Raw genomic sequence first — 72,089 nt, forward strand, 5'->3', positions numbered from 1 at the left:
CTCCGCAACGGGAGAGGCAGCGGCAGTGAGAAGCCCGCGTACCACAAAAAAAAAAAAAAAAAAAAAACCCACAAAAAACCTATTTGTAAAATAGCATTTAAGTCAAGCTAAAATATATCATTTCAAATAACAGCTGTAATTCATTTATGGTTTTTAAAAAATTTACATACCCTTAATTCCAAACTGTGGAAATATGTATATCTCACAGTACCTGACTATAATATATATATTATATATTAAAATATATATTATATATAAACACACTGTAATATATACAATAATATATATATACAACATATATCAATAAAATTGATACTGAACCATTATATAATTAAAGTACTTGCACAAATTACACAAACATCTTACTGATTCGTTTGGTAGTTTCCTTGTGATAATCCTTACATGTTAATTTTTAAAAAATATGTCTTAGGGATTATCTTCTTATTTATGTTTAAATTATTCAGATCTCTCTACTGCCAATTTATTATTGACAATAAAAACAAAATGGTAATTTAACATGAATAGCATCATTTTTGTATTGAAATAATTTACAGTTAAAATTCTGTTTACTTCTTGAAAATGCATTTTGCAATGATTAGAAACTATTCACTTCTTTAGATAACTGGTAAAAAGCAAATAATCAAAAATTTGCTGACAAAAAAATTACTAAGATCAAAGACATTATGACTTATCAGCCTCATATTAATTTGGCTCCAAGATTTAACATAAAAATATACAGTCATAAATTATGTTATAACTCTGAAATTTTATTGTCAACCATTGCAATTAATAATACATTGATTACTTTCATTTCAAATACATATAAAATTTGTAATGTCTTGAAAATGTAATGCCACAAAAATTCTGACATTATCTTACTTATGTGTATGATCATGGTAGATACTACAGGAGCCCATTTTACCTATATCTTTTAGCTAAAGTTCTAAGTAGGTTACTCTGCCAGAGTGTAGTGAAATTACCATGTTCTTCTTAGAACAATGATGAATTTTGAAAGTCAAGTAATAAAATACAGTCTCAGGAAGGTTCCAAAGAGAAAATCTTGCACAAATAATCAGCAACATTTAGGTTCAATAAAGAACAATGTGAGAGTCTAAAAAAAGAAATGTCAAAATGATGGGTAAGCTCCCTAGACACCTACACGATTCCTATTTTTAGCCGTTCTAAAAGAGATAAAAGCTTGCTAAGATTAGATTTCTTTCTCAGGCAGCTTTCTTTCCCTAAATAAACTGGATATTCCAGACCCTCTAAAATATATTTTAGGATTTTGTTCTTAGTGCAGTTTTCTTTGTAAAGCAAATAGGGATGGGCTCATTATGGAAGTTTTCATTAATTAATAAGAGACCGGAAAGATTTTTTCTGGGAGATATTTGGTTATTGTGTTTGTATATCCCATTTGATTTATATTTGGTCTTTATTGTAGACATTGGTCTCTTAGGCCTTGTGGTATATTTTCATTTCCATTGCTATGAACATAATTGAAAAAGAAATTAAACAGAAACCAATAATAAACCACACTCTTTGGTAAATAACTTAGATTCCCATTTCAATATTCTTTGTTCCTCTTATCTAATACCATTCACTTAGCAAATGAAAATTTTGCCAATATTAGAATTTTTCATCTAACATTACAAAACCTTGCAGCCACTTTTATGGAAGTAAAGGAGATAAAGCCATTAGCTTTAAAAAATGACTAACGTAGCAGTTGGATTCAAGTGCTAATCCCAGAAATGTAGGGAACATAAACCTGGATGTGAAGATACATAGGAACATTTAGCCCTTGCAGACGGGAGCTTTATTACATTTTTCTACAGTGTTCATTGAAGAAATCCCTTCATCTTTACTAATGCTACTAAACCACAATTCCCCACACTCTTGTTTATGGGAAGGGTCTTTTTTCATTGACCCTCTACTCCTCCTTGCCTGCTTTTCTTATCCCACTGCTCTGCTTTCCTGCCTCTATCTTTGTGCTGCCATTTTCCTTCCATGTGCTTTCTGCTTACTGTTGAAAGAAGGCCGTGTAACTAGCCTGAGAGAAAAATAATAATAATTAAAAAATCAGCAAAGGCACAGTTTAACTTGAAGAAGTATTACTTTTATTGCATAAGTAAATGCATTAAAATAACAGATATTATTTTATCTGTTGTATTATATGATCCTACTTGTTGGCCTGAGGAATTATTCCATGTATTAATCTCCACATAATTTCTTTAGTCACTATAGGCGGTCCACACACAAAGAGCCTAATGTGGTCGTGAGACCAGTATATATGATGGTAATTTTTTTATTGACATGATTATGATTAGTATGATTATGATTAGCATTACCTATTATGATATTTATATAATATTGAGACCAATAATATGAAGGCCAGGAAAATTAAATTTCCTGTGGCACTCTGGAGCAAGGAAACAAAACAAAAAATGAGAGGTCAAAAAAGACAGGGTATGAATCAAAGTGGGATATTACTCAAACCCAAGCTGGTAGTCAAGTAGCCAGCTATTTAAACAATTAAAAAAGACAGAATAATTTTTATTTTGTGTTGTTTTATTCTAATATATATAATTGGTTTTAGCCAAAAGATGGGTTAGAAATCTAAATGATACATAATTGGTTTGAGGCAAAAGACGGGTTAGAAATCTAAATGAGCAAGGCATTTAAAAACCATAAATAATTTTGCAAATCATTTCTAAATATGAAAGTTACTAAATGGAAGAAAACTCATCAAACTTTGCAGTATGATCTTGGAATACAGTTTAAAGTGCTTCATAGGCTCTACATACTCATTAATACAAATGGTAATTATGAATGGAGAAAATGTAATAAGAAAACATGATTTTTCTGACATAAAAACAGAATAAACTCAATAGATTTTAAGGAAAATGCAAGAGGAGACATTAGGAAATAAACAGTCTTGATGTTAAATATTTCTTAATAGTAGTTTTAAACTACCATATCATCAAAAAGGCAAAGTTACTAAATTCTAAAATGTAACAGTATAACAGAAGAAAATAATGTTTCATCTGGAATATGTAACTATATTGAAATTCCCAAAAATAGTATATGGGGCTTTTATAAACAGTTTAACTTTAAACACGTTCTCTCTGACGAAATAAGGATATAAAAATTTTGGGGGCTTCCTTGGTGGCGCAGTGGTTGAGAGTCCGCCTGCCGATGCAGGGGACACAGGTTCGTGCCCCGGTCCGGGAAGATCCCACATGCCGCGGAGTGGCTGGGCCCGTGAGACATGGCCGCTGAGCCTGCGCGTCTGGAGCCTGTGCTCCGCAACAGGAGAGGCCACAACAGCGAGAGGCCCGCGTACCACAAAAAAAAAAAAAAAAAAAAAAAAATTTTTGTGAGCTTTTTAAAATCAATAATAAAAACTTTAGTACTAAAAACATATTAAAATATAAGATAAAATAATCAAAAGGGTATTACAGTGAAAAGAATTTAAAAGTCTAAATATTTACTGTTTTAAAAAAGAATAAGTCAGTATGATTGGTTGCATATGGTCACAACATTGTGAACACATTTATATGGTTTTGCATTCAATTATCCAATACAAAAGAACAAAACTTCACATCTGAAACAAATTTAATGATCTCTTGTGAATATTATAAATACTAAAAATGTTAAATGCCAATAATTATTTATACTGATAACAAGTATGCCAAAAAACAAGATTGGCATAGAAAATAATAATTGTATTAATTTTACAAAAATAACTGCCAATTATATTATTTTTCTAACAGTTATAAAATTGTACTCATATGTATATATTGCATGGTATTTTATCATCTAAATACTGTCATTTTCCACCAAAGTGGACAATAGTTAATAATATTTATTAATATTAAAACATTGTCTGAATTTCTCACTTTATCTTTTTTAGCTGATAAATTACTAAACATATAGATATATAACTAAACATATACAGAAAAATGGAAGCAAAGTAATATATCTGACTATTCTGTGACTATTCTGATTATAAAAGTAACTTAAAATTTCCATTTAATCAAATTCTATATAGAGTAGAAAAGTGAATAGAGTATGTCCAGCAGTATACAGAAAATATGATGCTTATTTGAATATTTAAAATAAAATGCTGTCCTCAAACTCATCAGAAACTAGCTGGAAAAGACATATAAGGAAATAACTTGGATAGTGGCCTATTTAGCATCTGATGTGAGCAACACTTTCATAAACGAGAGTCTAAGGGAAGTGCCTTTAGTGGGAAAACTCCCTTTTGGTTACTGCCATCTAGAGGGCTCTCACATTTGTTCGTGGCTTCCTAGACATTCCAAATTCTAACTCCCTTTGTAATTCTCTCCTACTGTCCCAGCATTGTGACTTTGGTGTGATAACTAGGTCAGTCACATTGGATTTCACATACCCATCTACAGAGCATGGGATTAGATTAATCTGTGGTTATCTGATTCCAAATCAAAAATCCAAGAAATTATTAATTTGAAAAAAGCCTATACATTCAATCTAAAGATATTATATTATAAAATTATAAAAATATAAAAATGTATTATGTTATAAAAATTATAAAACTAAACCTTACTCAGTAGGATTGTATTTCACAGTAACATTAGTCTACCATTACTAAAAAAGCTTTCACCATATTGTAGGATGATGTTAGGGGATAATTTTCTCAATGTAGGAGAAAGAGTGACATGGATATGGAATATGGGAAGGCTAGAAAGAAGCAGAGGTGCTTTATTGGAGATGGGAATTTCAATATAAATTCATGATTTCAGTACACACAGATAAACATCTATGTATGTTCTTATAGATGCATGCATATGCACATGTGCATGTATATTACATAACTCTGCTGAAAGAACCTAGAAACAATGACTTCCAGTAGTATCAATAGCAATGGGCATACCTTGACACGCTTTTGATTTCTAAATTCTATTCCTTAATAGAAATTCCAAAGTACCTTGGAGAGATGGCTGAGTTTAGATCTCAGGCAGAGATCTAAGTACAAGCACAAATGCCCCATCCTGTTTGCCAAAAAGAAAGAGAGTTTTCAAAAAATTATGGGGCACTGTAAAAATGACACATGAGCTAGATTTAAGGGGCTCCACTTACTCAAATCTAGGACAAACTGAAGTTCAACACAGATAGCAGCAGTTTAGGATTATAACCCGCTGATTAAAACATAAACCCATGAGTCCATCCAGATAATAAATAAATGAGAACAAATAAATAATAAATAGAAGATAGATAAACAGATACGTACATACATAAGAGAGAAAGAACAGCTCTCCATTACAGTAGAATACCTATTATTAAAGGACTAAGAAAGAATTACGCTAAGAACAACTTTTTTTGAAGGAATAATAATGTATTTACACATTAATTATCTATGGATATTAAAACTACAAGTTAAAGATTAATGGGGAGAAGAATATTTACATAGTTCCAAAGTGTATGCCTTTATATATATATATAGAGAGAGAGAGAGAGAGAGAGAGAAAATGATTAAGAAAACAAAATTTAACAGTTGGATAATCTGGTGAGGAGTATTAAAAATAGAAAACAAAACTACATTTCTATCGAAAACAAATGAGTTTGATACAATTCAAATTAAAATACTAAATCAGATCTTGCTATTTGAAATACGAAAGAATATGAGATGAATCTTTCATTTTACTCTTGGTTGATGTGATAGGACAGTTTTCTGTTAGGTGTAAGCTGTATTGATGACTCATTCCCTGAGAACAGCAGTGATCTTCGCACATCTGAATGATTCATATTTGCATTAAAACTACAGGTTCAGTAACACACTCAGTTAATTTTGTGCTCCACAGGATTTTAGATTTACTTTACATCATAGTTTCTTTGATTTATTTTCTATTACTAGCACTTTGTATCATCAAACTTAATAAAATAGGTTAAGCTAGATATGCTCCTCCTCCAGAACATGTGCTTTAGGAGGGATTTATTAAAAGCCATATCTGTCTTCAAATATATATTCAAAGTTCAGAGTGTCATATAAGGAGTAATTTTACTCAAATCCTGCAGTTCTTCAGAGGCTTATTTGATTGTGTTTGTTTGTTTTTTTTTTAACATTATCTCATGCTCAGAAAAGTCGCTTTTTCATTTAACTTTACTAATTCACCACTTTCATATACAAACTGGATTCTATGGTACTTTCCCTTACAATTTTCAAAATCATTAAACTCCCCTCATCATACTTATCATAATTAATTACCTAAAATATTTGTATTGGATTTAAGTACAATAGTATCAACACATTTATATATAGTAGATACTAGGTATTTGAGAATTTAACATTTTTCCCTTTCCTTTTTGACCCTTTTGAGTAGTCTCAAGATAGGTGAGATATCCTTGTATACAATTTATAATAATGTTTGGAATTGAATTATGTAGACCATGAAGTTGGTAGGTGTATGCTAGATAATAAACTAAAATTATTTTGTATATTGATCTATTATTTTGCAGTCTGTTGCTAACTGCTACTCACATGCGTTGTTATTTAGTCCGCCAGAATAACCTATGGATTATTATTGATTTTATATAATAATGTGGGAACTGATTAAAATGTGCCATTTGTTTAAGACAAATGGCAGAGATGAGCTTGGATTCAAGTTTTACAGGTGATAGAGTGTAGTTCATTAAGATCAGGACCCTGGAGCCAAATTTCTTCATGGACTTAATACTACATCATTGTCAAATAGACAAAGTTCTGCTAGTATCTATTCTCTCCCATATTTCCTCCCCACATTGCTCTGGGCTTTCTTTCCTCTAACAAAATGTTTATCATTTTACTCCTTGAATCTGCCTACTATATACAATTCTCATTACACAGGGTTAAAGTATTTTATGCACTGTCACTGAATAGCCCCTTTATATCTTATTTTAGAACCTGAGTCTTTATAGAGAAAGACATGTCCAGACAATTCCTCTCATGACTTTGAGACACTTATTTGCCTCTAAAACCCTGCAACCTGTTACATGTTATCAGTCAAGACCATATCACTTATTTCATCAAATATTGGATCTCCTACTCATAAGCTTCCTTAATATCCTAATTTGGAAACCACCCTGGAAGATTTGAAGATGAAGTAGGCGATCCATCTGTTTTTGACTTGAAGGTCATCTTTAAAGTAGTGCTTTAAAATAGGTTAATTTCCTGATTCTTGGCTGGGTATCATGCAGCCATGAAATGGACATCTTGAATATAGTTAAGTTCTACAATGGATATTCAGAGCAAACATAAACTGTTCAAGAAAAGTCCTATTGTTTAACACTTCTCAAACTTCACAGATTCATCCTTGGTCCATCTTCCCCTCAGCACTATAACAACTTTCCATTTTGGAAGATACATATTATCTGGAAGAATGATAAATTCTAAGGATATCTTAAAATATCCTCCACTATAAACATCATCTAATTGTTAGCTATTACTGTTTAACAGACCATTCTCAAGCCTATAAATTGAAAACAATAGGAATCTAAAAATAAAATGGATGAATATATCAAAACAGAAGTAGAGCCACAGATATAGAAAACAAACTAGTTGTTATCAGTGGGGTGATGGAAGAGAGGAGGGGCAAACTAGGGGTAGGGGATTAAGAGATACAAACTACTATGTATAAAATAAATAAGCTGCAAGGATATCTTGTACAGCACATGGAATATAGCCAATATTTTATAACAACTTTAAATGAAGTATAATCTATAAAAACATTGAATCACTGTGTCGTACACCTGAAACTAACATAAAAATTTTAAATAATTTTTTATTATTTATTCTAAATCTATCATTAGCCAAGTAGAGCTGCTGATCTCGTCCGGGCTCATTTGTGAATATGCAGTCAGCCATTGGGTAGACTGGGGAACCTGGAGTAGCACGACTTTGGATGTAACAACTAGGCTTTATTCCACATGATCTCTCATATACGAGAAGACTTGCCCAGGCTTTTCCTCATGGCATTGGCAGGATTCCAAGGAAGGATGTAAAAATGTAAAACCAGTCATCAAGCTTCTGCTTACAGCAAATTTGCTACTCTCTACCAGCCAAAGAATACCATAAGGCTAAACCCGTAATCAGTATGGTAGGACACCAGAATAAATGTATGAATGCAGGGAATAAATGAAAAAATGAGGCCATTTTTGAAATTAAAATCCATCACTAGACACCTTTCTTAAATTCTTACTGCTAATGAACTGAGATCTGGTCACTGGACTTTGATGATGAGGTCCCTTAACTTGGCTAGATTTCAATTGACTTAATTGTATCTGTGAAACTAGAATTCTGCTACTCAAGATCATATGTGGTCATGTAAATATTGTACCTTCAAACATGTAAGAAGTTGTTCCAACATTTTCAACTGGACCACATAGAGGTAAATAAACCCATTTTAGGTTAGGGGTTAGACAGCTGGAGGATTCTGTAATTGACTCTTGTCTATGTAGCATTGATTGGCATCCCAAGCTAACAGTAGGAACAATTGAGAGCCAAGATTACCAGAATTTAAAAAATAAATTAGGAATCCAAGGAAAAATTAACTTTCCTCTATAATACTTTGAAATAAAAACAGGATAAATTCCCTGGCTTAAATAATGAATTTACCCACATAAAAAGAAAGATGACATGACATCTCAGCTTTCAGAAAAGCAAATGCAGCCTCTCTTGTTTGTATATGTATCAAAACGCTAAATATTGGAAATGGGCCTTAAGAACAACTGAAGATGGATGTTATTGGCTGTGACTGCTATCACCTTTCTTAATGTAGACCTCTTCCTTTTTATTTCTTTTTTGGACTCCTACACGTATTGTGGCAGTCAACTACATATTTTGTTACTTGGGGCTGTCCTGAGATTTCACCCAGAATACAGAGATACTATATGACAGCTAAGATAAAGACAGAGTATTATCAGATGAAATGAGTAAAGGTTTACATAAGATACCTCTAATAATATTAAGGCTATGGAGGATAAAATTATTTAGAGTTGTTTAATTCTGGAATATTTTTATCAGCAATTGAATGGGGATCCAAAAATAAATGAGCAATTCTGATTTTACCCACGTTCAGTATCATGCAAGATCTTAGCTCTTAGTTCCTTAAGCTTCTCATCTTCAGTTTCTTAAACTTCCAGAGTGTATCAGTAATCCCAACCTGTGATGGTAGCCTAGACCTTATCATGAGAAGCAACTGAGCTTTTTTGGAAATACTAAAACTCTCTGGTTATTAAACAGTTTTTCCAAATTATAAATTGAGTTACTTATACTGAATCTATTATTTGACCTTATCAAGCTATTAAATGCTGTTTACAGCCTTGTCTGTTGTATCCATGTGTCCCTATCTCACCTGTCTTTACTTCCCTCCTTCACTTTTTTGGTATAGTATAGTATATCACTTACTCAACTCTTTTGACAGGGTTTTCAACAACTCCCTGTACTACTGTGTCTGTTTCCATGCCTGACGAAACCCCAATGCTGGCTTAATCCAACCATTTTCTTTCCAAACCTAAACCCAGGCTGCTTTCCACAACTGTAGAAAATCATAAAGCTATGAAGTTGATTTCCTTTAAAAACTATGGTTTCCAAACAGTTGAACACACAGTACAACTTAGCTACCCTTATTCTGCTAGATTATCTATGAGATATACCACTTATTTCAAAATGTTTCATTTTCTTTTCATATCTGTAAGTTGTTTCCTGAATCTTATATTCTTTTTTTGTGAAACAGAGTTGATAACACTGACTTTAGAGTTAATCATAAAAAGGTATTTGCAAGATTTTATACACAGCAACATTTTTAAGGGGGGTACTGAATTTACAATCCAGGGTAAAGTCTTAATAAGTGCACTGGAGATGAAGATGAGAGTCTCTGGGGTTAGGATGGATGCACTTAGTTATACAAACATAGAGATACTTCTGATTAAGAAGACAATGGGAGTTTGAATGGTGAGGGTAAAAGAGAGATGACTTTAGAAGCAGGGAGGAGCTAAGCATTCCAAGGATGTTTGGAAATTACCTTTTTGATTAGATTAAGAAAATATTAACAATAATAACATCTAATTTTGAATTTTAAACATTTGTGTGTCTACCTGATGTCAGATTATTAAATTATTAAGCAAGGTAAGAAGCAAAAAATAAGAATTTAACATCAGAAAGCCCTACATTCCTAGACTTGCAACCTAACATCATCATGACCTTGGAACCACATTACTTAAACTCTGAGAATCAAAGGAAAAGGAAGTGAATATGTGTTAGGTACTCTTAAAGGTCATACGACCTTTAGTTAATTTGACCTAATGTCTGAACATCAACTGAAGTAGAGCTAGGAAGAGTAAAAAATATATTAAAGCTTAATTTTTAGGTCTGTTAATAAATACACACATACTACTAGTTTACATAAAACTTATGTCTTTATTATGTATGTCATAGGGAGAAAATAATGAATAATTGCCCATTATCTTTAAAGCCAAGAAAACTAAAATAAAGGAATAACCTGTAGCAAGTCAAGAATATCCTATTTGTTTATTAAGGCTTTCAAGAGGTAAAAAATATTTTGAAAAAGAAAGTAAAATCTATAATAAGCATGTAAACAGGTAAATAAGTAACACATTCATTGTCCTTCCTTTCATGCAGTTTATTAGCTTACATTTTTGCTGTTTGACAAACAAATGCAAACTAATTGTGCTGTGAAATCAAAGTAACAGTTTCAATTATCTTACTTGGTTTCTTGACTCTTTTTTGCTTTAGGAGAAACTGATGCAATGCAGCTTAAAAATCATTAAAAAATCTTAATTTGCTTAAGTGATAATCACTTTTATAATTTTTAACAGAATGCCATAAAAACAATCCTAATAATCTTAATCTTAATGAAGAATTTGAAAAATTGTTTAAAAGACTAATTCAGAGTTACAGACTTTTGAGAAGAGAAATGGTTATATAGTGGACAACTGGCATATACAGGTTATGATCCCAAGTGACTTGTTTTCAAAGGTCACAACATTAACTACGACCTTAATTGCAAGTAATTTCCTTGCATCAGTCCTTCAGAAACTTTTATCAGGCCCTGGTGTCCTGCCAAAAAACAACTGCCTGTATGCTTGAAACAAATAGTATTTTTTTTCAATTTGTTCTCCTTTCTTTCTCTTTCTCCTTTCTTCACCCCACTTTCTCTCCAGTTACACCAATAATTTATTTAGGCAGTTTCTTATACACTGGCCAATCAAAAATCTGTTACCTTGGTGGAGGTAAAGAGGTAAAATAGCTGAGTAGGCCCACATTGTCTCTAGCATACTTTAGTATAATATACTTATTTAAAATATGTTAAATGACTCATCTTTACTTGTGCTAGTAGACATTTTGTGTACTTATTATATACTGAAAATTATCAGTTATTCTGAAGTGAGTCCTTGTGACATTGTTTTGAAAAGTGCATGTATCATTTTTTTTATTCTTTGGTTATGAACTCATGGCTACTTTTACATCTACTTTATTATCATGAAAGAAATCCCTTCAAAAGACCTTTCACCTCTTGGACTGCTCTTCTTTATTTCAACACTGGGCTTGTTTATTATTGCTGAGATGCCGCTCCGCGGCATGTGGGATCTTCCCGGACCGGGGCACGAACCCGTGTCCCCTGCATCGGCAGGCGGACTCTCAACCACTGCGCCACCAGGGAAGCCCCTGTTGCTGAGATTTTTTTTTTTTTTTGAAGCCTCTTCACTATTAGAGGTTAGAACAATTGGTAATTAAAAATTTTTTTCTATGATATTTGATTTCCCAAGTTCTAGTCAGGCTTCATGTACACTTGCTTAATTCTTCAAAACTGCTGGATGGGGTAACTACTTTGGATCAATTTTTCTGACAGTTCCATTTCATCGGCCTCAAAACTTCTCAAAAGCGACAATCATCTTAAAATTAAAGCATTACAGTTTTCTGCTTATAATAACTATAAGGCATTTAAAAATTATAACTCAACTTAACACTGCAAAATAATACATGGATTTGCTTTGACCATAAGAAAATATGATCATCTACTTCCATGGAGCTGAGCTTTTAAATATATCCTGAAAATTTTACTTCTTACATTCATTTTACATTGAAATAACTCTTCTATTTTATGTCATCATTGCTGAACAATGCCAGTAGGTTGTTCTATGTTTGTTTTTTGTTTGTTTGTTTGCTTCAGTAAATAACAACCAGAACAATGTACCAACTTCATCAAGTCTTTGCATTATATTTATGTATCAAGGACATGCAAATAATTCACATTTGAGCAATAGAAATTTTAAATGTTCAACTAAATGAGAAAATAAACAATTCCTGTTCCTGGAATAATCTAGTGGGCAATGAAATAAACAGAAACTATTAGCCACTGCTTGATACTTTCAGCTTCTATACAATTTAAAGAAATTAAATTTTTGTGCATTAATATTGCCATATATCCCAGTAGGATATATCATTCAGCAGCTCAGTATTTTAAAATAAATGTACCACTTTCCAGTTGCTGAGAGGTTTCTAGAGGAGTGTTTTCTGGATGAGATATATATAACATTTAGCTCATTTTCAATATCTGATTAGGATAATTAAACCCAAGGGCTTAGGACTCTATATTGTAGGTAACCAAAATAGGTCACATTATCTTTGTATTTCCATGTGCGTACACTCAGTGAAGGCAGGCTTACTGTAAAAATATCAAACTGGAAGGCTCCCTCCACCACCAAAAAATATTTTTTATCAATTTATACCATATATAAAAGCATAAAGGATTGTTTATATCCTCACATCATTTGCTGTACTGGATAATGTGAATATTTTAAATTTAATAATATTAGTGAAAATTAATAAGTTTAATCTTAGTGTGTAATTACCTGAATATCAGGGAGTTAACCATCTTCTTGTATATAGTAATCATGGCTATGGCTTCCATAAATTGTCATTTTATGCATTTTGGTCATTTTTCTATTCATTTTTCCTTCTAACTCATCTGTGACAGCTCTGAAAAATAAAAATATTATTATAACTTATTTGGCAGTCAAAATATGACAAGTCGTGAACTGTCCTAAGGCTATTTGCTGTCTTTTAAAAACCCTACTTTTTGTAAGTATTCATGGATTCAGTGTAAAAATATAAATGTGTTTCTTTAATACATGGTACTGTGCACCTTGCTGGGGACTGTATATATGATTTCTCTAAAGCCTATCTCTCAAAATAATTTTTGAATTCCAAAACACATTTGTCAAACATGAGTTCAGATAAGAGAATTAATTAAGTCCATTAAAAATTCAGAAGCAAATGTTAACTTTATAAAATATTTTCCTGGCATTGACAGAAATTTTAATTTTTGTTTCTTTTTTGACTTAATATGGATGTTAGTAAATCTTAGTAAAATATTTTCTAATACAAACTATTTTATTCATTACTAAAGCAAGTCAAACTTGGTTAGGATTTTTAAAATCTTTGAATTGAAGTATTTATACACAAATACATGTATAGGTGTTTATATTTTAAACTCTTGATTGAAGTTTAGATGTAAGAGGATAGCTCATTAATTTTGACAAGCTAAAAATACATAACTTGCACCCAGATTATGAAACAGAATATCACCATAGTACTAGTGCCCCAGAAGTCCACCTTTGCCCACTTCTAGACAATAGCCACCCTGCTAACCCTGTCTTCTAATAGCATAAAAGTTTTGGTAATGCTTATGTTATTAAATATGATACTGTAACTTCTACTCTCTCTTGTATGTACGTTTATTGCATTTCATGCTTTTGCGATTCATCTGTTCTCACATGTATAATTAGAATATGTTCATTTCCCTCACTATGTAGTAGTTTACTGTGGAGCCCACTGTGTGAAAATACAATGAATTTTATTGGAAAATATTTTGGGAGAATCTGTGAAAGCTGAAGATATGCATATTCTATAACTGTGAAATTCTACTACTAATTATATACCAAACAGAAATGTACTCGTGTTCAACGAAATGTATATTTTGAAATTGGATATTGTAAAATAGCTGTATTTTTGAGTACCACATAAAAATTCATCAAGATCTGTTTGTAGTATCTCCTTTTGTTTAGATTTAATTACTAAAATTATGTTGATTTTGTTAAATAAATTAAGGAAATATGTATATTTTTTAAATTTACCCTCTTTCTCTCTCTCTCTCTTTCTCTTGAACTGGACCAAATACCATTCTGATTTTGTGTTGCTTGAAAGTTTGATAGAGTTCATGTGTGACAATATCTGGGACTGGTGCTTATGGAACCTTCTCAATTACTTGCATAGAACTTTTCCTGTTTTTGTTTTTGCTTCTTCTGATATTAATTTTTGGTATTTTTTCCTAGAAAATCACCAAATTCATCCATGTTTCCATGTTTTTAAACAAGGAAGTATTTTCTTTTTTTTTTTTCTGGTTATAAATTTATTTCCTTTTAGCTGCATTGGGTCTTCGTTGCTGCGTGTAGGCTTTCTCTAGTTGAGGTGAACAGGGGCTACTCCTTTTTGTGGTGCGCAGGCTTCTCATTGTTGTGGCTTCTCTTGTTGTGGAGCACAGGCTCTAGGTGCGCAAGCTTCAGCAGCTGTGGCACGCGGACTCAGTAGTTGTGGCTCACAGGCTCTAGAGCACAGGCTCAGTAGTTGTGGTGCACAGGCTTTGTTGCTTCGCGGCAAGTGGGATCTTCCCAGACCGGGGATCGAACCTGTCCAATCCTTGGCAGGCAGATTCTTAACCACTGCACCACCAGGAAAGTCCAACAGGGAAGTATTTTCTAATATTGTTTTTTGTTCCTGGATATTTCAGATATTTTTTCCCATTCTCACTTAGAAATTTGTCAATTTTGGCCTTCATTATTTTCTGATTTAATAAGTAAATGGGTTATCTATTTTAGTCATAGTGTGTTTTTTTAACCTAGTTCTTTGATTTTTTTATAATTCTATATTGTTTTGCTTTCATAGTAATTCTTTCCTTGGATCCGATATATACTTAACTCTAACATTTTCCAGGTTTGAGGGTTTCATTATTTCTCTGATTATTCCTTTATTTTATCTCCCTCTTCTGTGCCATGATGAACCATGTGTCACTATGGAAATTTCATGAAGTTGTTACAGCCAGAATTTTAAGCTAGCATATGAAGGACATGGCACTAGAGAGTGAGCTAGACTCAAAGTCAATATTCCATAAATAGGGGGGAAATTGTGTGTGTGTGCATGTGTAGATGTATATATGGTCACTGAACTACAATATAACCTATCATGACTCGTGTGTAGGCATATGATATAGACATTAATATCACTATGTCCATTTTACAATTAGGAAATTGATGGTAGAGATGTTAGCTAATGTTATTAAGTGTTAGAACCAGGATTTACACCTACCTGGCAATGTGATTTCATTTCCTTTACCAGAATTCATAGTTTAATTCAGAGTTCATTAAAGAGAATCAAACATACTTAAGAAATTATTCTTTTGCTCATAAAGCATGATGTATGGGTACAGAAAAAAGAGTTATTTTCCGTACTTAAAGGTCTTAAAATCTATTTGCACTACAAAAGATAAATGTGTACACCTGAAAATATAAATGTAAATTAATATTTGAATACTAATTTGCAATAGTGATATAAGATAAATATAGGAACAGAGTATGGTCAAACTAGATTTAGACTGCAAAGTGGATTTAAATCCTGACTCTTCTTTTCACCTTTTTTTTCACTTGACAACTGTGTTTTAGTGCCAGTTATTTGCCAGGCACTTTTCTTGGCACTAGAAGTCAGAAGTGGCTAACAAAGAAAATCTCCTGGTTTTTTACTTTCTAGTGGGAGGAGAGATGAACAATGAACAAATAAATATATAACATACCAAATGACAGTTGGTGCCATGAAGAAAGGTAATGCAGGGTATGTATACAGAGATGGCAAGGTTCTATTTTATATAAAGTTAGGAAAGAGGCCACTCTGATAGGATGACATTTGAGTAAAAACCTGAAAAAGGTTGAGAAACTAGCTGTATCTGGCAGAAAAGTGTTTTAGGCAGTGGCACTATAATACTTAAGCATTGATACTCTTGACCAGACAGATTGTGTTCAAATTTTGGTTCTTTCATTTGCTATATTATCTTGGCAAGGTTCATAATTTTGTCTGCATCTGTTTCTCCCAATGGGCAGTACATCTAATGGGTTGCTTAGAGTATTAATTTATTAAGAACTTAAAGCTCAGTGCCTAGCACCTACTAAGTACTCAGAGATTTAATTGGTTACTATTATTGGTAGAGGAAAACAGCAAGAGCCAATAGCCCTAAAGCAGGAATGTACTATTCCAGTATCAGTAGTGGCAGAAAATGGGGATGGGAAAGGGAATGGGATGGAGGAGAGGCTAGGAATGAAATCAGAGCTTGCAGAGAAGCAGATCAACCAGAGTCTTGCAAACCAAGGTAAGGATTTGGATTTAACTTTGAGTATTAAGGAAGGCCACTGGGAAATTTGAAGCAGAAATATGACATGATCTCTTCTGCTTTATGCATATGTGAATGACTTTCACGGTGTCCTGCAAATGCAATGTAGGTTCAACATGTCTAATATCTGTTACCAAAAAATCCATAAACTTCAGTTTGTTTATCCCTGATAGGGACATCATATTAGTGGATCTCTGATAGGGCTGTTTAAATGACAGAATGATAATAGCCGTGTAAATGAGCCAAAAGTCAATGTTACCAGGCTTCCTTTGCTGTGGCAATGTTCATGGATCACTGCTTTGGTTAGTGGTCGCTGAGTCCACCACAAAAGTTAGTGTTCATTAGAACAATATCTGAACTCAAATGGGCAGTTCTGTTGTTTTTGCTTAGGGTGTTTCATTCAGTTGTAATCAGATGGTGACTAGGATATCCAAGATGATTCTACTTATTTGTTTGGCTCTGAGGCAGGAAGGTCTAGAAACTTAGGAACACCTGGGATGCTGAGATGACTGGTTCTCTTTCCATGTAGTTTCAGGGTCTCTGCATCTCCATTTGGCTTCTCCACATACTCTATCCACATGTATCTACAACTGAGAAGCTGAACTTCTTATTGGGCAGCTCAAGGCTCCCAAAAGTGGGAAAGTAGAAGCTGGCCATGCCTTCTTGAGATTTAGTCTCAAAGTTGGTACAGTTACTTCTGCACTCTCTGTGGGCTAGAGTGAGTCTCAGGGCCATATCAATTTCACTGTGGTGAAAGACCACAAAAGATGGTGAATACCAGGAACTGTAGTTCATTAGGGGACATTTTGGTTCAAGAGCTACCACAGTCACCATGCACCCCAGGTTCTCTTTTTTTCAAACAGGCAAATCTATAACCTCAGTGTTTCACTAACCCTATGATTATAAAACACTGGGGAGGAGAGTAAATGCCTATGAGTATTTTATCTTATTTTAATTTATTTTATGTTTGCATAAAAGAATGTGGAAGGCACATTCTTTGTTTTATGATTAGATAAATTCAGAAAAACAGAAGATATGTCAAAAAAGCTGTTTGATAAATATATGCAAAATTATTACAAGTGGTTCAGAGAAATGACAATAAAATCAAAATAATTAAAAATAAAAATACCTTTATTTGTTTCTCCCCTTCCACTTTATCAAAATGCATGTACATTATGCACCTGTCAGCATCAGTCTGCATGTTAAAGACCATCTGCTTAAAATTATCTTTTACTAGAACTAAAATATAGTCAGAATTCAGAACAACATGGTTATTCTCTTTTATGCTGTATATTAGTTGCAGAAAAATTTAAAGTCAATATATCTTTTTTTAATTTGTCAAAATTATTCACTAATGCACAGAGATATCTAATTTTAATTTTTCAAGATGCTAACTTTTATTTTCAAGCATAAAATAGTGTCCTGGTTTCCTGAAAGAAGTTTTCACCTTTATAGAGAGACATCAAAATGGTCTTGTAAGAAAGTGAATGAGCTCAGCTTGCCAAATTATTATATCAAATAATAATAGTGAGTCTTTTTATGATCACCCACAGTGAGCTGCCTGTGCCTAAGAACAGCTACACACATGTATTCTCTTCCTGGTGGGCTCAAATAAAAGAAAACCGGTATCTGTAATTCTTCATCAGGAGACCCTGCTGACTAATCTGATGAAGGAAGGAAATCTGTAAAGGAATGCTGATTCAAAAGGGAAAGTACTCAGTAGGATGTACTATTTTCTTTAAATGTCAGGAGAGGGACATTTATTTTTCTTGTGGACCAATATGAGAGAATGGGAGCAAATGGTGACTAATCTAGATATTCTGTTTTTACCACAAAAATTAGATTTGTTTGCTGACCTATTTCAGTAAAGTCATTTTGTTCTGAATGCTTAAATCTTGAAAAAAGAAGTCCTACAGTTATTATAATTTAATAGTAATATTAGTAAGAACTTTCCATTTCTTTACGGCATAATTTACAATGGAAAAATAAGTTTTAACCCATATAACACTCTTAACCCATCTCCTGACTTCTGGGAACTCCAACTGTAATAGCTAATCATTGTAAACCTTAGACAGTTTCTTCATTTCTACTTTATAACCATCCCACAGTGTCATGCTTCTGAGCTTCATACCACTTTTGGGTTTGAAATCTCCATATTTGTGAGTTTGTTTTTCACTCGATAAAATATTCATATCAAATAAAGTTCTCTGAATTTTCTTTTAAGTGCATATGGGAAAATGGTATATTCCCTATTATTATATAATAAAATGGAAATAAGGAAACATTGATGTGGCTTAATACAGCAATACATGCAAAAAGCATAGTTGAAATAGGTGAGTAGATGTAGAGGCCAGGCTTACAGGTCAAGCAGAGCATCAGAGGTATAGTTGAAAGTCTTTGACACCTTTATTGAACCTGATGTGCAGATCCATGAAGAGCCTCAGCCCTTACTGGTATTACACTACTGTTTTCACTGTGTTCTGAGCCACATTTACTGAGATATCCAGCTGTCTTATCTGAGGTGCCCAGATGTATTAAGGGCTCCTGATGCAGTATATATCCCCATCTGTTTTAAGATGTTTTCTTCAAAGAATCTGCAAAGAGATTCCACTGCTTATCTCTCTCTCTTTCTGTGTGTGTGTGTGTGTGTGTGTGTGTGTGTGTGTGTCTGTGTGTTTTGTTTTGTTTTTGCTTTTAATTCAGCTGGAAGGATTTTTTTAAGTGGTAGCTAGAGCCAAGGACAACTTCTGAACTCTAAAAGGGACACTCTTGCTCAAACTTTCTCTTGACCTAAATGATGTGTACCCCTCACTCCAGCTCTGACCCTAATTGTTAAGCCAGAGAGAATTTCCCCAAGGTGGAGGAGGGAGAGCTGTATGAATCCGTAGATTCAAAGATGTAATTAAATTTAGCTAGGCTCACAGAGTCTGTGATACAATTGTTATATTCAGGGGTTTCTTGCATACATACCCACACAGATACATGCCCTTCATAAGGTACATAAGCCCACCTGTGTCCCAGGTGGGTGAAGTTATCTCAAAGAACTTCTCCATTTCATATACAGATTAATTTTTTTCTTGTAACTTCTCCCACTTTAAGTAAGGTCCATGAGGAAATGATTTTTGTCACCTTTTTTTTTCATTCCTGTCACTCCAGATCTTAAAACAATGCTTGATGCATGATAGTTTCTCCATAGTTATTAATTGAATGGATTGATAAATAAACGTCTCAAAATTGAGCTTAATATAATGCAATATTGGGGTGTAGAAGGAACGTAGAGAGAGCAAATTCTGTGAACTGAGTATCAGAAAATGTTTTCAAAAGCAGTTATTAGAGCTTGTTTTGTCCCTTAACATATATTTAAACTCACGTTTACTGTTTTCCGATTACTTATATGTGTTTATTCCACTAATTGTTGAAAAATGTCTTGTGTTTGAATTTCTCAAGCATCTGATATCTCATAAATATTGACTATTCAAGTCTATCCTGCACTAGAGAATGCCTTCAATATTAGCCTTTATTCAAAATGCAAATTGCTTGAAAATTGTATTTCACTCCTTCACCTCTCCAGTTCTACTCCATATAAACTGCCCACTCATGTTTTCTGTAGCTGGATTCTTGTTAAATACACTGTTAATCCAAGAGTCCCAGTACTTAAGCTGAGAGCCTCTAACCCTTTAATTGAACCTGGTCTAAATTCAGAAAGAACCTTATTGACTATTGATGGCACTGCTCTGTGAGTGGAGAGTGGGGGTGGATATTGGCTTGTTAAACCCTATGAAATTTTAATTGGTGGAATTTTGTGTCATATTTGGGATATATTTCAGAGAAGGGTAATCTCCACAGAATCGATGTTCAGCATTGTCATTTTACCTATAAATTCCACCCTCAAAGAAGTATTTTTTCAACTATCTCCCTATAAGGCCTATTTATCATGCTATATAAATATGTGAATTTATTAGTAAAGACTTTACTGCTTATACTCATTCTAAATGCTGCTTTATTCATAGACCTCAAAGATTTGAAAAATACAGATAATATTACTATACCCACTAGCCTAATTGCTGAGAGGCATATAAAATGATTCATACCTTTGTGAATTTTTACTGCATAGTTTCTACTTTTATGCCATGTCCTTCCACTCAAAAGGAAGGAAGATGGAAAATGGTGTATAAATCCAAAATAATTGCATATGTGTATGCACACACATATATGTATATTTGTATATACATATATATATATATGAAAGCACACACATGTTTCTTTGTAGCCAACTTATCTATCATTGTAGAGGTTAATTCTTAATGTTTTATTCTAGAGTCACTCTCTTTTAACTTTTTAAACTCTTTGTTCGAATGGAGACTCAAAGCCATAAGAAATCAAAATTCATTATATATTTTTCAGATTTCAGTTAATAATCCACTCTAATATGCATTGGGCTGTCAGTTTTAATCTGAACCTCTTCAGGTGTGGAGAAATAAAAATTATTGGAAATGAAATATTGCAAAGTATAATTTCAGTTGATATTCAGTTCTTGCCTTTTGAATGGATTTTGAAATGAGTCTGAGTTATAAACAATATTATTATAACTAATAAGTGATTAACAGGTGTTAAAAATAAAGCAAGCATAAAGTTTTTAAATAAATAAGAAGTGAATAATTTGACATAAAGTACTATTTCTTGTTTTCCAATATTGCTTTTATTTGCATTTTTTTTTAATGCTGGACCTTTTCCTGTGGAAATTGTCTGTTGCCTATTTATTGGGAACATAATTTTTAAACCCTTTAAAATAGATTATTAAGATATAATTGACATATAATAAACTGCATATATTTACAGTGAAAATTTTTATTTACATTTTTATAATTGTTTTGAAGTTATCATGTTTATGTATGTATTTCATATCTCCCCTTCTTGTCTTCCATTTAATGCAGAAAAAAACAAGAGCATCATGCTTCCATTGAATCACCACTATGCTGACATATAGATCATGTATTCAATATTATTTTTTTCTCTGTTATAAGCCACAACACTTTCAGTAACAGAATCACTCTGAGTAATTTTGAAATATCAACTAATCATTTGGATAAGGTCCTTCAAAACATTAAGTTACTGGGGCTTCCCTGGTGGCACAGTGGTTGAGAGTCCGTCTGCCGATGCAGGGGACACGGGTTCGTGCCCCAGTCTGGGAGGATCCCACTATGCCGCAGAGCGGCTGGGCCCGTGAGCCATGGCTGCTGGGCCTGCGCATCTGGAGCCTGTGCTCCGCGACGGGGGAGGCCACAACAGTGAGAGGCCTGCGTACCACACACACACATACACAAAAAACATTAAATTACTGAGAAGCAAGGTAGATGTCACTGACTGAGAAGGAGATCTAAATTAGGACTAATAAATCAGCACTTCATGTTTTACTGCCAGTTGATTTGCTCTCCTCTTTCTTTCCTTCTCTGTCTCTCCGTCTCTGTCTCTGTCTGTCTTTAGCTAACAATCTCTACCTCTCAGCTTCTTGGTTTGAGTTATAGTAAATACCGGTGCTTAACTCTAAATAAGTTCAACAGGGAAAAAGTTAATTTATTCAATAAATTACTTGGACACTAGATGAAGCTTCAAATTTCCCACTCATCCTGTGTAGTCAGTGAACTGTACCTGCTGGAGTTGCTTGATTCTTTAACTTTCAAAACCAATGGGCACTTAAACCACAATCTAAGAATCTCAATAGATAAAAATATTTAATAAAAGTATCATCTTTCAGTCACTTCACAGATTATCTTGGATTTGGGAATAAAAGCCTAATCTTGAAGTTTGTATACACGGAAGGTGAGTTTTAACCATTTGGCTTACTATCTATGGGCACTGCCTAAGATACTTAAACTCTTTGAGATGTATTATTTTTTAACTTGTAATGGAAGCTAGTTAAATATTAAGCTTCTAGTCTAACCTAAGAGATGGAAAACACAAATAGTTTAGGTTTTGGGGGGAGTGTGTGTGTGACTTTCTCAGACAGTGAGGAGCTGGAAAGTAGGGGAAAACAAAACAAGACGAAACTTCGAAAATTTACAACTGGAAGCCACATGTGAGTTTGCTATCCAAATGTAAAATAACCTCAGATCCAGCAATCCTGGAGGCAAGGAGTTATTTTAAAACATTCCTTGGTTGTTAGTAAGACAGGTACCTAATAAAGCAAACAAAGTTCTCTCTAGAGGACTTCTTTCTTCCAAGAGTTGCCACAGGTAAAGTTTGATCACACATGATCACACAATAAAAATCTCAAAACATGTGGGGAGACAAGGGTCCACAGTGGAGTGCTGGCAGAAACAATAATCAGGAAAAATAGTTATGGAATCATCAGATACACAATAAAATATACGCAGGCACACACACACACACACACACACTTGAGAAACTAACATGTGTGCAGGTTAAGTAACCTGGAGAAAAGTGTTAATTGCAGCAAAAATATAATTGGAAGTATGGCTCAGAGTGTAGTAGCAGTTTGCAAAAGGACTATTTCCTCTTGTTAATGACAACCATGTATCTTTCCTCACCCAGTCCTCTCATCCCTTCCTGTTATACGCCCACCTCGCCATGATTTCAGGAGAGGATTGGTATAGGAAAACCTTGAGAACTGTGCATACTGTGTCAAAAATTTTACTTCATAGTACCTCAAATACCATAGAAAAACCATCTCAGTTCTTACAGGCTAATGACTGAACATTAAGTTCAGGAAAACGAATGGTTCTGAGTAATAGACTCAAAATATTTGAATTTAAGTATGGTAATGGTTTAAGGGGTTTGGCTTCATGCAGTGTTATCATACATATTATCTGAAAGTGATATATATCATATCATCATCACCTGGCTTTTCAGAAAGAGGAGACTAAACCAAGTTGTGGTCAAGGGTGGGTAATTAAGAAAATCGTCTGATGTATGGCCTGGTATGTCATCTCCAGGAGTAAATTCTAGAAATACTCTTCAGGGAAATGATTTTAGATCTCAAACAGAAAGGATTACAAAATCAAATATATTTGAACACAGTAAAAAGGTTACTACTCCATTGATGAAACCTCTTTAATTTTTAAAATTAGTAAACCATAAATGTATACTTGATGATCACTTTCTCCTAAATGTTAGTGAGAAAATTTTAGATTACTCCCAAGTGGTTATTTTTTAGAAATCTAATTTTGTATTTATGTCTCCATTTTCAATTTTAATCTATTTTGATTGGAGATAATTATCAGAGATTATTAAATTATCCTTGGGGAATTTATTTTATTTTTCTAATATATATATAATAAATATGTACACAATGCAATATTACTCAGCCATAAAAAAGAATGAAATCTTGCCATTTGTGATGACATGGATGGACCTAGAGGGTATTATACTAAGTGGAATAAGTGAGACAAAGAAAGACAAATACTGTTTGATTTCACTTGTATGTGGAATCTAAAAATCAAATGAACAAACAAAACAAAACTGAAACAGAGTCATAGATACAGAGAACAAACAGGTGGTTGCCAGAGGGGAAGTGGGTGGGGAGAGAAGAGAAATAGCAAGGGAGATTAAGAGGTACAAACTTCCAGTTACAAAGTGAATAAGTTCCAAAATGAATAAGTCACCGACATGCAATGTATGGTGTGAGGAATATAGTCTGTAACAATATACTAGCTTTGTATGGTGACTGATGGTAACTAGACTTACCTTGGTGATCATTTTGTAATATATAGAAATATCAAATCACTGTGTTGTACGCTGGAAACTAACATAGTGTTATAGGTCAATTATACTTCAAAAACAAAGAAACAAACAGATTCATGGAAAAAGAGATCAGAATTGTGGTTACCCAGTGGCAGGAGGTGGAGGGAGGAGGAACTGGATGAAAGTACTCATAACATAAAAACTTTTGGTTGTAAGCTAAATAAGTACTAGGGATGTAATGTACAACATGATAAATATAATTAACAGATATATGTTAAATGTGAAAGTTGTTAAGAGTGTAAATCCTAAGAGTGCTCATCAGCAGGAAACATTTTTTTCTTTTTCTTTTTTGTTGTATCTATATGAGATAATGGATGTTCACTACATTTATTGTAGAATCATTTCAATGAGTCAATCTTTATGCTGTACACCTTAAACTTATACAATGATATATGTGAATTATATCTCAATAAATCTGGAAGAAAAAATATATATCTGTTTTCTTTAATGCAGTGATTTTTGTTCCTTAAAGTCTGTTATGTTCATGTCATCTCATTTTATGTGTGTATTTCTATGTATCATGTGATCCTGTGTTGTGTGTTGTTTGGTCATGTAGGTGTGTTTGTGTGGTTTGTATGTATATATTTGTGTATGCACATTTGGTATGTGTGAAATGTGTTTGTGTGTGCATATGTATATGCATGAACATGTAATGTGTGACTGTGCATCTAGTATGTTCTTATACATGTGTGCATTTTTGTATATGTTTGTGTATGTATGTGTTCGTTTGTATATAATGCATGTATGTTTATGAATAGGTGATATGTGTATCATTGTGTAATTGTTAGAGGTTGTATATGTGCTTCCTTTCAGTTTTATCTTCCTGCTTGATTTGATCCATGACATTCTCTTGTAATGAGCACGTCTCAACATTTAATTTGGCAACTTTGCTTTTAAACAATATTTACTAGTTTTTATTGCGGATATGTCCTTCCTTGGGAAGGCTAGCTCTGTTTTCTCAGAAGGAACTATTCTTTCTAATCTTTTTGAAGATGTGACTTACACATTTTTATGTTGCTGTCCTGCTCTGAACAATAAATCTAGTTCAAAGAAAGTTATTTTCTCAATCCTTTAGGATAGTCCTCTTATGTATCTTTCAATAGACCATTCTTTTTTCCCCCTAGTTTTACTGCTTTGACTTTCTGCTTGTTATGTGCTTTTCGCTGCTATGGAAAAGCATCACCAAAAAGTTTTATTTTTCCCTCCTTAATGTTCTCTTTGTAACCCTCTAAATTCACTGGTGTTATCAAAGTTTTATTTTATCCTCCATAAACGTTCCTTCCACCCATGTCGCTATGTCACTAAAAACAGTGTTGTCATCCAGGTTTTATTTTCTGGTTTTGTTTGGTTTGTTTTTTTGTTTAGGTTCTATCTTACAGATATAAATTTAATAAGGATTTTGTCTTTTAATTTTTTTATCAGAATTAGGAAAGAGAAAGAATTAGAGACCTGGCTATTATGATCTTACAAATGACAAATTTTATCCTAGAAATGTTAAAGAATTTAACTTTTTAAAAACGTTATAGGGACAGGAGCAAGTCTATATTCCATATAATTGTGACTGAAAATATTACCATGTTATATGTGGGGAAAATAATCCTTGAATTCTGGTACACAGTATCATATAATGTTCTATACATGCCATATGAATGACCTTTCTTGTCACTGTTACCCACTGTCTCAGTTCTACTTCCTGAAAAGCTCTGTTTTCTTCCTGTAACATTAGATAGATTCTTAGTAGGTACCTCGCTATGTTCATCTTCTGGCTATTTTTATGTACAAAATAGTACCTTTTGTTCTGTCCGTGTTCCAGAAAACTGAGGAGTGCAATAATCAAGACAGTGAGGTGGTTTATGTAGACCAGGGATTGAACACAAGGAATATTATGAAAGCCCCTACAAAGAAAACAAAATCTTTTATACCAAAATGTTTTGGAAATCAAGAGAGAGAACCAATTTAAGAAATAATTATAATATCAAAGATGTTTAGAAATAGGAAGTGTCAGTTACTTAACTGACACAAGAAGAAAAAAACAAGGACGTGGAAGAAAGGAGGGTTATTTGTAATTTTGACATATTGAAGAGTTTGGGATACTGGACACGCATACAACTGAAATTGTTCAAGGGGAAGCTGCTCAAAGGCTAAATGGCTATTCACTAGTTCTTATTAGATTTAATACAATTTTCAATCTCTGTGTTTCTTAAATAATATATCTTATATCTTCTCCACAGCTTTCAAAATGCCCTAACAATTTTAAAGCAAGATGATCAACCAAGGAACAATTTGTTTATCTCTGTGCTTTCTATCCTGTTTCATTGTTCTATATTTCTGTTTTTGTGCCAGTACCATACTGTCTTTATTACTGTAGCTTCGTAGTATAGTTTGAAGTCTGAGAGCCTGATTCCGCCAGTTCTGTTTTTCTTTCTCAAGATTGTTTTGGCTATCCAGGGTCTTTTGGGTTTCTATAAAAATTGTGAAATTTTTTGTTCTAGTTCTGTAAAAAATGCCGTTGGTAGTTTGATAGGGATTGCATTGACTGTATATTGCTTTGGGTAGTATAGTCATTTTCACAATGTTGATTCTTCCAATCCAAGAATATGGTATATTCTCCATCTGTTTTTATCATCTTTAATTTCTTTCATCAGTGTCTTATAGTTTTCTGCTGAAAATTACTTTTTAATTCAAGATTGAAAATAAAATTTCAGGAAAAAAAATTTATCAGTTTCAATAGAATACAAGAATATAAGTTGTATTGAAATATATGGTTAGACATAAAGAAAAAGGATAGAAAGAAAAAATTAAAATTAAAATAATATGAAGATGAATAAAATAGAAAAGGCTGCAAGAAGCGCACTAATGCAATTTAAAAAATCAATTGTTTGAAAGATGTAATTTTAAATGTGTCCTGGTTAAAGAAATGAATTCAAACTCCATGATTATAGAAAGCCCAGAGATAAACCCACGCACATATGGTCACCTTATTTTTGATAAAGGAGGCAAGAATATACAATGGAGAAAAGACAGCCTCTCCAATAAGTCGTGCTGGGAAAACTGGACAACTACATGTAAAAGAATGAAATTAGAGTACTCCCTAACACCATGCACAAAAGTAAACTCAAAATGGGTTAAAAACCTAAATGTAAGGGCAGACACTATCAAACTCTTAGAGGAAAACATAGGCAGAACACTCTATGACATAAATCACAGCAAGATCCTTTCTGACCCACCTCCTAGAGAAATGGAAAATAAAACAAAATTAACAAATGGGACCTAATGAAACTTAAAAGTTTTTGCACAGCAAAGGAAATGATAAAACGAACAGACAAGCCTCAGAATGGGAGAAAATATTTGCAAATGAAGCAACCGACAAAAGATTAATCTCCAAAATTTACAAGCAGCTCATGCAGCTCAATATCAAAAAAACAAACAACCCATTCCAAAAATGGGCAGAAGACCTAAACAGACATTTCTCCAGAGAAGATACACAGATGGCCAAATAACACATGAAAAGATGCTCAACATCACTAATTATTAGAAAACTGCAAATCAAAACTACAGTGAGGTATCATCTCACACCGGTCAGAATGGCCATCATCAAAAAATCTACAAACAGTAAATGCTGGCGAGGGTGTGGAGAAAAGGGAAGAACCCTCTTACACTGTTGGTGGGAATGTAAGTTGATACAGCCACTATGGAGAATAGTATGGAGGTTCCTTAAGAAACTAAAAATAGAACTACCATACGACCCAGCAATCCCACTACTGGGCATATACCCTGAGAAAACCATAATTCAAAAAGAGTCATGTACCACAATGTTCATTGCAGCTCTATTTACAATAGCCAGGACATGGAAGCAACCTACGTGTCCATCAACAGATGAATAGGTAAAGAAGATGTAGCACATATATAAAATGGAAAATTACTCAGCCATAAAAAGAAATGAAATTGAGTTATTTGTAGTGAGGTGGATGGACCTAGAGTGTGTCATACAGAATGAAGTAAGTCAGAAAGAGAAAAACAAATACCGTATGCTAACACACATATATGGAATCTAAAAAACAACAACAACAAAAATGGTCATGAAGACCCTAGGGGCAAGACGGGAATAAAGACGCAGACATACTAGAGAATGGACTTGAGGATACGGGGAGGGAGAAGGGTAAGCTGGGACAAAGTGAGAGAGTGGCATGGACATATATACACTACCAAATGTAAAATAGATAGCTAGTGGGAAGCAGCTGCAGAGCACAGGGAGATCAGCTTGGTGCTTTGTGACCACCTAGAGGGGTGGGATAGGGAGGGTGGGAGGGAGGGAGATGCAAGAGGGAAGAGATATGGGGATATGTGTTTATGTATAACTGATTCACTTTGTTATAAAGCAGAAACTAAACACCATTGTAAAGCAATTATACTCTAATAAAGATGTTAAAAAAAAAAACTACATGACTATCATGTGAAAATATAGTAGATATTTGGTCAAAAAGTGAAAATGTTATGCACCTATATCTGAAAGAAAAAAGTACCACAAAATTAATACCAACTATAAATTAATAAGTGTATTAATTTTTTTAAAATGAATTTTAATAAATAGGTACTTGCTGATATAATGATTTGATATATAGAGACTGAAAATTTATTATTGTTGGTAATAAACAGAATGATTTTGTGTATAAATATCATAATATGCATAAGAACAATCCACTTATACATTTGAATGAGATTGGAGAAAATAAAGTGATTTCTTTTTGAATCTCCTTGCTAAAAGACTTAGATATATCAAGCAAAATAAAGGGTTTTGTTACTAAAAAGGAAGGAGGGAAACAGGTAATGGAGAAAACTATTAGTCCCAACCACAATTTTAGTACAATATAGGAAAAATTAGTAGAGTCATAAACATAAACATTAACACCTCAATGACTCTTAACTCTCCTCTCATTGTCTGCCTGTCTCTCTCTTTTTTTTTTTTTTTTGCGGTACGCGGGCCTCTCACTCTTGTGGCCTCTCCCGTTGCGGAGCACAGGCTCAGGACGCACAGGCTCAGCGGCCATGGCCCACGGGCCCAGCCACTCCGCGGCATGTGGGATCCTCCCAGACCGGGGCACGAACCCGTGTCCCCTGCATCAGCAGGCGGACTGTCAACCACTGTGCCACCAGGGAAGCCCCTCTGCCTGTCTCTCTGTCAGTGTCTTTCTCTTTCTCTCTATGCCTTCTTTCACTCTCTCTCTCTCTCTCTCTCTCTCTCTCTCTCTCTATATATATATATATATATACACATACTATATGCACATACATATACTCTATATACAATGTAACTGAACATATTAAAAATGCAAGGAGAATTTGATAAAAATATATTTTGGTTTTACTGATGACTTCAATACATCCGTTATTTGTTTTTTAGTTAGAAACCATTCTATTTATTTCTTTCTGCTAAAAAAGAAAGAAAAAAGAGTGGCATCACTGTCCAGCCTAAAGGGATAAATCACAGCTTATCTGAGCTTCTCATGGCAAATGGTGTCCATTTTGCCAGACACTCAATTTCTTTATTTCTTTTCCAGTTAGAAGTGATCAACTAATCTTATTCTCATGTTGAAAACAAAACAGGAGGTGTGCCATAGGTTTCTATTGAAAAATTTCTTGACTTAACACAAAGAAGTCAATTTCTCTTCTCATTTAGAGCATGGGATTAGATATTTTAGTGATTTGACATAACATTTTGAAATAAAAATTAAGCTTACACTTTTTTCTTACTTTCTAAATGCATTTATAAGCTCTAGACTCTGTAAAGCATATATCTGTGCTCTGTAAGTTAGATGAAAAAAAATATACAGTGCTGGATTATTGCAAATGATTTAAGAGCTAAGAAGACAAAGCATATAGTAGTAGCATTTGGGGGATAAGAGAAGGGATACAAATAAAAATAGAAAACTATGTAAATTGAAATGTTTTAATATAGAATTTAATTATTAATTATGAAACAAATTTATGTATATCAGGTATAATTTATATGTAAAGCAAAATTTCTAGCTCTGGAAATTCACAAATATTTCACAACTTGAAAACAATTTTCCAAAATTAATTGCACTTCTATCAGTTATGGAAACATTAGCGTCCATTACAATATCAAGAAATAATGAAAAAAGAAACCATCCTCCCAGTAAGGAAAATACTATTGAATACTTCTTCTTTTCTGGTAATAAAATTTATGGCTGATCAACTCTGTTTTACATAAACAATGTAAACGTTAGATGCATATTTACACACACACCATATGACTTGCTAAGCCTTCCAACGCCATTTTACTCTGTCCTTTTTCTCTGTGTAACAGGTGTTCATCTGCCTCTTAGTTCTCTTTAGTTATGGCACATTCTCCTCTTCTCTGATTTGTGCATCTATGTACAATTTCTTATGAGTTTCATCATTTTCTTAACTGAGCACTTTGATCTCCATAATTTACTTCAAATTCTAAAAATTTGCCTAAAATTGGTTATATGGTTCATGTCCTTAGCTGAAGAAATAATATTTTCCAAGTCTGAACATTAAGGAAAAAAAAAAAAAAGAAAATGAGCTGCTTTTTATTCATTCAGCTCCTAGCTGCAATTAAACTAGACAAGCTGGGGGAAAAGTCCCTGTATATTTATTAATTAATATCTTTCTTTAAAGTATGGAATATATAATGTAATTATATATCTATAATATAAAAGTCAATATTTCTTCACCGCTTTAGAATTTGTAAGAAGATTTTCACATATAATTTTTCTTATATTTTTCTTAACAAACAGAAAAAATGTGGGCCAAACCCTTCCTCTCAGTGCTCCCTATATAATTTTATCTGTTTTATTCTCAAAATAAGTATAATTATCTAATGAATAGATTCTAATCTATTAATTTACTCTTTAATTTTCTTTGTTAAGTCTCTCTCTACCCCTACTTCATCAAATTATTTAAGATTTTTAAAACAAGTGTTTGGTTTTGTTCAGTGCTGTGTCTCCAGCACCCAGAATACTAAATGGCACATAGCTGGAGATCAATAAGTAATGGCTGGATAAATATAAAATGAATTATCCTAAACTTGATTTTACAAATGAAGAAAAAAAGTAAGGATATAGATATTTCCCAAAGATATAGAGCTTTTTAAACAGAGTCAGTACTTAAACTTGTAAAATAATGTTGCCCACCATCTTGTTCTACAAGTATCAAGTCATTAGTCAATGCAGTCACTAACCTACAAAACATCCTAAAAGGAATTCAGGGCAAAGATCAGGATGAGGCACTCTGCTCTAGGAAAACAGGGAAAACAGGTCCTTAGATATTTAGATATTTCAGAAGAAAATTTTTATGAACCTGGATTCTTGCATCTTCCCATACTTAGAAAAGCACTAAAACCATTAACTAAATGACTGGCAGCAACCTTCTACTTAGAAGTGTGCTTCGGTGCATTTACCCCTTTGCCAGAATCACGTCTATACTGACCCCCCTCTACCTCTTCAGAACAGTTCCTCAGAGCTGAGAGGCTGTATTCTGGGCTACAGCCCTCAGTAACTCCCCAGATAAAACAAACTCACAGCTCTCATGCTGTGCGTTTTTATTTCAGTAGACAAAATCACATCTCCTGCTTCTAAATCAAAGTCCTTTCAATAAATTTAATTGCCCATCTGTTGATTTTTTCCACTTAAGTGACTAAAAATGTATTTTTCAAAAAAGGTAAAAGGAATCTGTAGTTAATGAAAGCATTTGCAAGAAAAAGGAAAATGATCCTAAGTTGTTTTACTTCTACAGCAGCTTCCATAATTACTGAGAACTCAAGAATCATCTAAAGAAATAATCCTAAATTAAATTATATAGCACTAAAATATTGAAAAAGAGAAACACTTGAAATTTGTTGAAGTGACAGATGGAACATAATTTCCAGCAATGGGTTGTCAGTTCCCTATAAGTGCAAAGTCTTTCTGTTTTATAAGTGCTAAATTGCTACAGAGGCTCTTGTAATATGAAAATCAACTAGAGAAAGAATTTGAGACAATGAGCTGTAATTTTAGTAGTGAACTTAAAGTGAATTGGTTGTATTTTAAACATTTTATAAACAATGAAAAGGGAGAATTATGTACATAGTGCAATTTGCTATGCCAGCTTTAAACAACGTGACTAAATTATATGTTAAATGAGTATATTTTGAAAGAAAATAATTCCATTCAAACACTTTTCAGCACGTAACTGCAAAGGGAGTACCGAACTCATATATTGGGAAAAATATCTCTCTACTTTTAAAAAAGTAGATACTTTACAACCTGCTGTGTTAAACATTGGGTCTTATTTTACTATTTTGGGCAGTGAGGGGAAAATTTTTAAAAAGCAAAACTAATATTCAACATTTTCTTCTTTATTGAATTTTCTACATGCTAATTTTAATTAAGATATGTTTGTAATTATAATCATTTTGAGATATAGTTTAGAAATTACCTCTAAGTTTAGGTCATATATTTCCTATAAGAATATTTGTTTTATATTATTCTCAGTCTTATGGATGAATAGAAATTTATTTAAGTCAGAATTCCAAATCTTGGATAATGAAGAATATCAAAATATCATGATCAAATTTATTTTTTTAAAGTCAAGTTTTCATGATTCTTTGAAACAATATTATGACATTTTCAAGTGAATTAATTATGGCTGCATTAAAATGACCATGTTTTGTTTTGTTTTTTAATTGCCATAAGAATTTTACTATTCTCAAGTTTAGCTGGTTTTCTTTCAGATAAAACTTTAAAATAATAACCATGATTATATTCAAATGAACTTGCTTTTGTGTGTACCTGCAGGGCATAGCTACTTTGTTCTTCTATGTTACTTTTCCTTTTTTTTTTTTTTTTTTAGGGAATAATAATAATAGCTAACCTGTATCAAATTTCTGCTGTGTCTCAGGCATTTTACTAAGCTTTTCACATAGTTGAAAGCATTTAAACAACATGACAACCATACTAAGTGGAAGTGATTTATTTCCCTGGTTTTCTCATGGAGATAGTTAATACCTTTCTCTAGATCCCACTGATAGCATGGCAGAGTGAAGTCAGGAATTAATATCAGCAACTTCAAAGCCAAACTGTTAAACAACCATATACCAAAATACCTCAAAAGCATGAAGGTAAATATTCCTATACTCAGTACCTTTTAGGTTAGTTCATTAATCAATATTTTATATGAATATGAATTTTTAAAACGTATTTTTCTGAGAACATTCAAACATGTTCTAGTACTCTACTTTGAAATCAGCAATTTTACCATGATATCATATTTTGAAACATTATTATTATTCCTGGCACATTTTAAATTTTATTTTATTTTATTCAGTTATCTTACTTCCCAAACAATGCCAGACTATATACTCCTGGTACAAATTTAAACACTGAAAATAAGACTAAAGTCCTCCTTAAATAAGTTCCCAAGCTCAAATGCTCAGTTTTATGCATTGATTTCAACCTGTTTCTCTCTACCTATTTCTCAACTTTCATAGGCTCCATAAAAATATATATTGGTGTTTTGTACAATTTATTCTAAATATGTGTCTGGAATTTAATTTGTCATATTTGATGTTTTGCAACATTGTTATGAATCCTTTCTTTCTAACCCATATATTCTGGTATATCTTTTCATTGCTGTTATATTCCATTATGCAGTTTAGTTTTTCAGTCCACCAATTATTTTTTTTTTCCTGATCACAAACAGTGCTGCGATGTTTTCTTGCAGCATGAATGCTTAGCTTGCTTCACTCATTTGAGTTATATACTAAGAAGTATCATTGCTGTATCATGGTGTTTTTACCTGTATGAGGCTAAATTATACTCATAATGTTGTTGTGATAATTTTTGTCCACATTAGATATTATAGCCATTTAAAAATGTTTTTAAACTTTTCAATGTAATGCTAATTGTGATTGTTTGAAGGATATAATTTTTTTCTTAGACTTTTTTTTTATGATGTTTGTGTTTTTTCTATTAAAAGGCATGGGGTTTTAAAATATATATTTTGGAACTGCCAGCTAAAAATTGGCACTTGCCATCTGCCTCTATAAGGTTTAAAATCACCATCTGCTGCAATGGCTGACCTTCAACACACCCTGGATGGAGGCTAGGGTGGAGATCAGGAATGAGGCGCTCTGTGCTCTGGGAAAAATTGTCAGAACAGGCCTTCAGATAGTTACATATGTTCAGGAGAAGATTCTATGAGCCCAATTCTTACATCTCCTCATATCTAGAAAGCACTAAAATCATTCACGGTGATGTCTGCTCCTGATGACTAGCAGTAACCTTCATGAGACTATCAGCAACCTTCTGCAAAAAATGTGTGCTTGATTGCACGTACCCCACCCCCTTCACCAAAATCTTGTATATACTGACCTTCCCCTCTACCTCTTTGGAGCAGTTTCTCAGAGCTATCTGAAATGCTGCCTCCTGGGCTATAGTCCTCATTTTGCCCCAAATAAAACTTAGCTCACAACTCTCTTGTGCATTTTTTTCAGTCAACAGAACTAAGATGCATTTCCACAAGCCATTTGGTCATATGTTTTGCCCAACTTCCCTTGGGAATGTTTTTCTTTCACTTTTTGTTTTGTAAAAATATTTGATGTATTCTGTATATAATTTATTTTATACATTTGTTGGACATATTTTCTTCTAGGTTTTTAGTTATATTTATTCTCTTTGTATAATATCTTTTGAAGTATAGAAGTATTGATTATTTGATTTGTTAGTTTCCTTTGGTCAGATTGAGCAATACCTTTTTTATGTTTTAATAAGATCAGGTTTAATGTTTGTCTCTTTTATCAGTGCCTAGTACTTCTACTAGGCCCCAGAATAAATTAAGCATGAAAAAAGTATTTTCATGAATAAAATATTGCATTATCCTATATTTTTTATACTAACCTTATTTATATTCTTTAAACTTTTATGTTTTTAACTTACTTTGATTTTATTTTGCAAACTGTGAAATAAAATCATTTTCCCCAATTGGATAGCCAATCTTCTCATACAATTTTATGAATAAAGATCATTTCCTTGTAGCTTGGTAATACCACTTACATCACATACAACTTCATTTGTCAAAGAAGAATTGTACTGTACAAGTTTCACAGGCAAGGGAGATATCATCAGGTCAACTAGGATAGGGATCAAGACCATTGCAATAGAGAAAGAAACTGAACCCAACTCTACTGAAATGAAAGAGATTTAAGCACTTCAGTGAGCTAGTGGAAAAGAAATAGAGGACATTAGGTGTACATTCGTCAGTGTAATTAGGCCAGTAAGTTTTCTAATGTAAATGCTCTGAGAAAAGGGAGGTCAAGCACCTAGAGTCAAGAAGAAACCTGTCTTAAGTTTAGTCAAGTTCAGGAGAATGTTACAGCTGTCATGGTCACATCATAAGTGTAACTTCTTCCTGTACTCTATTCTGTCACATTAGTGAAAGTGTCTATTTCTGAACCATTTCTCATTTAATTGCTTGATAGTGCATTACTATCCAGACATTAAAAACTCATTTCTGTTGTCTTCTTTTTATCAAACTCTTCTCGGTTTTGTTTTGTTTTTGTTTTGTTATGCTTTGTTCTGTTCTGGGGCAATTTTCTTGTCAATATGAGTTTAATTTCAGCTTGTCAAGTTCTATGAAAGATTATGTTGAAATACACATTGAGTATAAAAGACACTGATACTTACCTTTAAAAGTTCCATTCTTCTCTTATTCCTGACCAAAACCCCCATAATTTTGTTCAGTGCAATAATATATTCAGCTTAAAAGAAAAAGCAAAACATTTGTCAGTGTCAGATAAATTATGACCAGTGATTATTAGTAAATGAAATTCCACTGAAAATATCTGGAATTATTTCACTCTCCTGATATAGGTGCTACTACTTCCTCATCATTACTTCATTTTTATTTTTTCCTTTTTGGGAAGGCAGGAGGGAAGTTGAAGTTGGAATAAACATCAGCAACCAGAGTGGAACCATCCAAATATTCACACCACTACATCTATTCCCATGTTGTTCCCAGCTGTTAACCTTCAAATTATTTATGGTCCTATCAAAATTAAATCTCTCCATGTGTACCCTAGATTCTAACCCTTTTAATCTACATAAGGACATCAATCAAACAACATTCTTTTCCTCTGCAACATCATGAGTTTAGTTTTTACTGAATACTGTATTTATATACAGCCATATATATAATATACACACACATTTCAAAACATAAAATACATTTCAAAACATAAAATAATTATGTAATCTCACTAGTACCAATTCTTTCCCTATTTCTGCCTAACTCAACATCAGTCTACTTCATTACCACATTACAAAAACTGTACAATTTATCAAAATACCAATGAATCAATGTTACTAAAACCAATGGTCAATTCTCAGTCTTCACTTTTTCTTCATCTCTCATGAACATTAGACACAGGCCCTCGATTCATTCTTTTCATGTCTTTCCCATGTCACTTTATTCTCTTAGCTTTCTTCCTATTTAGTGGGTACTCCTTTTAAAACACTTGTATTGTTTTCTCCTCTTCTGCGTAAACTTATGTTGTTAGGCGTTCTCAGGACTCAGTCCTTGATCCTCCCTTCTGTCTGCATTTATTCTCTTGGAGATGAATTTCTGTACCATGGCTTTAAATCATGTCTATATAATCATGACCTCTAAATTTCATCTCTAGTATAGACATTTCCAGACTTGTATCCTTACTTGAGTTTTTCCTAAGGGATGTGCCAAAATGAACTCCTGACCTGCCCTACCACTATCCGGCATCCTGTCCATCTCAGTTGATGGACAGGATGACAAAACTGTTCTTAAAGTTGTTTATGCAAAAATTTGGAGTTATTGAGATTTCTAGCTTACATTTATAGCCTAACAACCTGTTTTTAACTGGAGTCTGTTTATCATCAAAATATGCTTATGCTGGGCTTCCCTGGTGGCGCAGTGGTTGAGAGTCCGCCTGCCGATGCAGGGGACACAGGTTCGTGCCCCGGTCCGGGAAGATCCCACATGCCACGGAGCGGCTGGGCCCGTGAGCCATGGCCGCTGAGCCTGCACGTCCGGAGCCTGTGCTCTGCAACGGGAGAGGCCACAACAGTGAGAGGCCCACATACCAAAAAAAAAAAAAAAAAAAAAATATATATATATATATATATATATATATATATATATGCTTATGCTAAGATTAAGGCAAAAGGACAGAAGGAACCTGGGAATTGATATCTTCATGGAGCAGTTTCACCAGTCTATACAGCCTCTGTCCAAAAAGTTGAATGAGTAAACCTTGATTTTGCTATGTTACTGTGAATGTATATATATATGTATATATATATATATATACATATATATCTTACGCCATCAAATCCAGTCTTAACTGAAACAGAGAACTGTCTTCTGTACAATATTCAGTGCATCATTCCATGAACTTCTTATGTGTCTCGGGTCCTTCAGTAATATATTCTTGCTTTTCTCTATTATGTTCTACTACAAGTCTTGTAAAACTATCCCTGGAAACTTTATAGCTGTTGTTATGATTATGATTACATATATTTTTTTCTTCTATAATGTATTTGCTGTTTATATTCTTAAAGTAACTAACAGTATAATAGTAGTGTACTTGTGGTTGTTTTGCTTTGGCTTAACCCTTCTGCCAAATATTCAATATTAAATAGAACTCATGGTAGCAGTATTTATATCACTTGACTTTAAAGATATTAAGTCTGTTATAATACTTTCCATTTTAAGACTTTATCAATTGAAAGTCTCTTGTTAGTTTTACAATGTTTTATTTTCTTTAATTAATCTGGAATATTTTAAATTAAATATTTTCTCTATTTTAAGAGAATTATAATTTATCTTCTTTAATCTGTTGATATGATAAATACACATTCCTTGCGTTCTCTCTGAGAATCTTTTGCTCCCAATTAGACCTTGAGCATAACAAACTCAGAGAGAATGTGTGTATGCTCATGTGATCTAGGGTTGAAGTTTTTCTTTACCCAGCCATATTGTCATATAAGCCTAGTATATAAACATCCTTCTCTGTTCTTACTCATGTAAATTCTTCCCTTGCCTTAAGAATGGAACCGTGCAAGGGAACTTAAAAAAATATGGTGGAGGGTGGCTTGGGAGCCAGAACTTTATTTTATCCCAGTTCACTAAGCGGAAATACTATTATCCATGAAGAGATCTCCTAATTGAAAGCTGCTTAAAATTTAGAAAATTAACAACAGATTAGGAATCTGTCTGAATTCCTTCTTTTTATAAAATAGTTATACGATTATAACCACATTTTGGGGGTTGCTGATTCTAGACTAGTGCTAATGATGGACTAAATTGCAACTTTATAGACTGTTCCTATTTTCTAGACCACATTTATGGAGTTAGCCTGAACAATATTCCATTATATGCCTCATCCTTGCTACATCTTACTGGATCCATTCTTCCAACGTTTTTCATGCCAGTTCCCAAACATATCAGTCCATCTCGTCTTATATAAGTCTGAATATAGAAGTAATTCTGTTTGTGTGTGTGTCACATGACTAAAAGAAGCATGCTTCAGTTTTCACTACAAGATCCTAGTAGAATTTTAATGATTTACTTTACTTTTATTTTATTTTATTTTATTTTGTATTCTTTTCTGCCACACCACGTGGCACGCGGGATCTTAGTTCCCTGACCAGAGATAGAACCTATGTCCCCTGTAGTGGAAGCATGGAGTCTTAACCACTGGACCACCAGGGAAGTACCACGATTTACTTTTAATAAATTGAAAAAATTAAGATTCTACTCTCAAGCAGTTTAATAAATTAGTCTCTAACATTTATATTGGACATTATTTTAAAAGCTTTTCGCTTTTCTCCTCTTTGGCTATCATGAAAATAAGTATTTGACTTTCACTTTAATGAGAAATTCAAGCAATTCCTAGCATAACCTTGTTTACTTGTCTCTCATTGGTGCATAATACCTTTTTAAAAATTTTTATTGGAGTATAATTGATTTCTAATTTGTGTTAGTTTCAGGTGTACAGTAAAATGAATCATATGTATATGCATAATGCCTTTTATAAGGCTAGTGGTTTTAAACATTTGAAAGGCCTGGAAATCTCAAGTGTGAATAGGTCACTTAGTAATTTGCAATTCTTTGTTCTCAGTCTTTTTCTTAAACTAGCACTTCCTTTATTGATGACTACTTTAATACAACATACCATTTGTCAGGAATTCAAACCACTCTGATGGGAAACAGAATGTTAGGATATCTAAATTCCAATTAAATGCACTGCTGCACTTTATTCCTGCATTTGAGAAACTAAGAACAAGAAACGCAGACTGAAACAGCAAGTTGGAAGATGCCTTGATTGATAAGGCATGGTCCTTCGTCTAATTTTTAAACATTTAACTGGAATGAAAAGTTATTGTAATAGTAATCAATTTGTGCTTGGGAAATGAAATGTACTTAGAAGTGAATGTTATTTAAATATAATTTTTTAGGGAGGGAATTATATATTTAGAATTTTTAAAGTTATATGAAGACAAGGCAGGAGCCCATTTTTGCTTTAAGCCATATGGTTAAAATCTTTTATAAAACGCTCTCTTTCCGTCAATGGAAAATGAAGTAGCTGAACCCAATTTGTTCCTTCTTTCATTGCTGGAGACTTCAAGTGAATTACCTCAGGGACAGCAATGCTAGGACCATTTATACAAGGCGAGAATCACTGGATGAGACTTAATCAGTGAGTGAGCTGTCTGAGAATTGATACCAATAGAGAGAAACTTTTAGATAAAGAATAGCTTATTTAATGGTAAATTATTAATTTGAAACCTAATCAATATTAAAATGCAATTAGTTTTACATATCAATTTCTAATATTTAAAGTAAAAAGAAAAATAAATATAAAAAATAGAATACTTCCAACATTTTTGGGAGATACTTTGGCAAATTCCTGTGGACTAGCTTTGGAAAATTGTTTTGGTTTATCTCTTAAAAACTTCTTCAATAAAATATTTTGATTACCTCATTTTGAAGGACTCTAATGCGTACAAATCTTAAAATTCATTCACATGCACTTTGAGAATCTCCACAAAGAGTGTGTGGCTTATGTTACATGCTAAGAAATTAAAGCTGTCTCACTAAACAGTTTCTTGACTGAGTGTGTGCTCAGCCTGACAAACCAGCCCCTACGTTCCTTTCCCATCACTTCCTAAGCTGACCTATCTTATAGTTGTGAAAATATCCACATCCAGAAACGATAAATCTGAAAGTAGGTAGTGTTTCCGATATACATTAGCAATGGAAGACATTTTAATGAGTTTTTCTCCAGTAATATATCCAAGTGGATGTGTGTGTGTGTGTGTGTGTGTGTGTGTGTATGTGTGTTTAACTTTTTGGCCTTATTCTTTCAACAATTTGTCATTTGAGGAAAGAGGGGGGTAGGCTGGAGGTTTATTTACATTAGATTGTAGTAAACCCAGATTTAATATATTACCAGTTCAGTGCAGTTATAACAAGTTATCCCTATTCAGCTGAATTCCACACATTTATTTACCACTAAAATTGTTCTAGATGATTGGTTTTCAAATTGTGTTTCTTGGTGACTGGCAGAATTCACAAGTTGTGGATGTTCTGGTTCCCTCATTCCTGTATCAACCACAACACTCCTACTTTTATCTATTTCATATATTGTGGGAGTTAAAAAAAACAAGTGTGACTAAGCATTTACAATAAGACATTTGAGAATTATTTTTATTTTATTCTAAAATGATTTCTATAAAAGTAAACCATTATGGAAAGCCTTTATGGGAGGAATATTGTGGACAGCCATATAGTAAAGAATTGTTGACTACAATTGTCCAGATACTTGTAGCCAAGTGTATAATTTTGGCCAAATCATTTTAATGTTCTCAAAGTTCTGTTATGTTTTATGGACTGTGATTTTAGAGTTTTCATATTTATAATACATAACTTTCAAGGTTTATGAATGTTCTCCCATTTTGAATATACATTCAGATACTGTGATGGCTGAGTATATGCAAATCTTCATTTCTCTGTGTAAAGAAAGAGAGTGTACCAGCAAATGATTCAACTGAAAAGTAATAAGCTAAATTATTTTCAAAGATGGTCACACTATAAATTAATGAAATAATGTAGGAATGGGAAAAGCAATTTGCATTTTCCAAAATAGAATTCCCAAGTGTTTTTTTTAAGAAATATTGTCAATTAAAGAAAAGAATTTGACTAACCAAATGTGATTAAAATGTAGATGTTTCCAAAATTTTCAGCAGTCACTTTCACTGGAACTGTAAGTCATAAAAATAAACTATGTCAACTAAGTAGCTCTTTATTTTAGCCACTGATTTTTCAGAGAATTTTTTTTTCGTTTTATCTTTCTTAATTCATAAAAATTTATCATTCGTCCATAAAAGAGAGAGTATACCTCTCTTATTTGACATAATTCTATTAAATGTTCTATTCTATTCTATTAAATATTCTATTCTATATAATATTCAGTAAGATTTAAAAAAGAGATTAGATATACAGCGCATGAAAGTAAAATAAGAAAAGCCAGAGGTACTGTTAATAAGCAAACACAGCAGTCGTAAAACATTCTACATTTGCTAACATGGACCACAAATTTGATTGTAAAATTCCTGACTGCCAAAGGCAAGATCCATGTAAAGAGTTAGAATGTCCCTATTGGCTAACAACAAACAATTCCTCAAGCAAAGCACAGATCCCCTGATACTAAGACTGAAATAAATGTCTCCTGTGCACCCCATAGTGGAAGGATCTTAGAAGTGGTAGAGATGTTAGTGTGCAGCCAGTCCAAGAGCCTATTCAGTTCCTGTATTCATCCTAGTCTAGCTTTTCTAAAAGATCATATGTCTATTTGAGTGAGCTCATTGGCAATAATCTCAGCACTAATAAGGCATTTCATTATTTAGCAGACAATTTCGGGTTTTAAAAAATGTATTTCTTTTGTTCAGCCTCCTTCTATGCATAACTCTTTAGTCATAATTTTAATTCTCTTGAGCAAAGTAGAACAAGAGTACTCAATATTCTGTTTTTAAATAATTTAAGAATAGCTGCCACTGCTCCCTTATTCTTGCATACATTCATTAAAAATATGCATTATGTTTCTAAAATTTACTGTACAGGAAGTTTGGTGGATATAACTGTGAACAGTGAAAAACATAGCTCTTACTTCCACCAGGTTTACAAAAGAATTTTTTTTTTTTTTACCTTTGTCTGCTTTTTGTCTGTTTCTTCCTTGGATTGAATATCATGGGTTTACCTTTTCAGAGGTATTCTTCATCCTTCACTACCATGCTCTGTGCCCTGGTAGCCTGACATGAATGGAATATATCAATGTGTCCTTTGCCTTGGGGATTCTAGATGGCTGGAATTCAGACAGTGGTGAAGAAGCAGGAGAGAGGGTTGTGGTCAGTAATTTATTCCTTTGGTCAAGTCCCTATGAGGGCACCATCAGCTGGTCTCATCCATCAACCAAAGGTCACAGCTTCTGAAAATCAGCTTTGTTTCCAGTATTTCATAATCTCTTAGTTTGCTCCTCTGTTTGCCTAAGGTCCTCCACTCTTTATCTAGTTCAGTGGTACTCAACTTTCCCTGTGGTTTTCCTATACCCTGAATGTTTTCTTTTAATTTATATAACTCTCCCCAAATTATCCATTTATTTTGTTTATTTCTTCCTAGGTATGTGACAGGGACAATTTACTATACCAGATAATGCCTAGAATATAGTAAAGACATCTAGTATATGCTGAATAAAGAATTAAAAAAAAAAAAACCCTGAAACCTGAGATTACAGATTTCATCACATTCTTGGTCTTTTCCTTCTCCTCCTTTCCTTCCTTCTCCCTCTCACTCTCTGTATCTCTCTCTTTCTCTCCACACACATGCACACACACATGTGTGTGTATTACATAGATAATCTTTGTGATTCTTAGGTAGAACCTAGATATTTGTGATTTACAAATTAATACAACTTTCAATAGGCAATTATCTTGTACTTTATTCAACAAATCTCATAGAGAAAACTTGAATAGTTCAAAATTAAATTAACAGAAACTTTCATGTAATCATAAATACAATCATCTGTAAATCCTAGTACCAATTTTTCTGGGGATACTTTAATTTACCAAGAAAATGCTTAAAATGTAATGTCTAAAGCTGTATAATATATACGTGCTAAAAACTCAGTATTTGTTGTTTCATTCTCTTTAGGTGACTGTATTTTGTAATTAGTTGTCTAATATGCTTATTTTTATTTACTAGCATGAATAGAGGTAAACATGGTAACAAAAGAACATTAGAACACAGACCAGTGATAATACCTTCTGATTGATTTCAACTTTCTTTTCGCTCACTGGGAGTAGGAGAAATTGCTTCTGGAGATACTTCAGTTTTTCTCTCCAAATACTCAAATTACATTTATTTGCCTAATCTTCACAAGTAAAGTAATGATTGTAGTAAATATCCAGCAAGTCACTTTCTTGAGAGAATGGTAGAATGCCTGTGTTTGATAAAGAGACACTTGATTTCTTTTGGTGAATGAAATCATATTATAAAACACATCTAAAGGAAAGGCTTCCATGTCCTGTATGAGTAGATACCTGCTCTGTCACATTGCACACTATAGGCTTAGTGCAAAGTCTAGAGTTTGGAGTATACTAAATGTTCAACAAATATTTTATAACTGATTGATTAATGATGCGTACATTTGTTAAATGATTGCCATGTAGTATGGAGATTATTAAAAACATGGAATGCTCCTTGAAATAGTTGGAGACTTAATGCTCTACCCTAATTTTCCCTGAAACCCTATTAATTTGGAAATGTACAACACATGAAAAATGGGATTAATATGTGCACTTTTGAGTAAGTAATAAGAACACAAAACAAAACAAAATTAAACTCGGAAATCAATATCTGAAAGAGAAAAATAAAAGAGGATACCACTGTTGTGTTCACTAACCAAGTCAGAGGTAAATCAGGAATTATGGATGTAAAATATGAAAAGATTGGAACTATTTACCAAATTTAAAAACCTTTAAATGTGCTTATCTTCTGTCTTCCCTTGGAAAACCCCAAACGTGGGATTTTATCGTTTAGTTCACAACAGAGATGAATAACTGGACAAGCAGTGGCCCTCTCTGCAGTCTCTTATGATGGCTTCATCACCAAGAATGGCAGAGGGTGTAGCAATGTTCCTGTAAGGTAAAGCAGGCTGGGACTTTGGAGGATGGCAAATGGAAGAATCACTGAGAGATAGAACCATAGCCCTAATGGCCTCTAAGCCTTGATCAAACATGCTCAAAGGCTGCAACCTGTTACACTTTATGTGATTTTTTTTTTCAAATATATTGTCCACTATGTCCTTGCTCGATAAACCCAGTTGGGTGTGGGTTTTCTATTATTTGTAATTGAAAGTATCTTACTTCATATTTATGTCCACATTATTATACTTTTTAATAAAATAAAAATTAAAACATTTAAAATATTATTATATTCATATGATCACTTCCAGCCCCTGAGGTTAATTCTACCCAAACACCATAACTTCTGCAAAAGGGGAATGGCTTGTGTTAAGGATAAGTGGTTTGTTCATTGACGAATCAATATCCATAACTCTACTCCATCTCATACATCTATTCATACCATCATTCTCACATAAATAAAACCTATTCATCCCCTCCCAAGAGAAAAGAACCAAACATTCCTACTGGAGAATATTAACCTTTTCTTCCAGTTCCAGATACATCACTTTATGTGAATAAGTAATGTATTCTGAATACATAAAATGTATACTAACAGTTAGAAGGAGGAATAACTGCAATAATAATTACCATTTGAAGATGGGTAGATCAGAAAAATCTACATCTCACTTTACTTTAGGAATAGTAAAGAGTGATATGAGCTGCTTGGGCAGCCAAATAATATGTCCTCAGATATATCCTCTATGAAGTTCTGATATGTGTAGTGTCCTCCATGACCTTGTTTTACTCATTTAAAAATATCTCCCCTGTACTTTATGGTCACATCACAAGGTCATTTGGGGGGGGGTCCGTATAACTTTAAAAGCCAAATTCACGTTGACAGTAAGTCATGTATTTTGATAAATAATGCTTTCTTAAAATGCTCTTACTAGTATGACCAGAATCTGACAACAGAGTCTTTAGTTTAGAAGCAAGCATAATTTTATCCCTTTGCATTTTGAATTGGTCTTGGTGCTTTAGTCATTCCTTATCACTGAGATAAATAGCTTCATATTTTATTCAAATTTAATTCGTCTTGGATTGTGAGGACAGAGTTATTGTATAATTTACAGTTTCTCTGGAGAAGTTTAAGTATGTTTTTAGCTGGAAAATTTTTAATCTGAGTTGCTTATGAGAGCCTTGGTATGTCAGGATTTTCCTGAGTCTAATCTGGTAAAATTCTCAACTCCATGTCTCAGCTAACACCAGCTTCGCATTTCATAATGCTTTCGTTCATCTGGATGAGCCTGATACGGCCTAGCTCCAAATACCAGTTGAAAAAGTGTGTTAGAGTCTAATAGTACATGAGTGTTTGACGTTATAAGGATAGTTCTTGAAAATCATTCATGCTCTAAAACTCACCCACATAAATCAATATGTTATATAAGTTCCAAGAAATGTGTGAAAGTAGAAAGAGTTATTTTGGAATCAGAAGGGCCTTTCCACAGTGTCTTGAAATCATACCAGTTAAAAAACCTATTATGCCACCTCATAAGCTCAACCCTGTTATATGGAAAACTACTTTTGAAGTGGGTGAAAATATGTTTTCCAACTTTATATAGGACTAAAAGTTTAAGAAACTAAACACAGCTAGTTTATAAATAGCTTTTTTATGACATAGATTTGGCTTTGGAATGAGAAGCGCATGAATGTAGAGGAGATAAGTTGACTCAAGAAGAGTCATTTCTGTATGTATTTGGATAGAGGTGAACCTGTTCCTTCACTGGAGAGGATACTTCACTAAAAGATTCAAGCCAGAGGGGATCCCGGCTTTTTATGAAGTAAACCAGTGTGTTGAGACTAATATCACCCTGTATTATACTTATCACAATGCTAACTGTATAATTTAACTTATTAAAACACTAAAATTTTAAAAGTCACAATCGTAGTAGACAGTTATTCCCATTTTTACTATCAAGTTTACATGCTGCTTCCTCTTTCACTCTGGGTCTTGCTATGAGAGAGTAGAGCGAGTCCGTTATCTGATAGTCAAACACCCTCAAATGTCACTCTTAAATGCAATCTTATCATGAAGGGTTCTAATAAGCAAAACAGCCTATTCAGAGAAAAGCACTTAACTTCCTTCTCAACTAGAACTTACTATCAAGCGTAAGAGCCTTCTTTTCTGTGGAATGCTGAAGCACCAGGTTTTTATGATAGTATTTGGGAAGAGAAAATTTAGGCCTTTTGTAGAAAATATATTAATTCTTACAAGTAGAAAAATAATAGCATATAATAGAAATAGTTGATATATTCTTACAAGTAGAAAAATAATAGCATATAATAGAAATAGTTGATATAGTCTTCGGGGTGGCTGAACAAACCTATTTAAAGTTGTGCTTTCAGGAGTGATTCCCAGAGCCATGTCACAGAATTTTCTCAAAGATGCTGCTCTTTTTCCACCAACTAGAAAGCCTCTAGATGACGTCCACACCAAGTGCTGTACTAAGTAAGAAGCTAAGATATGTAAAATAGACAGTTCCTAGTTAAAAACCTGTGTGTGATGATCCAGACCTGACCAATAGGCAATGACAAAGGCTTCACCTGACAGTCCTCATGGAAAGCTGCCACCCACACCAGGCTTGGTGTACAGCCAGTGCATTGCAGTCTCTGGAGAGTTGTAGTCAAGGACTCAGGGCCCCTGGGCCCAGTCATGCTGTTTCTCCTATTTACATTCCTAGCCTAGACAACTTTGTTCCTAGGTCTCTGTAGATGAGACCAGGAGCCAAGGTCATCTTCAGACACCTCTGCAGAGACCTCCTTATGTCAGACAAAAGGGAGAAAGCTTGAAGTCAGTTTATCCCACTCTGACTCACTACCCAGTACTTTTATGCTCCTAGCCCTCCCTCCTTGTATCACCCCAACCCTAGGTCCATAAAACTGTCAGAGTCTTTTGTTCTGGGGTCCCTCAAAAGACAGAGGACCCATATGTCTGTGCTGATTCATCTGATCATCCTCGATCTGTGTGCCATTCCATGGGGGAAAATGGAACAGAGGGAGTCAGCACTTTCTCCGGTTTTAGACTCTTGCTTATATCATCTCAGTAAGTGATTAGAGGCTTAACTCTTTCATTTCTGGCTTGTGGCTTTAATCAGCTACTCTGACACCTGATGATAGCTCAGCTCACTCTCTTCAAGCTCAGCTGAGTTCCTGACAATATGAAAATCACCAAAAAAAGAAGCTGTTAGTGCAGAACTAGCTATGATCTGATATCAGCACATCGGTTGGACCAAATCTTGCCTCTCAACACTCATGAAACAGATGTCTGAACATTGAGACATCCACTAATGCTGATTCTGAAACTCCCAAAATATGAACACTGCAGGGGAGTTGAAACAAAAGCACACCTCATGTTTGCTTTCCAAATCTTATGAATGCATCTGATTGTCTGAGTTTTAAACACACCAGGATCCTAACTACAAAGTAGTCTTGAAAATGTAGTTTTTAATCTGTCCAGGCTTTAAATTACAGGGAGAAACATTAGTAAGAGAATGGAACAGATACTATAAAAACTGTCCACCAAGTCAATCACAATCCAAGTGTTTTACTAACAACATCCACACAAAAACATTTTCCACATTTAAACTTCAGAATAGTATCATCTAATTAAAAATAGAACTCTCCAAAGTAATGAAATTGCACTCAGCATTTCAACCCTGAGTGATAATTATTACTCACTTAATTCATTCAAAATCCCATTCAGACGTAAGGTATATTGTAGATAATTTATAAAGTGAAGACCTACAACATACATTGCATGACATGGTAATGGAAAATGAAGGGGATATTAAAGAAAAATATAAATAACTAGAAAGATAATTCACTTCTCTTTTCTGCATCTGAACATATAGCCAAATTAGGCAATATTTGTTTTTATAGCTTCTTTTCTTTTTCCATTTGTTTGATGTTCTACTTTCTCTCAGACAATAATTTAGCAGCTGGTAAGTCATCTGATAGAGTGGCCAAGACTTTGGCCTTAAGTGTTCCTCTAAAATTCAATTTTAGTACTATCATTGACATTTTCTTGACTATGGAAAAGATAGCATCTTATATTATCCCTTAATTTAAGATATATATCTCATCCTGTAGGACAGAACCTCAAATTCATAAGGTGTGGCCTTTCTTTGATGGAGCTTCACATGAGCTTCATGAGACTTCTTTGTCATGTTTCAAACTCCCTTCTTATAGTTCATGGTTGTTGTAGTAAGACTGATGAAAGAATTGCATTGATTCAAGCCCATTGTTGCATTTCCTTGACCATAAATGTGCCCTTTAGTAAGAGGGGATGTAATATAACGTGTGTGTGTGTGTGTGTGTGTGTGTGTGTGTGTAATTAGCCAATTCAGCCAAGTTCTCTGCCACTTTATAACAAGAATTACCTTTCCTCCAGTTTCTGTAAGGTGTTTTCATTTCCCTCTGAGACCTCACCAAAAGCTTGTTTAACAGTCATACTTATAGCAACCTTCTGTTCACGATGACACATGCATGCTCTAAAAGCTTTCAATACAGTGCTCTTCTTTTCTTTCTTAGTCTTCACCAGAATCTCTTTTAACATCCATTTTTCTGCCAACAGTTCTTCAAGGCAATCTAGGCCTTTTCTATCAAGCACCTCAAAACTCCCAGTTTCTACCTTTTATCCAATTCCAAAGCCATATCCACATGTCTAGTTATTTGTTGCAACAGCACCCACTTGCTGGTACCAAAATCTGTATTACCCGTAGATATGGAGGGCAGACCGTAACTACATTTAGGCTTAATATAATTCCACATAGAGGTTCTGCTTATTTTTGTAGAAATCTTTTTTTTCCCTCTCTCTCTGTGGGATTCTATTGATGTATGTGTCTTCAGGTTGGCTATTATTATCTATTTTCAAATTCAAGGAACATTTTTATTGCTATAAAGTAGCTAATAAATTTTTCAGAATATATATCTATATTTATTTCAGTTTTGTTTCCATTCAGTTAGAGTTTCCATATCTCTCATGAAATTCCCCAAATCTTTACCTATTACATTCAGCTTCATCTGAACCATTTAAATCATATTTTTAACAATTATCTTAAAGTATAATTTTATTGTTAATTTTAATATATATCATTATTTGGTCTACTTCTAGAGTATTTTTCTTTTTTTATTATGGGTCATATTTCCTATGCTTTGGAAATCATATACTTTTAAAAGGTGTATATTCATAGGATGTGTAGTTAAAATTTTGGATTCTGTTACTTGGATTGAAAAATATTGAATTTGTACAGGCAGATTGTTAAGTTTCTAGTATATCACCTTGATGCTGTGAGGTCTTTGTGTTAGGCATTGTCCCATAGTAGATACTATGAATTTGCCCCTAGGCCTAGGGTACATCTCTTAGTTCTGTTATGTGTTTCTAACTTTAAAGTTGGATTGTTTGGAGTTTCAATAATAAGTCCAAAGTGTTCATCAAAGCCCTCTAAATTGGCAGTAATTGAAATCCAAACTCTGTCTCACCAGCACTGGGAAGATACTAAATTTATGCATGTCACTTTGAGCCATCAATGTGTTGATTTCTGCTGTAATCCTTGGAGTCTCACTTTGTAAATGTATGGTTTAAAAGTTAGCCAATTATTTGAATGGAGTTTGACACATTTTCAGGTTTGAGTGGCTTCCTCCTTTCTGGAATCTCCCCTTCAATTCCCAGCAGCTTTTCAAGCTCGGATTCCAACCTCTGAATCCTCAGTCCAATGACACTGCATCTTTTCTCTTGTACTCTATGTCCTGTGTTCCACGTGAGTTGGGGAGTAGTACTCTGAGGTAATATGACAGTTAAATGTGGAGTCCACCTAGCTTTCTCTCCTCATTTTAAATGATATAACCCCTCCAGTTTCTGCTTGTTTTTGTTCACTTCCTTATGCCTTCAAACATTTGTTTAATTTATATTTACCTTAGAGTTTATAAGTGTTGTCAACAGAAAAGATAGTTTGGTGTGAACTTTTCTCTATTTCCAAAAAGAGAACAAATCTGTCACCTTTTCATAACACTGCAAATATTATTGATATTTGTCAATGTTTCAGATATTATATTATGTTATATTATACTACATTCATGAAAAAAGATAAAGATGATAGAATGTGGATGTAGATGAAATATATGAAAATATTGGGCATCCCTTTCAATGATGAATCTTCGGATATCTGAACTCTACATATTAACATCACTTATCTTCTACCTTTGAAAGTTATAAATTATACTGTGATTTGTACAAAAATAGGCATTTATTTTGCTCACCTACTATATATTTATATATATGAGTGATTTTCTTTTACAATGATAAATGTTTTCTTTTCAGAAGGAAGCATTCTAGTATGAATAAAATATTATTATATAAAATTTAACATGTTAAAAAATGAATTTAAATTTTATTGGAGGCAGCAAGATAGGCAAATAGATTTGTAGTCACCACTCATTAGATGTTAAAGCCTTGGCTAATTATCATTATCTACTGAATTTCATTTTTTTCTTCTATAAAATGGAAATTTTCTTAGGATTATCATGACTCTGTACTAGGATATTAAGTGTCTTTTATGTTGCCAAAGTACATCCTTAATAAATATATTTTTGACCCTTAATTAAGTCAGAATCATTTTCAGGAATATACAGAATTACATTGCATGACTAAAAATGTTTATGTGTGCTTAGAAATCACTCTGTAATCTTGCTTGAGTTTTTGAAAACCATATTTTCCATTAATTAACATGGCACTGTTTGATCCTTAGTAATTATTGGAATTCTTATTTTGTTTTCAGGTAATAATTTGTATGTGACTAATGCAGAAAACAAAATGACATCAGCCAGATTTTTGAAAATTGCTCACTTAAGAATCTTTTATCACCATAACATTCCTTATGAAAAATACATTAGTCATTAAAATAATTGACAGTTAAGAAATAAATATGCTCTCTATTGCTTTAATTTATCACGTTTTTGATCCATTTTATTATCTATAAATGTTTAAACTTTTAGTGACTTCTTTCTCCCAATGATTCATTATTTATACCTTTTAAAGTTGTCTGTTATCTATTATTATGAAACAGATATGCATACTTTTTTCAAGAGTTAACCGAGTCATCTGTACCAATCAATAATCATCATATTAGTCATTGTCAAGGAAGAGTAGTATTAAATTCAAGAGCAGGGGGATTTAGTTGAAAGAGCCTAGAAATATGAGTTAACTAGCACTGACTCTGCTTCTGTTTTTTTCTGTCAATTCAATAGAAGAAAAATATTGAATTTATCAGAACTTCTTTTTAAAAGATTATGAAACTTATGCTTAGTGAATTTAAGTGGCTTGCTCAATTTCTTATTGGAAGTTGTGGAATCAATCTAAATCCAAATCTATTTGACTACAAAATCTGATTTTTAAAAATGTCATTTTAAAAAGTATAAAGCCAACAAATAAAAATAATATCTTCCTTCAAGCTCATGCATCCATTTAGCTATTGTCCAAGTTTATGAACAAAGGATATCGAACAGGTCTAAACCTCATTCTCTCTTATTCTATCCTCCAATTCATTTTTCAATCCACCACAAAACGCTTTGCAGTCTTACTTCTCCAGGATTACTGATCTCTTCAATTCTAATTATTAATCCATGTTACATTTAAGATGTTTTCATCTGTTAAAAAAAACATGATTCACTGAAGTTTGTACTAATTATTATTTATTTTATTTTATTATTTTTATTTTCTACTCCTTCTCCACACTTGTTTACCCCCACTTAACAAGGAGTCTGAAGGCAGATAACTTCTGTTATAAGTGAAGTAACAACAGTGTCAGAGCAGGGCTCTGTCAGCGTCTTGGCTTGTTTCTCCAGACCAAATGCTGGCTGCCACAGTTCTGGATATCCAACTCCAGAAACAGTTAAAATCTACGTATTATTCCTTTATTCAATAATGCAAAACCTCTTCTGTGAAAACTCCCCAGACAATTTTCCCTTATATCTCATTGACCAGAGCTGAGTTATATGGTCATGTATTGCTTCAGTGGAAAAGAACAGGATTCAAATTTTTCTTTACATCCTCAAACTGAGATTCCCTTGGCAAAGAAAAAGGTGGGCAAATGTTATCAGGTAGACAACAGCACCTTTACCGTCATAAAATTATTTCAAGACTTTATCTTATTTGACCTTTCTGCAGCATTTATTTTGTTTAGCTCATTGAAATTCTCCTGTTCTATATTTTGTGATCCCAGATACTCTTTCCTTCTGCTTCCCTGTTTTTTTTTTTTAATATATATAATTTGTTTTGGATTCTTATTTCCTACCCAAATCTAGTATGTTTTTCCCCTCAAAACTTAATCCTAGGGCTTCCCTGGTGGCGCAGTGGTTGAGAGTCCACCTGCCGATACAGGGGACACGGGTTCGTGCCCTGGTCTGGGAGGATCCCACACGCCGCGGAGCAGCTGGGCCCGTGAGCCATGGCCGCTGAGCCTGCGCGTCCGGAGCCTGTGCTCCGCGGCGGGAGAGGCAGCGGCAGTGAGGGGCCCGCGTACCGCAAAAAAAAACCAAAAAACAAAAAAACCTTAATCCTAGACTCTCTTCTCACTCTTCATGAGTAATGATATGAGTTCCAATGGTTTCAGTTGCATATGCTAAATTTCTGATATTTTAATTTCCAGTTCACTCTCTTCCATTCATTAGTTCTCTGAGACTATGGCAAGAGCATCTGCTGACATGGGCCCCAGAGTATTAAGGAACCACCTACGACACGCACACGCACACGCACACACACACACGTGCACGCCACATAGAGTCAGGAGTAAAGAGAACAAAATATTTCTTTATATTGCTTGCCCTAAGTCCTAGAAACAATGTTGACTGCTTAAGAATGTGGTGAAGAAAATTAAGGTGTGCCACGGCCAATACTGGAGAGAGATACTGCTTCAGAGTTCAAGGAGAATTTAGTTGGCATAAGTAACAAGACGCTTCATTTACCTTTTCAAATCTTTCCTCTTAGACTGCATGAATTATATGATTCTTACATAACAAAGTATTGTTCTCCAATAGTGCCAAGCATCAATTTTATTGCTTCCTTATATGTTCCACATCTCGGTTCCAGGGACATTCAATTAGCATGACATTTATAACCATTGAAATTATGGCTGAGAAAGATTTTGGAATATTAAATAATATCAGTATAGCTAGCTAGTTAGCTAGATAGGTAGAGTATATGTGAAGAGTGATACCAATTATTTTCTCTGACGAATGATATTAAATACTAGAATTGTGAATAATTTATATTCAATAAATATGTAGTACAATGTATTCACTTTTTTTTCAAATAAATAACTAGATTTTTGGTGTTATTTCATTAAATTAGAAAGATTGTCTTTGGGCTGTCAGAGAGATAGCTGTGAAAAAATGAGGTTTTTAGCAGCAGCCAAATTTTGGCTAAATGTCCAGAATGATTTTTTTTTTTTTACTTGGCAGCAATAGTTTATATTTGTCACTATGAAACACAGAATCAACAAATAGTCATCATAGTTTTTACATCAATTCAAAGATTACATAGGATATTTTCTGGACTTGTCCATAATTATAATATCTTTATGGTCACTTTATATCTTAACCTATAGTCATTCTCAAACACTCAGTGAGGATGCTGATTAAGTACTGTTGATGCAGTAACATTTACTTTAAACAGATGCTAGGTAAATCAAAGAATTTTAAGAAAAATAAAGATGCCCTTCATATGAAGAGATAATCATAAGAATTTCAAATACACTTGTTTTGGATTTGCAGTAACCACAATTAAGTAACTGTGATGTAGATTCAGAATATATATTTGAAATATTTATATATATAAATATATATATAGCTAAATATACATTTACTAATAATGTTGCAATAGCTTAAAATAACTGATCTAATTTGGCCATTTTCATTTTAAATAATTAAAAAAATATTTTAAAAACATTTAAAAATTATATTTTTCTTGAATCTAAGAGCTACATACAAAATTTAACCGTTTTATTCCAATAAAACTTAAAAACATTAAAACAAGGAAACAAAAATGATGGTGAAGGAGAAAATAAATTTTAAATAATCTACAATCTAATGTCTATATTTTGATCATTATACATCAAGGTAACATATTTAAACACTGACAAAATATTTGAATAAGCTGAGAAGAAAAATGTTTAAATTGAGCAACACACTGCTAATTTTGTGGGGTTTTTTGGTCATATTAGAATAACATTTAAAATTTACAGAAGATAAATATAAGGGATACTTTGTAGATCTAAATATTGCTTTAAGATTGTAAAATCACAATTTATGTGATAGAAAATTATAAGATGAAATCAAAACAATTTCTGTAATGAGGATATTTCATGTGGTCCCATCACAATGTTCGAATCTGATATATAAACTAAATGATTTATTTCTGAATATAAATCTTAATTATAACTAACTCAACAGATATTTTCAAAGGCAAAAAATATATATATATATTTCAGAATACATTATAAAACTATAGTAATTAAAACAGTAGGTTACAGGCATTAAAACAGACATACAAGCCAATGGAATAGAATTGAGAGCCCAGAAATAAAACCATGCATGTACAGTAAGCTAATATATGACAAGGGAATGAAGAATACTCAATGGGGAATGGATAAATAAATGGTGTTGAGAAAACTGGCTATTCACATGCACAAAAATGGTAACTATGTGAGGTGATGGAATACGTTAACTTACTTTATTGTGGTAATCATAATATTTACGTGTGTCAAATCATCACACTATATACCTTAAACTTACACAATGCTATAGGTCTGTTATACCTCATAAAGTTGGAAAAAATCCTTTTGCCTTCACAATTTTGCCAGCTTTTGGTTATATAACCAAAACTTAAAGCATAGTCTTTCTATTTTTCTATTGTGGAGATATGGTTGTCAAGGTAGGATGATAAATATATATTATTTAATTATTTGTTAGTTTAAGCTGTAAGTTTAAGTAGTTAATATGCTATATTTTGACCTCTGTTTGGACCCTTGACCCAGATAAAAGTATAGAGATATGTAAACATTTCCTAAAGGATGTGCTTCTTACAACACATATAAAACTGAGTATACATTCTTCCTTTCCAGACTTGTTTTTCCTCCTATATATCTTAGCTCATGATTCACCTAGTTGTTTGAGTCTGAAACACTGGATTCATTTGACTGATGCATTACATATCATACACTCTAACTGATTCAAAAACATTGCTCTGACAGTTTTCCCTACTTACTCTCCTATATTTTATTATTCACTTGATCACTCCCATCAGTACAAAAGCATGGTTTTCTTTTTCATATTTTACTAAAAAGAAGGCTTTCTGTTGACTGTGCTTCCTTTTTAAACTTTTTTAAAATTTTCATTATTTTGTTCCCCATTGCAATAAATCCTCTTGAAAGAGTCATTTATCTTTCTTGACATAAATTCTTCTCCTCCCAACACTTTTTAACCTTATCAACATTTACTTTCCTTGGTTTTTGTTTCTGTACTTCTTATTACTTTCAAATATAATATTGATTTCTATTATGTTGATTGTGTTTATCTTTAAAATATAATTTCCATGATGTCAGGGATACTTTCTATCTCTTGTTCACTGATAGTCACCAAGGGTCTATGAAGTTGGCCATAAGGTAGGAGCTCAATAGATATTTGCTGAAGGAATCTATGAAGGAATGCTTGATTATTACCTGTCCCTCAGCATCATCATGTAGTTAGTACTCTATGCTTCATATTTCTTGATTTAGTACCCTGTACTATCTTGGCAACTTTTATGTCAATCTACTATTACTCCAAAATAAAAAGTTTATTTAAAAAAAACTCCTTCTCTAAGGCTAAGCTGTAACACTATTTTTCCAGGAAATTTTTCCATTTCCTGATCACAATTAAAAGTTCTTTTCTCTCTCTTCTAGAACATCTTGTTTATGTTCCTGGATCTTTGTAAATGCTACTTAATGTTGAGGCTTTTCATCTCTTCACTTTGCTATCTTCACCACATTTTACTATTTGGCAAATGAGGAAAAACTGGACTATATTTAATACAGAAAGCAGGACTTGATTTTTATCTTAATAATAGAAATAGAATAAATATACCGTTTTGGGTATTATATTGGCCTTGGAAAATTAGTAAAATTCTCTAATCCTAAATAGACATTCATGAAGCCAATCTCGGTCAATTTTAAAAGTGCAAAAGTCTGAAACATGAAAGGTTTTCAGGCATAAAATTTAATTTATTTTAATTTTAAAAAGATCCATGGAGAGGCAAACTCACTTTGGGAAGCAGTAGGAATCTGACAAGACAAACTCTTGGAGACCGTCAGCATGGGGTTTTCCTCAGTAGATTTGAGCTTAGCTCTCCTCTGGTTGTTATTTTTGTTTTTGTTTTTGTTTTTTGCGGTACGCGGGCCTCTCACTGCTGTGGCCTCTCCCGTTGCGGAGTACAGGCTCCAGACACGCAGGCTCAGCGGCCATGGCTCAGAGGCCTAGCCGCTCCGCGGCACATGGGATCTTCCCGGACCGGGGCATGAACCCGTGTCCCCTGCATCAGCAGGCGGACTCTCAACCACTGCGCCACCAGGGAAGCCCATCCTCTGGTTGTTTTAACCAGGCTTGGGCTGTTTTATCTTATCAATTTATCTCTATATATATGAACAATAATAATTATTATGTTATTAATAAATTGCAATCTGTCTAGAACATTTAAAATCCCAAATCATGTCCAAATCAGAAATTCTCCCACCCTCATCACAGTAGACTTATTGTAACTTGGGGAACTTGGACCTGGGAGAGAAATATAAACTGATTAGCTCCTCTGTGTTCTCACTCCTTTGAGGTTAGGTATTCCAAGGCTGGAAAAGGGAGTACAAAGAGGGAAGGCAAGGTCATCTTGTGTTGCTTGACACTATGTTTGCAGTGAGGAGATTCCCCTGATATGTTCCTGGTTTGATCTGGTAATATATGATCATGGTTATTCCTGTGGCTAAACCAACTTACAGAGCAAATTCCACTCCAAGTGGTGTCTGGCTTAGTAGTTTTTCAGTAATTTCAATAGTTCTCCACATAGAGTGGAAAGAAATGAAGGACTCTTCTATATCCACCTAAGGATCACAGTACTAGGATAAGGTGGAAGTTGCATCCATCTTTTCCCCAAGTATACTCCATTAAATTTCTTTTCAAGCATGCTATCATAAATTCTTGGGTCTAAAAATGGGTGCATATTTCCCCATGTTTTGTGAGAGACATATCAGTCTCTCCAGAGGAATTCCCACCATTCCAATGCAAGCATTAGGATAGGCTGACAGAAATGTCAGTAAACACATACACAGCATTCCCATTATGCAGCAAATCCAAAACATTCTCTCTCTTTCCCAGTGGCCTTTCTGCATAGGAAAGAGGTGGAGGTGAAATCATGCACCATCCAATAAGTCTGCCTGTCAGTAAAGTCAAAGTATTTGGCCTCAATTAGAGGTGGCTATCTTTAGAATTTGGGCCACTTAATACTCCCGTGTCATCAATACTTGGACTTATTCAACAATTCTAAGGAAATAAGAATGGCTTTTTAAATATTCTATTACACTAACAATTGCATGGGGCAAGAATCCTGAACAAAATTATAAAACTAAGTCTTAGGCTGGAGAACTGGGTAAAGAGGATTAGGTAATCAGGGAAGAAGTGATAGGGAAAACAAAATTAAAAGTCTCACTGAAGGTCTTTACAGAACAAATTCCAAACATCATGACAGTACATATTACTGTCATTGTATTACATTATATAACATTACATATTACATCAATGATAGTGAATACAACCATGATTAGGCTGTAGATATAACTTTAAAAATCAGTAATATTAATAAGTAATATTAATCAGAAGAGCAGCAAGTGTTTCATTTTTAATATAACAATGTATATACACATATGTATATATGTGCGTGTATATAATTAGGAATTATGAAATACAGATTTTAAATCCTTGTATAACATATTTAGTGAAATAAAAGGTAGGTTAAAATATAGAAGAACAAATAGTGTTTAAAATGATTGATGCAAGTAAAAGAGAAAAGAATTTTTTTAGAAAATAAAATAAAAATTTGAAATTACAAACCCACTGAACAACTTGAACAGAATCTTAAACAAAGTTTAAAGGGAATTAGTAGACTGAAAATGGATATGAAAATTTACACAAAATTCAATACAAATTTTCATGAAGAGCAAAAATTTGAAACAGATTCTAAGAAGCATTGAAAATAGAATAAGATATTTTAAGGAATTTTTATTCAGACTTCTAGAGAATGGAAAAAGATGATATTGAGAAACAGGATAGATACATAAATGAATATACAGAAAGATAAGTATAAATGTACATTTGAAAATAAGGAGATATTGACCATAAATATTTTCTGATAATGAATAATTGCTTTACATCAACATAACCGACCTAGTACCCATGGTTAAATTAGGCATAAATCCTATAGACAACACCCAGAAGAAGGAAGGACCAGGGAGATCTATTACATCACTCTACCATCCTAATGTTTCTTAAGGAAAATAGAAGTGCACAGAAGGACAATAACACATTCCAGTTCTCATATGGCAGTGGAGCCCTAGTTAGAAGAATTAGTTTTTTTTTCCAGGCAGGAGAAAGAATAATGTGTATATTATTTGGCTTTGTGGCCTTGAGGGTGTAGGGTGTGTGTGTGTGTGTGTGTGTGTGTGTGTGTGTGTGTGTTTGTCTGTGTCTGTGTCTGTGTGTGTGTGTCTGTGTATTCTGCATCTATAAATTGCTAAAAGCATGGAGCTCTAAAAAAACTGAAAAAATTAACCCCAAAATACTTATGCTTCGATGGCTCAGAAATATCCACTTCTCATTTGAAGATTTTAACCATTTGCAATATTCACATAAAGTCTTTTTCTTTTTTCTTTTCTTTTCTTTTTGTAATTAGTAAGGTAATACTATAAAACTGAGCTGACTCCAAGGGCAAATTGTCCCATTTGCTACTTTCCTTTATCCCAAGTCTAGATCATGGAAACTGCCTCTCAGTGGGGATTTTGTACTAAAGGGCAAACACATGCATATGTATGTCTAATATGATGAAGAAGCAGAAATCATCACAAAACCTGTTGTCATTAGATTAGAGAAATAAAGGAGAATTTCTCCAAACATACCTTTTAAAAGTACATGTTTGGGTTTTTTTTGTTGTTATTTGATTTTATTGTTGTGGCTTTATTACATACGGGCATGGAGCTAAGAAAATAAAGAGAGAAACCTGATTTGATTTTGCTGTATGTATTGATAAAATGTCCTAATCAGTTTAATCCTCAAAGTTAGCACAGATGTGAAGAAAATGACATTAATACCTAACAAAAAAGACATCTGTTTGAGGAATTCTATCCAGTGCTTTAGAATGTGCAGAGCAGAAGGATTTCCAATTAGTCACAAGTTTCCTGAAGGACATATTTCCCTTCCATTCTATGCCAAAAACTGTGTTTCTGAGTAGTGACACTGTATCCTTATAAAAAGTTAAGCTCAACCTCCCAAACTAATTATCATCTTTCATCTGAACATTTTTTTCACTAACCCCAGCATCTCAATGACTTAGATTAACAGTAACTTCTGAATTATACAGAAAAATGAAAGAGGAAAAAAGTATCTCACAACACTGAAGGTCATAATGCTGTGCACAATACCTGGGGTTAGAAAGTCTAGACTATCAGGTTTTGCATTAGCCAGTTTCCCAGTTTTGCTTTTCTTTCCATTTGGGCACAGAATTTACAGGTGTGAATCCATAAACTGTATTTTTTAAAAGATTTTTTTCTTCTTTCTTCAAGGTATGGGTAAGAGGATAAATGTGTTGCCTCGTATGTAAATAATAATGAAAATTACAGTGAGCTTTTCTCATATCTTCAGTAACTTTCAAAAAAGTTTTCTCAAAGTCATTGAAACTCAAGTAAAATTTTGTTTTTTAATTGCACAATAAATAAAATAATAATAGTAATAAATATCACAAAAATTTCTTGGTATTTTTAGACAAATTGCATTTTTAGGTATAAATTATTTTTATCTGTACATTGAAATTTTCTTTGTATTATTTTCAAATAATCTGAAAAGTATCAGGAGTATAACACTTTGAAAATGAACAATAAATTTTCAGACACGTCTTAATTACTATGCACATTAATATAATCTTTCTTACTGTATTTTAGCTGCTATGTAGCTATTGGGTGATCCAGATATTTATGTACATATTAAAGTATAGGCTTTCCAAGTAAGTTTTGCAGCTCAGTATAAAGTCAGTTTTGCAAAAAAATACCCTGGCAACTTGAACACATTTCAATTATAGTTGTGATTAGTTTATAATTATTAGTGTTATTATTAGTGGTAAATGTTTTGGTATGATAAAATGATTACTGTGGTATTGACTTTAAAACATTATATAAAGGAAGGTTTAAGAGGAATGCTTGAAACAAAATTGGCAAAATACTGATAATTGTTATAAGTGGGTAATATTTACATGATTCATTATAGTTTTTCCTTCCCTATGTGTATATTTTTAAATTTCCATAATAAAAAATTAAAATACAAGATAAGCTTATTATTATTACTAAAAATAGTCTACAGGAAAATTGAAGTTTTACCGCCAAAATATTGTTATTATATTATTTTAATGGTCAGAGATTCTCTATATTATAAAGCATTAGAGGTATTGTTTCATCAGTAATAAATGTCCTCTTTAGTAGCCAGCTAACTCTGAATGAAATTACATATATAAAATGGGAAAAATTAGAGAACATCAATGAAGCTAAATCTGATTCTTTGAAAAGACAATAAAAATAATAAATCAAAATTTACACAACATTGTAAATCAACTATACCTCAATAAAATAAATTAAAAAAATAAAAAGAAATCTGTAGACAGCTAACCAATAAAAATAAATGAGACATAAATTATTAATATCATGAATGAATGAAGTATCATTTTATTCATTCCATGGACATTAAAAGGAAGATAGAATAATACTAGGAAAATCCATATGCCCATAAATTTGGTAATAAAGATGAAAATGGACCAATTCCTTAAAAGCCCTAAACTACCAAATTCATACAAGGAGAATGTATCACTGGAACTAGTATATAATAACTTTTAAGAAATTGAATCAATAATTGCTAATTTCCCAAAATGAAGACCTCAGACCCAGATAGTTTCACTAGTGAAATATTAAAGTGAAAAATTAAATATTAAAGCAAGCTATACTTCCAATTATCCACAACCTCATCGAGAAAATAGAAGCAGAGGGAATACTTCCTAGCATTGCCATAACACCAAAACCAAATAAAGAAATTTTTTAAAAGGGAAAACTACAATGCAATATTACTCATGAATGTACATGCAAAAGCCCTCAACAATTTTTAGTAAACTTAATCCAACAATATATTAAAAAATTGTACACTATGACACATGGAATTTATTCCATGTATGCAAGGCTGATTTAACATTAAAAAACCAATATAATACACTCTACCAGCACAATAAAGATGGTATAATAATATAAATTGATAACATAAATAATTTTTAAAATCTGATACCTATTCATGACAAAAATAAACAAACAAAAATAAGAAAACTCCCAGCAAAGTAAGAAGAGATTAAAAACTTCCTGAGGGCTTCCCTGGTGGCACAGTGGTAGAGACTCCGCCTGCCGATGCAGGGGACACGGGTTCGTGCCCCGGTCCGGGAAGATCCCACATGCCGCGGAGCGGCTGGGCCCGTGAGCCATGGCCGCTGAGCCTGCGCATCTGGAGCCTGTGCTATGGGAGAGGCCACAACAGTGAGAGGCCCGCGTACTGCAAAAAAAAAAAAAATCTTCCTGAACTTGATAAAATACAAAAAAACCACAACAACTTCCTGAACTTGATAAAATACATCTACAAAAATACAAAAATCTTACAAATAACATCTTCCTTATCAACAAAAAACTAGATGTTTCCACTGTAAGGTCTGGAACAAGATAAAATGTCCTCTCCCCACTCCTAAACAATGTCATGCTGGGAGTACTAGCTAGTGCAATGAGACAAGAAAAAGAAATACAAATTATACGTATTGGAAAGGAAGAAATAAACTATCTTTATTCACAGACAACAGAATTGTCTATCTATGATTTGGCAATCATAACAATTTTTTATCTTTTTAAAAAAATCCTGGCTTCTCACTCCCAGTCTCTTCCCAGTTCTTCATCCCACCAATTCATCTTGACAAGGAATAATCTCTATGTATTTTCTGTGTTCATATAATTAATTGCAAATATATATGTATACATCTTTCTATGCATGATCAGAAGATTATTTTTACTCCAGTGTAATTATTACACATGCACACATGCACATTTCTGAATTTGCTTCCCTCACTCAACAGTAACTTCTGCAAATTCTCCTGATACATTTTGAATTTATCATTTTGATTGGATGTTTATTAATCAGGATGTAAAATAATTTCATAAATCTTTCTACTGATAGTCATTCGTTTTGTTTGGAACTTTTTGCCACTGTAAATAGTGAGGCCATAAAACCCTTACGTGGATATTTTTACATTCCTGTGATTGTATTTATAAGGCATAAATTTCCAGGAATGGGTTGTTGGGTTAATGGTATCTATAAATTTACCCTAAAAATATTGTTTATAATTTAAATATACACATATTTAGATTTACACATAAACTATTCTTATTACCTTACTAATAAAAATTTCATTATTATAATTGCCATACCATGGAGATCAGAGTTGCTTTTGAAATATAGCAGTTAATTCCATAATAACTTCAGTATTAACTTCAACTTACACAACCTCTTTCTAAACTGCATATTTTTAATTTTCCCTAATGCTCCATATTATTTCCAAAAGTAGACTGGGTATCACCTATCGCAAATCAGTATTGTACTAAATCTTCAAAGAGAAAAAAAAAAGACTTCCAATGATCCATATTTAATAGTAATTATTCCAAATGCTAAAATGGTTTCATTCATTGAAACCCACATCTATCTTGCTATAATTAAATACAGCTGCTTTGGCTCTCACTTCAATAAGTATTCATTTTTTAAAATATAATGACCCTTTTTATACAGAATACAAGTTATTAGGTCACCTGCCAGCAGTCTTCTCTCAAGCTACCTAATTATCATTCCTTTAAGCTTTATTCATAACTTATATTTCCAAGATTTGGATCATTAATTTTTCTCCCTTATGCATACATTGCATATATTTCTACATCTTTTTTGGCCTTCAAACTTTCTGCAAAAGTTAGAATCTAGCTAAGTGTGGAATAAGGTATTTTTGTTTTTCCAAATTTTGTAGTTCTAATACTCAAAGTAAAAAATTTCTCTATGAACCTGGAGAAGATTAATCATTTTTAATAAGTACATATCTTAACTCCATGAATTATTACTATATTCAATGGGATAAGTAGAAACGTTTCTTCCAACTAACCACTGCTATTGTTTCTAGAAATTTCCACGAAAGTAATTAAAGAATGACACATTAAAAAGAGGGTAGCAGCTTTCTTCCACCCCTCCCTCAGCACTGTAGTGCCTCAGAGATAGCTCATGACTCTGTCCTTCTCCTTTTGCACACTGTCCTTGGATGTGCATGTTTTTCATTGCTATGACTACCATTGTTATGCTCATGACTTCTTGACAGTTACCACTGGGTGCTTTACAAATATGTCTTCACCTTCACTCATTTGACCCCACAAAAACACCTAAATGAAAAGAATCACCTCTTCCTTTAGAATGCTTAACAGTCATCATCGGTAAAGCATCCATCAGGTATCCAATCATCCAAGTCTCCAACTTTGGAGTTACCAAGACAGTTCATTTTCCTTCAGTGACTCTTTACCATAACAACGACTCCTTACCTTCTAAATAAGTTGTTAATTTCTTTTATGGCCTTAGTATTACTTGACTCTTTTTCTGCCTTTGCATACTAATGGCTAATATCTCTTCTCTACTAATCAAAACCTGCATCATCTATTACTGTGAAATAATCCATTAATCTTGAGATTACATTTAACCCTTTAAAACTCATCTGCCTTTCACATTTCAGATAGCCTTAGCAAGTCAAATGTTATGATATTTTTAGTTGGTTAAATTCCTTATATGTCTCTTCATATTTCACCAAAGTGCATCCTGCTTGCAATGGCACACAAGAACTTCAAACACTGACATCATCGTCCATCATTAGTTGCTTAATAATTTTCAACCCAGTAATACCAAACTGCTTATGGCCTTGTATAAATTTCACTTATGATCCCATGTCCTAGTTATTCTAGGTTTCTGTCTTATATATCTCTTTTCCCTATTAATCAATATCTACTGGTGCTACAGTATCCATCACAAAATTACCTCAAGAAGACATCTCTGAGCCCTCTCTACTTATGTGATCCTTCTTATGCTTCTGTAGCATTTAGAATGTGACTTTTTCTTACCGTCTGTCATAATAAATTGCACTTTTTAAAAATTGATGTTCTTTCCTTAAAGTCCTTGGAGACTGGAGTCTTGTTTAATTTTCTTTTTAACCCCAACACTCGTAATATTGATTCACAGAATAAATTATCAACAAATATTCATCAAAATGAATATTTAAAAATAGCTGCTGAACCCACTTCCTATATGGCTGGGGTCCAATTTTAGTCTTTCCAGGTAAGCTCCTGCCACAGACTTACATAACAATATAAATTCACACAAGTCTTGGACAATTACAAAAGTAAATCTACTTGAAGATACTAGAGAATGAACAAACGCAGGCACATTCTCGAGGGGAGTCAAAACTTGGAAGAAGAGTAAGGCATTGGGTGAGTGATCACATTTTTTGTATTTATCTTAAGAGAAGGCTATGGTTGGAGGCACAAATGGTGGCTAAAACTTTGATTTAAAGCTCACAGACTTTCTAGCATTAAGAATCAGATAGGCAGAAATTGGTGTAATCTAAACTGTGGAAAGTTAGTTGGGAGCATTCTCAGATAATTCTTCTGCTCCATTCCTTCTTTCCTCCCCTTCTAGAAATCCAGTTACACATAAAGTAGAACTTTTAACTATGTTACATATGTGTCTTATACTCTTTTCTGGATTTTTCATCATTTTTTTCCTTTTCTTTTTCAGTTTGTATATTTTTCAGTTGTCCTCTTACTTTTCCATTTTCTAGTGAACAATTCAGCGGTGTCCAACTTACTGTAAAATTTGTTATTTTGTTTTTAATGTTAGTTATTGTATATTTCACTCCAAGAAGTCATCAGAAAGATAGTTAAATTAGGGTCAATGCACCTCAATCCAAATGCTTATTTTCAGAATTTGTCAAGTCTCTTTCCTGTTTGCTCTTAACTTGATGAATTAGCCTATCAAAGATTTAATTGAGAGTGTGGAATGTACACCTATACTCTTCCTTCTTGATAGTGCCTAATTCTAATTTTTATTTCCTCAGAAACAAGAATTCTGATAGTTTCATTGAACCATTCAACATTTTAACAGCAGATGCTTTCTGCTTGAACAGCCTAGGAATCTGGAAACACATCAATGGGAAAAGTGTTGCAAAAAGTCAGGCTGATTTCTTACTGAGAATTTAGCCCTTCAAGTCTGACTGCCTTGGCTTCCCTGAATCCAATATTTCTCTCTCCAGTCCTGTAAACTGCTGAAATCTCTGATTTTCTCAGATATTCCTCAGGTTTCTGCTAGTAATTTCAGTCTTTCTCCCTATGCCGCATATTAGCAAATATCTTGCTGGAAAAGCAAAGTGCCAGGTTCACCACGATGATGTTTTGTTCTCTCTAGGACCTTGGTCCCTCCAATCTCAGCTAATTTTATGGCTCTCTAATGTCTTCAAGTGAACTTTTTTTACCCCATTACACTAATCTTTGGTGGGAATTTGGTCTGCTGCAAATTAGACTATTTTATCTAGAGATGACACTATTTTTCATAAATAGGAAATAAATTACAAACTGAAGTTACATTAATGCATAATAAATCATTTACTTTTATAATTTCCTATTTACTAAAATTATTGCTTATTTTTCTACCCCTTTTTATTATAAAAAAGTGAGCTCTGTAACCCTAGGATAATTATTATCTAATTTTATTTCCTGTTTAGCTAATTTATAACATGTATACAATATTTTACTTATACAGAAGTATGTGATATTTTCATTTCTTAAAGTATAAATGGATTAAAAATTAATTGGGTATTAGAAAATAAGCTAATTCTTTTCATTATTTCAAAGTTCTGTCCATTTAATTTTATATGAATAGGATAAAAACAAATTATTTCATGCTTCCATGCATGTCTTTCTATTAATATTTATATTATATGTATATCAATATTTATAATACTGATACCACACTTTGTTTTTGTAAAAGCTACATATTTTTTCAGAGAGGGAGAGAGTGGAAGATAGAGAAGAAAATTTTTTTTTCTATTTACCAGGAACAGTTATGAGTCATGTATATGTATTATTTATTTCACATAATCTTTGCAACACAATATGTTGGGTACTATTGTTACTGCCATTTTATAGAGAAGAAAATGAAGATCTAGAAAGGTTAAATAATTGTAAATTCCTCAAGATGACACATAAGTGGCAAAAATTAAATTTCAGTCCACTGTATGACTCTGAACATTCAAAAATCACTATAATATAGCAATCTACAAATCTATAGATTCATGCACATGCATCTATAGTTATGAAATAAGGAAGAGATTCATTTAGAATATAATATATGCATAAAACCATCCTTGTTTTAAAAAAAATGTGGGGGCTTCCCTGGTGGCGCAGTGGTTGAGAGTCTGCCTGCCGATGCGGGAGACGCGGGTTCGTGCCCCGGTCTGGGGGGATCCTGCGTGCCGCGGAGCGGCTGGGCCCGTGGGCCGTGGCCGCTGGGCCTGCGCGTCCGGAGCCTGTGCTCCGCAACGGGAGAGGCCACAGCGGTGAGAGGCCCGCGTACCGCAAAAAAAAAAAAAAAAAAAAAGTGAAGTTTTGCAAAGAACTGTAAAAAAATTGTAATCACAAATGCGGTTTCCTACTGAAAATCTTTACACCATCAAAGTTAAGAAAAATGCCTTCATAGAATTAGCAATGAATTAAAAGAATCTGTAATCGTGTTTTCTGAACATTTTTTTTCTGTTAATTTGAATATCTTTGTGTGTTTTTATGAAACTGGATTGTTTTTAATACCTGAAAATAATCCACTTTTTTAGTATTCTATTTTTTATCTGGGTTATTGAAATAATTCCTGGGAAAGCCTTCACTATAATATCAGAAACAGTACATTAACTATTTAACATCCTTGTCTTACAACCTATTATGTTCAATATTAAAGAAAATAATCTCAAACTAATCAATTAATTTTAAATATAGCATTTTCTTTACATGTTAGCATTATCATTATTAATTAACATCATAAATAAATAATGTTTAAGCATGAGCATGTCATTGTTATTTCAAGATTTAGACCCATTTTTCAATCAAGTTGTTTCAAAGACATTTTTAAATCCATCAAACTTCTAATTCTCTTTTCCAAGACCAAAATTGTAAATTATTTACATATGTACTTATTGTATATCTTGGATGATTATGGAAAGAACAATTTTAGAATTTTCTAACATGAAATTTTAATAACAGAAAATCTCAAGAAATATAAATATTTATCTTTGTCCAGACTGTTTCCAAATTACCTCTTATACATACATGGCAATGATAGAAATATATTTATAAAATGATAATTCTATGTTTCATCTTTAACATTGTTATGAGATCAGCTGAGCTTGGAGAAAGAGCTGAGCTGCCAGGTGTCAGAGTAGCCAACTGTTCCTTTAACAGTTAAAAATGGAAGAGTTAAGTCTTTAGTCACTTACTTCGATGGTATAAGCAAGAGTCTAAAACTGGAGAAAGCACTGACTCCCCCAGTTCCATTTCCCCCTATGAAACAGTGCACCAATGGAGGGTCAAGTGGGTCAGCACAGGTACAGAGGGGAGGGGTTTCTCATTAATGAAGGAGCCCCAAGCAAAGGCTCTGGCAGTTTTTGGATACTGCGGTGGGGGAGAGGGTGAGAAAAGAGAGCTAGGAGTGAAAAATGACTGGATACTGAGTCAGGGTCGGGCAAAATCTCTTCAGGGTCCCTTCCCACCCTCACACCCTTTCTCACACACACAGAGGTAGGCGTAGGCAGAGGAGGCTGAAGCCATCAGCCCAGGGACTCAGATAAGAGATCTAGAAAGGAAAATGCCAAGCAGAGTGCAAATACACAGAGAGCATGGCCGGCATGAGGGCCTGACTACTTGACTGCAGCTCAGTTTCAGAGACTGCAGTGCTCTGACTGTGCACCAAATTTGGGAGGGCACCTTTCCTGCAAGGACTGTCAGGTAGAGCCTTCATAAGTGCATATGGTCAGGCCTGAAAAGCAGGCTTTAAAACATGTAGGATTTTAACCAGGAGCCAGTCTCCTCAAATAGAGTAAATATCAAGTTTTAAAACATTATTTCCTTTTATGATTAACATCAAAACAGAATACCACTTCCCTCACTTTTTCTCCGTGTTCTTCACCCCATCAGTGAAGGAGGATCCCTCCCTGCCCTAAATAATGTGACATGTCCAAAGGCAGACACCCGACCCTGGAAGGATGAGATTCACAGCAGTGTATTAGTCACACCTGATGACAGTACATGGGGAGGAGGACTCCGCAGGCCAGGAGCACTGCTCTTGGAAGCAGGGATTGTTGAAGGCAGTCTGTGTTGGAAGGAGAAGGTGAGAAACCCTCAAGACCCATAAGTGATGGTTTACGTGAATAGTTTTTTTTGTTGTTGTTTTTGTTTTTTTGCGGTACGCGGGCCTCTCGCTGTTGTGGCCTCTCCCGTTGCGGAGCACAGGCTCCGGACGCGCAGGCTCAGCGGCCATGGCTCATGTGCCCAGTCGCTTCGCAGCATGTGGGATCTTCCCGGACCAAGGCACGAACCCGCGTCCCCTGCATCGGCAGGCGGACTCTCAACCACTGCGCCACCAGGGAAGCCCTGTTTGAATAGTTTTGTGGGCTGCCAGGGAGGAATGAGAACCAGATGGAAGGCAGCTTCTCCTGCTCCGAGAGGAGCTAGCTGAGTGAGGACGCTTGCCCAGTAGGTCGGGGCACAGACCAGGGAAACTCTTGATCAGGCTTTGTGGCCCTGTGCAGTTCGAGGTATCAAGGCAGGACTTTAAATTTTAGGTCTGCTTATATTTCTCAGAATTTAATGCAGTAAATTTCCATTTATATATTCCTTTATTTGAGTTCTACATATATTGATGTATTGTGTTTAATTCATTACAAAATATTTCCTTGTGACTTCTTTTCTTTGAACTGTGAGCTATTTAGAAGTATATTCTTTAATTTTCAAATATTAAGTGGATGGTACAGATATATTTTTGTCATTAATTTGACTTTGTGTTCCATATAGAAAACATCTATAACTAAATTAACATTTAGTTAATTTTTTTAAAATTTTGTTGTGATTCATTTTATATACCAGAATATACTTTATTTTGATGAATGTTCTTATGAAATTGAATAGAATGTACCAGTGTATTGGTGAGTGGATAGCCTATAGACATATGTTAGGAACATTTTCTGGTAGAGTTGTTAAGGTCTTCTATATATTTACTGGTTTCCTCTTTATTGTTTTATCACTTATGAGAGGGTGGTGGTCACTTATGCAACAGTAATTGTGGATTTCTCTATTCTTCCTTCCAATTCTATTATTTTTTTGGCATCATGTATTATGTAGTACTATTATTAAGTCCATGAACACATAGGATTGTTCTATCCTTTTGAAAAGTTGACTCATATGATTTGTGTAATATTCCTCTTTATTCCTGTTATGAAGCATCATTTGTATGTTAATATAGTCACTGCAGTTATTCTTCTTTAGCATTTGAATGGTGTATTATCTTCAATTAAAGTTTTTTCTTGTAGGTTGTGTATATTTGGATCTAACTTTTATATCTAATTTGACAGTATTATAATTTATACCTCTCTGCTCAAATTCTTCATCTCCTCATACATGTTGCCTGGCTTTTATACTACATAATCATAACTATGTTAAGGTAACCATGCCTTAGAATTCCAATGTCGGGATAATCACTGGTTCTGCTTCTGTTAATAGCTTCTCTTAATAAGAGATTACTTTCCCTTGCTATTTTGTGTATCATAAATTTTAATTGGATGACAGACTTTGTGTGTAGGCGAAGAAAAGAAACCAAAGTGAATAGTAATTTATGCCTGGAAATGGGCTTGCATTTTCCTAATTTCAAGTCGGTATAGTCCATGTAGTCTGGAGTTGAGTTGGATTTGTTTTATCATTGCTATAGTTATTTTCAGTGCATAACAGACTTCTAATTCTATCAGCAAGGGGCTGATTTCCACCTTATGTTTATTGTCGGGCCTAACATGTTTAAGGATTTTTCTCAGTTTTTCTGTTCCACAGTCAGCACTCTATACAGGTGTCCCCCATATCCAGAAGTAGAACATTCCTATGAAACTTTTCAAAAGCAGAAGCAGAAGCAGAAGGTGAAGAAGCAATTACATTAGGGCACATCTTGTAAAAGAATGCACAAAATAAATCGAGATAAATCACAGATGCTCACAGACACAGTTCAAAGCTATGGCAACTTGATGCTGAGATGCTGAGTTTAGTTCCCAGGGAAGGACTTGGCTATACCACTCTCACTGCTGCTCAGGGTGCAAGCTGCAAAACAAACTGAAAGCTATTTTCACTTTTCACCTTTTTTTGTATAAGCCAAAATTCTCTTCAGATTCTTTCAGTTGGTGAAAACAGGTACTAATGGAAGTCCTTGTAAAAGCAAAGTGAAATAAAGTGAATTTTCAAAAAGAGGGGCATACCTATACATGCATTGCAGCAAAGGGCTATTCCTCAGAAGTAGAGTGTTACTGCTTGTTATTTGGTGGAAGACTCGCAGGAAAGGCCAAAACGTTTCTGATTCACTGCTGCTGCCTTAATCTCAAGCATGCTCCATGTTCTTGGGACCCATGCGTAGAATTGTCTCAGCATTGCTTTTCCTCCTCTCCCATGTCAGTCAGTCTCTGCTTTGTAACTCTGGGTGGTCTTGGGCAGAAGGATTTTGCTAAAGCTCTTTCAGTGGTAGCAGATCTCTACTTTGTATCAGTACAAGATTCCAGGCCCAGATGTGTTTTCTGCTTCTTTGTAGGAGTATATGGCTTTTACTTCTCCTCGCCTGGTTGGTATTGTGCCTTTGTCTGGAATTACTGGCAGAGAGATGTGTTCCTCCCGCCTCAGTGGAAGGCTGCTAATTTTTGTTACTGAGTAAAATGATCTTTTGCCACATGCTATGCATGAAATCCTTAATTTGATGTTTTAAATTAACTTTGGCATATTGTACTTTCTTCTTTGTTTTCCTTATGCTTATATCAGTTATTTTAGTTTTACAACAACTATGGTTACATGATAGTATGATACTAGACATTTATTTTTCTGTGACCCTTTTTGGGCATTTAATA

This window comes from Monodon monoceros, unplaced genomic scaffold, assembly GCF_005190385.1.
Source record: "Monodon monoceros isolate NGI ecotype Baffin Bay Population unplaced genomic scaffold, NGI_Narwhal_1 Super_Scaffold_8, whole genome shotgun sequence".
Lineage (NCBI taxonomy): Eukaryota > Metazoa > Chordata > Mammalia > Artiodactyla > Monodontidae > Monodon > Monodon monoceros.